The sequence below is a fragment of the Phoca vitulina genome, unplaced genomic scaffold, assembly GCF_004348235.1.
Source record: "Phoca vitulina isolate PV1807 unplaced genomic scaffold, GSC_HSeal_1.0 scaffold11, whole genome shotgun sequence".
Lineage (NCBI taxonomy): Eukaryota > Metazoa > Chordata > Mammalia > Carnivora > Phocidae > Phoca > Phoca vitulina.
This window is the reverse complement of record NW_022589714.1, coordinates 10,541,842-10,613,930: the sequence shown is the minus strand read 5'-3', so window position 1 is coordinate 10,613,930 and position 72,089 is coordinate 10,541,842. Positions and strand designations below refer to the sequence as shown.

General features: G+C 36.9%; 1 protein-coding gene across 1 annotated transcript; it reads left to right on the top strand.

Moving 5' to 3' along the window:
* The first annotated feature begins 19,293 nt into the window (after nucleotides 1–19,293).
* TTK (TTK protein kinase) lies at nucleotides 19,294–68,002 on the top strand. The gene is made up of 22 exons (XM_032409395.1): nucleotides 19,294–19,355; nucleotides 20,511–20,651; nucleotides 24,770–24,992; nucleotides 25,345–25,451; nucleotides 27,664–27,807; nucleotides 28,490–28,595; nucleotides 28,757–28,829; nucleotides 28,924–29,015; nucleotides 30,631–30,718; nucleotides 31,701–31,821; nucleotides 35,982–36,130; nucleotides 46,772–46,908; nucleotides 48,259–48,385; nucleotides 53,041–53,133; nucleotides 57,407–57,564; nucleotides 57,688–57,839; nucleotides 58,855–58,979; nucleotides 60,786–60,866; nucleotides 65,024–65,200; nucleotides 65,558–65,642; nucleotides 65,962–66,059; nucleotides 67,507–68,002. Exons 2-22 carry the CDS (start codon nucleotides 20,513–20,515, stop codon nucleotides 67,588–67,590), a joined length of 2,559 nt encoding a protein of 852 aa, XP_032265286.1. The 5' UTR covers nucleotides 19,294–19,355; nucleotides 20,511–20,512; the 3' UTR covers nucleotides 67,591–68,002.
* The last annotated feature ends 4,087 nt before the right edge of the window (nucleotides 68,003–72,089 follow it).

Below are 72,089 nucleotides of genomic sequence, written 5' to 3'. Positions count from 1 at the left end.
AGTATATACCCTTGCTCTGATGTAATGAAAATGGTGCTTTACCTGTGTGGTCTTTATACCCCAAACCCATAACCCAAGTAGAATCATGTGGAAAACAAATAAATTCCAATTGAGGGACATTACATAAAATAACTAGTACTCCTTAAAAACTGTCAAGGTCATCAAAAGCAAAGAAAGTTTGAGAAACTGTCATCGCCAAGAGGAGCCTAAGGAGACGTGAAAACTAAAAGTAATGTATTATCCTGGATGAGATCCTGGAATAGAAAAATAACATTAGGTAAAAACTAAGGAAATCTGAGTAAAGTACTAACTCAGCATTAGTTCAATAATTGAGACAAATGTACCATACTAATGTAAGATGTTATTAATAAGGGAAACTGAGTGTAGGGTATATGGGACTCTTTTTCAGTTTTTATTTAAACCTAAACTGTCTAAAAATTAAAGACTTTTTAAAATCATAAATAAAACATGAAAAAATAGTTTTAACCTTTTGCAGTAATTTCAGTTCTAGGAATATATCTTAAAGAAATAACTACTATGTATCTTGTGGTAAAGTAGGTTTTACAGTAGTACTTGGAGCATAAGCATGTTGTGAAACTTAAATGAGGTCAGCCATATACAGTTGTATGAGCGCTCAATAAATATTGGTTGCTACTGTTTTTGTTATTATTCAAAGCTGACTCTGACTCAGGCACAGTCCTCAAAGAACTGACAGCATAATAGATAAATAAATGAGCTTATCTACTGCCATGGCTTCCGGCTCTCAATAAATATAGTAGTAATAATGGCATTAACCTCAACATTAATGAAAAATTTAAGACAGAAGTATGATGGAGTGCAATGGAAACAGGAGGATCTCCTAACTTAGACTGGAGATGTCAGTGGCTTTCTAGAAACGATAAATAGCTAAGACATGAGTCATGAATAAATGTTAACTAATTCATGTGTTCATTCAGCGAACATTCACTGAGTTACTACTATGTGTATCAGGCACTATTCCATTGTTTTGAGAAATCAAATGTGATTTCCCCATGATATTGCTGCCTTCTATAAGTTGTACTTCTTCTTTAAAATAGTTGAAATCAGCCAGTATCATATCTGGGGCCAATGGGCATTCTTTGGAGAAAAATTTCTCTGTAAATTGGAAAGTGTTATCCTGGCCAGGGCATACGTAGAATTAAATTGCATGGGTTTGTCAGTGAATAGGACCTAAGTGATCAAAAAATTCTCCCCATTTATAAAGTCAAAGTGGAAAGGGAAAAAAAAACTATGCTTTCATGCTCTACTGAGATCATTAAACCAAGAAACTAAATTAAGTCTGTAAGTAATATGGTTTATCTGGTAGAGCTAACTTAACTGATCAGCAAAATCACAAATTATAATTGCCATAGACAAATTAGATTGAGCAACATTTCTTATATTACTAGTCAGATTTTGGTGTAGAATAATACAAAAGATTAGCAAGTAAAGGATGACATGTGAATTAGTGTTGGCCACAAAATTAACACAATTGTAAAATAATTAGTCTCTTGTAAATTTCTGGTAGTATGCATTCATTCTCTTCTGATCTAGGGTAGATAAGGATAAGACTGAAGAAAAGCAACACATTTTGAGCACATTTTATTAGAGTCACTGGTAGGTTCCTTATTTTCCTTTGGCACTTTGTTTGCGACAGATAGTAGATATTAAGAGCAACTAGGAAGATAGTGTGTTATAATGGAAAGCATCCTGGATCAGGAATCAGGGAGACCTCGGTTCTGTTTTTATGTCTGGCTCTAAGGTGTGTGGGCATGGGCAAGTCACATGTGTCATGAATAAATGTTAACTAATTCATGTGTCACTTTATGTTTCTCCTTATCTGATAAATAAAGATAATGTATTCTCTATCTACTTCATATAATTGTTGTATGGGTCAAATGAGATAATGAATATGAAAGTATATTTAAAACATTGCATTTTTACTACTGAAATTGTTACTAATAAACATACTTAAAGAGAATAAGTTCTTCATGGGAAATTGAAAAGATTTTTTAAAAGATACTGTGATATATCTCTCTTCATTAGTAATTGAATTAAGTAACCATATATAATGTTGTAAAATTTACTTTGTACAAAAAGGAAATAAGCATCGATAACTATTTCTTTCCATGGGAAAAAAGTATAGCCCTTTAGGTATTCCATTATATTTTCTCATGTTGAAAAAACCTCCCCCAGTACCTTTAAAAGGATTATACAGATTTGGCCACCACAAATGTAATTTAGGTAAGTTGGAATTGGGGTTTTTTTTAAAGATTTTTTTATTTATTTGAGAGAGAGATGGCGAGAGAGAGAGAGCACGAGTGGGAGGTTGGCAGGGAGAGGGAGAAGCAGGCTCCCTGCTGAGCAAGGAGCCCAATGTGGCTCTCCATCCCAGGACCCCACGATCATGACCTGAGCCAAATGCAGATGCTTAACCAACTGAGCCACCCAGGTGCCCTAACTTGGAATTGTTCATTGTTTTTATTCTTAAAAAGAATAACATGAGCTATATTCTCTAATCTTTGGTTAGATATTATTTTCTCTCTCATAGTTATTGATGGATATATTGGAAAAGGAGAACTTAAGTATTCTTTAGAATTTTTATCTGTCCTCTCATGACAAATGCTTCTATCCCTTCTCCCTGCACAGTGATTTTTAGCTTCCTAGAAGCAGATGTGGATAACAGTCCTTAAAAGTAGCCTTGATCTGCACTAGCATTGAGGAGGGAAATAGCAGTACCCACATTTTGGAGGAAATAACTGAGAAAGAAAAGAGAGAAGGTCTTAGAGGTGGATTGATTCCTATACAGTAATGGAAGTTATTTAAGAGTAGGGACTGTGTCCTATTCATCTCTATATCTGTGATGCTATGAACAATGCAGCACCATGAATAGATGTGTAATATAGATGGCAAATGTTGAATGTGTGGAGGGATGGATGGATGATGGATGGATAAGTAGATATAATAGACTTATCTAGAAAATATAGACTAAAGGAATGTATCACAATCTCTTTCACTCCTGTTAACTAGGCAGGATTGAAGGTAGGGGTGGGAATAACAGCCAGGAACCTATGCATGCACACACCAGGCATTCTATCTCCTTGTCTAATTACTGGAGCCAGTCTCCACTCTCCTAATTATCATTTGGCAAAAATAAATAAGACCAAAGTACCATGAAGATTGTTATTTACAATGCACTGAGCTTTACTAATTTGCTAGCTAGGAAATAGTAGATTATAGTGTGTGATGAATATTTATAAAAATCTCTATTCACTATAATTGATATTTATGAATTTTATTCAAAATTTTGGAGCATTACAAATGTAAATGAGCAGACATTTCTTCTAAGTAAGAAGGGGCAAAAGAGTAAAGCTCAATAAAAAGAAAGTCAAAAAGAATAAGAAGGCAAAGAAACCCAAAACATTGTGACAACGAAACAGCTAGAACTAAGCAATGATTTCTTGTAATGTACACATTCTAAAATATCCTTTCTATGCCCAGACTGAACATGAATTTACAGCATCTGTTCTCTTTGATATCATGCAGCAAAAATGGCATGTATCCTATAACACTGCTGGTGAGTGGTAAGAAAAGAAGCAGCTAAGGCCACCATATTCACTATTTTGGTATTTCCAACAAAGTACTTCCTATTCCATAGGCTTTTGATTAAATTATTAATAAGTAAGATATGAATGGAAGTAGCTTATATCAGAGGTAGCAAAGTAAAATTCCTACAATTTCCATAAAACTAATATAAACGAGTGACATCTTTGTATCTTTTGACACAAATACTCACCAATAAATACAGAAGGAATGATAAAAAGTAGAAAAGCCTTGATTTTCCAACAGCTATAGTAATAGTTGATTCTGGCTAGAACTATTAATAGATGCTAAAATTCCTGATTGGAGGATTGTTAAGGAACAGGATAATCACAAATTCTGAAACATCACTTCACACAGATCACATTAATTACAAAGGGGAGAAGAAAGTCTTACAATGAAAAATTGGCAGATAGTACCTTAACGAAATGATCAAGTTAATATGAGCAGTAATGGAAACTGATGTCATGTGTCTTCTGAGGTGAGGCCCTGCAAAGACTACCATGTATGTAATACTACATGATACCATTTCTCTAAAAGGGCAAGCAGAAAGCTCCTATGTAGCTCCTCTTCACAAGGCTTTCAGGGAAATTGTTAGGTTCAGTTATAAAATGAAACACAGGTGAGAGTTTTGGGAGTCAGTTTCAGCAAAATGTATTGGCAGCAAGTATTTCTGGGAGATTCTGTGTCCTCTCATGTATTTTGTCATATATATCTTTAAAAACGAAGTCATAAAAGCAATACAATATAATACTTTCCCCCTGGAGTTGCACATATTTGTGTGTGTATATGGTAAGGGATGTATCTGTGTTTGAGAGATGGGAGGTTGGTGAGGGAGGTTGGATCAGTCATTATTTGTTATGCATCTCTCAAAAGGTATCTCTCTCTCTTCCGTCCTTGCTTTTTTCAAATTTAACCCTGATACTGGAGCCAGTGCATCAAAAAATACAGCAGAGGGAAAAATACATACCAGTGAACATCCTTATGCTGAACATTTCAATAACTCAACACAGAGAAACTCATGTCATCGTGGATTCACAGTCCCTGTCTAGCACAGGCCTCGGAGGCCTGGCCTGTCTCCATCCCTTCCTATTCTGCGGTACCCCCAGGAAGCCCAGCTAGCTCTAGGCGTGCCATGATCCAGTACCTCCCTCATACCAGGGCAAGAGCCCCTCGCCTGAGCCCCAATTTTCACATGCACACCAACAAATACTTTTATTAACAAACACGTTCAATCTTCATTACTCATCTAGTGCTCAGCATTACACAGTGTGATTTGTAACCCTAAACATCCACTCTTGTTCCTAACCCCATTCAAGCTCCAAGGAAATGCTTCTCCAAACCTTTTATCCTAGGACCTCTGAAGCAAAAGGCACCTGCAGCCATGAAGGTTTGTGGGTTGTACCACTGCCAACAGCGGAGATGGACACTGCTTCAGAGCAGTTAGTGGTAGAAGTGCTTAGATAATAGAAAGACTAATTAACTTGTCAAGTTCTTCCTCTTAACGACATTCCCAGTAGTGTGGAACATCCATTTGCTTGCTTTTCTTTGTGTTTCAATGTATGGATCTGAAGGCCTTTACCAATTAATATGGTATTTGTAACAGTTTATGTGGCTGTCCAATATGGTAGCCTTAACCACATGTGGTTGTTGGGGCAACTGAAATGTAGCTAGTCTGATGGAGAAGTGCTGTAAGTGTAACATAGACATCAAATTTTTCACACTCAGTGTGAAAAAAAAGAATGTGAAAGACCTCATTAATTATTGTTATATAGATTACATGTTGGAACAATATTTTAATACTTTGCATTAAATAAAATATATTATTAAAATTAATTTCAATTATTTTAAATGTTTACTCTTTTTTTTTTAAGACTTTATTTATTTGACAGAGAGAGACACAGCAAGAGAGGGAACACAAGCAGGGAGAGTGGGAGAGGGAGAAGCAGGCCTCCCGCAGAGCAGGGAGCCCGATGTGGGGCTCGACTCCAGGACCCCGGGACCACGACCTGAGCCGAAGGCAGATGCCCAACCATCTGAGCCACCCAGGCGCCCCCCCTTAAATGTTTACTTTTTAATTCTAATGTAGAAAAGCTTTTAATGTAAAAAATTAAAAGTTATGCATGTGGCTTGTACTATATTTCTATTGGACAGTGCCAATCTAGACATAATATTTATAAAGTGTGATACTGGTTCTTTATTAACAATTAAATGGACATGCAATGCTAGAATTGTGAATAGTTTTTTTTTAATTGAGATATAACTGACATATATTACTTTCAGGTGAACAACATAAGGATGTAATATTTGTATGTATTATGAAATGATCACCAGAATAAGTCTAGTTAACATCTGTCACCATACATAGTTACACACTTTTCTCCTTATGATGAGAACTTTTAAGATCTACTCTTTTAGCAACTTTTAAGTATACAATACAGTATTATTAACTGGAGTCACTATGATGTACATGGCATCCCTAGGACTTATTTATTTTTTAATTGAAAGTTTTTACCTTTTGACCACCTTTACCTATTTTTTCCACCCCTTATCCCCCACCTCTGGCAACCACCAATCTGTTCTCTGTATCTGTGAGTTTGTTTGGGGTTTTTGTTTTGTTCTGTTTTAACATTTCACATATAAGTGAGATCATACAGCATTTATTTTTGTCTGTCTGACCTTTTTCATTTATCATGATGCCCTCAAGGTCCATGGGTGGATAGTTTTATTTTTATAAAAATGTCTACTAAGAATTAATTAAATGTTTAAAAATGATTTAGAAAATAAACTTTATTTAATAACTTTGATTAAAATTTTTCATATGCGGGCACCTGGGTGGCTCAATCGCTTAAGTGTTGCCTTCAGCTCAGGGCATGATCCGAGGGTCCTGGGATTGAGTCCCACATTGGGCTCCCTGCTTCTCTCTCTCCCTCTGCCTGCCGCTCCCCCTGCTTATACTCTCTCTCTCTCTCTCTCTCTCTCTGTCAAATAAATAAAATCTTTAAAAAAATTTTTTTTCATATGCATTGATTAGAATTTGTATTTTGACTTAATTTTAATGTACATATAATTTGAAATTTTAGAAGAAAATGATTTCTGGAAAAATATATGTAAAATATCTTAATTTTTATATTTTAATTTTTGCTGAAAATACATTCAAATTTTGTACTCTTAATATAGTTGCAATTATTTTTTAAACTTTTAGCTCTTTACTGTCAATAGAACACAAATAATGTAAAAATCTTAATTAGAATAATATAATGAGTGATCTTTTTCTAATGAAAGTAAGAAAAATAAATTCATGGAATGAGTCAAATTATAAATAATTTATAAATTATAAAGTTTTATGTTATTATTAATATAAACATCTCTGGCCCATCAACAACAAGATCCCTAAAACATAGAGTAATAATTAAATTAAGGTGTCTTCTATGTTTTGCCAACTATCAGTAATAGCCAGCCACAGCTTTAAACACGTATTTTATTTTTGTTATTATGAATATACTGGTGTTTCAGTAGGAGAGAACATACTTCATCTTACAGCTTGTTAGCCTGACCTATAACATTTAAATATTTAGATACACGGTATGTGGACCTCTATTTGTACTCTTGCCATGGAGCTCACAAATGTTAGGAGTGGACCTTTTCTGATCATAAAGGAGACCCAGGGTAACCCAAAATTTCTAAGTGAAATGGGATATCCTCCATGGAACCACATCATGTGGAGCTTCCATAGTTTCTGGGGAGCCTTCAGAGCTGACAACATTTGGGGCACCTGAAACGTATGGCCCTCTCGAGGTCTTTGTGACCCAACTAAAGTGTCCAGCCCCACTCATCTGCACATTTACACCTTGGTCTGGATGGAAAGGGGTGGATCTAAGAAATTGGTGGGGCAAGAGAATGAACCTAACAATCTCTTCGCATATATGTCTTCCTACTTTTGCCCTTTCCAGACTAAGTGAAATAGCCTGGTTGGCAATTGCTAAGACAGGTTTAAAGCCAGCTCAGAATTTCTGAACTGAATGCAATATCATGGCTGTGGTGCCAGCTTTTAGTAGAAACTGGGTAAAAGGGTGGAGTGGGTAAGAAGCTCTTGCTGCCACCTCATGGCTTCTGTTGCTGCTGGCTGCTTTCTTACCAAGGGTGTGGGATGGCTTTATGTGATTTGAAAGCTTGTCACTGCTGAGTTCATTTGAAGATTTTCTTGTGCATCAGGATAACAAACCTGAGGTGCAGCTCCTGTAGGCTCATACCTGTCCGAACATGTCTGGGAAGTTTGTGACCAGCCTGTTTTCCTGGGGCCTAAAGAGCCTCTGGCAAAAGCCTGAGTTTTGTCTCCTGCTGGACTACTGGGCATTTGGGGTAAATTGTGAGATATTCTAATAGAAGTCAAATTGAGAGGGGGCTATTGAGAGTCTCCTGGAAAAGAATTCATCCTACGGATGGAAGGAGGAAGACCTAATGAACTTCCCAGTATCAAACCCCTAGTCATCAGAGGAGAAAAGAGATTCTGAGTATACCTTTGTGACTGTCTACTCTAAGCCCATACATTCTTGTCTGGGTCCTAGGTCAAATGAGGACGATAAGTAAAAATTGGAAGAACATTCACTGAACACTTCATGGAACATGAAGGCATACACACAGATATATTGCATTGTTTTTGATCCCTCAGATGGAATGTTACAAATTGGAGACAGATAACCCCAATTTGCCACAGATCACCAAGTTTTGGCTCTGTGAACTTTTGAGAACTGCAGCATGTGGTGACATCCTTTGGGCTCAGTGGAGTAGCAATAGGGTGAAGAATGAGATGCTTGGGGGAATAGGATCTGGGAAAGCTGTGGTGACTGTTGGGAGAGAAATGTGGTATCTAGTAAGGTATCTGTGTTTCTGATCACAAGTAAGACATCCCCTATGACTCTCAGAAATGCTAAAGGGAGCATCTTTGGGGTTGAGGACCAGCTTTATGCAACTAAGGGTAATAAGATCTGAGTCACCTTCAAGTGACCCTGAATGTACCTACAGGCTGGCGAAGTCCCTTCAGAGCTAGATGCAGGCTCACAATAACCACAGATGGAAGATGCAGCTACGTTTAACTACTACTATCTGGTCAAAATGGCTTGGCCTCTTAGGTTTTTAATAGTTCCCCTTGACTTATTACTTCTCTTTCATTTCTTTCAGCACATAAGTACATCCTTTGTGCAGGGGGATAGAGTACATAGTGTGCAAACATATTTTAATCAATTCCTTAGAGACCTTGTAGCCTGGTGGGCAACACATATTCATTTATTTATTCATTCAACAATTTTTATTAACTACCTACACTATGCTACATATCATTCAATGTTTTTGGCATAATAACGAACAAGTAAGCAAGGAAGGATTTTAATTTCAAAATGCTTACTTGGTAGGAGTAGATAATAAACACAAGGATAATAAACACAAGGATCAATATAAGATAAATAACTACAGATAGGGTTAAGTACAGGGAAGGGAATAAGCATAGTGATATAATGACAAACAACTGAAAGGCCTCACTGAAGAGATAATATTTGAACAGGAACCTAAAAGATGGAAAAGAGCCAACCACCAGAGATCTGCAGATGAGTGTTCTAGGTAAAAGCAACAATAAAAGGCAGGGCCCTTAGGTGAGAAAAAATTCAGTGTGTTCAGGAACTGAGAGGAAGCCAGGGAGCTAGACCTTAGTGAGAGAGGAAAGTGTGATGAGATGAGCTTAGAGAATCAGGAAGGGCCAAATAATATAGGGCCTTAGACTTTGATCAGGAGCATGACTTCTTGCTTCGGTTACTAGGAAGGCTATGGATGTTATAAGCAAGGGACAGTCATAATTTTAGAAATTACAGTACCAGGTGCTGAGATTTTTCATTTCCATTTTCTAACAGTACTCTCCCTCAAGTCTCAAAAATTTAAATTCTTAAGAGCTGGTCCTGAGAAAATGTCAACTGGCACTATTCAGTGACTTACCACCAAGCTTATTCTTCACACTAACGTGTGGTGTCTACATTGACTCAAATAGCTGAACTCCTGCTTACTCCCTTTGGGGGCCGTAAGATGGGACACTCCCTGAGACACCAGGGTGGCTTTGGTTTCCTCCTCTTCGCTGGAGGATTTCCATACCAAGACTAACTATCTAGCAACTGCCCCTCCCAGGAGATTCATGGTGGTGAAACTTTTATAGGCCTACCTTTCACATTAGAACAGCCCTATTTTGGGGGTACATCAGTGGCTCAGTCAGTTAAGTATCTGACTCTTGATATCAGCTTAGGTCTTGATCTCAGGGTTGTGAGTTCAAGCCCCAGCGTGGAGACCACAAAAAAATTAAAACCAAACAAAAACAAAAACAAAACCAACACACACACACACAAACATCCCTATGTTGACGAATTAGGCAACATACACATAAAACTTATGATCTAAAAGTCTCAATAATAGTAAGGTAACAGGGAAAATGGCAGAGATGCCCTGCAGACCTGATAGGATCCTGAGAAGAGTGACTGAAGCAGCCAAAGGAAGACAATTCAAATACTATGTAGTGACTGCCTGTTTTGTTTTGTTTTGTTTTGTCTTTTAAGATTTTGTTTATTTATTTGAGAGAGAGAGAGAGACCATGAGTGGGGTGGGGAGGGTGCAGAGGGAGATGGAGAATGAGAAGCAGACTCCCCATTGAGCAGAGAGCCCGATGTGGAGCTCAATCCCAGGACCCCAAGACCACGACTTGAGCCGAAGGCTGACACTTAACTGACTGAGCCACCCAGGCACCCTGGCTGTCTGTTCTTATATATGAACACTTGTGTAAAACCCAAGGGCCTCTCAGAAATAATGGAGGAATGTGGATTTTTCAAAGAAACAGAAGGATGAATGAGCAGGTAGGAAAGACTGAGTTAGCAATAGGCTAAAATATGGAACACAACTCCATCTTCAAAGTATCTTCTAAACATTTTGAAAATATTTGGGGCTTCCTGATGGGATTTCTCATTTATGTTTATTTTACTTTCATCCATTCGCCCACCATTAAAGAAATGTATGTGTGTGTGTATATGTGTATATGTATATATACACACATATATATGGTTGCATAATTACATTTATAGTTTTAACTATATTAGTCACTATATATGCTGACATATATATATATTATATATGGACTGAATGTTTGTGTCCCCTAAAAACTCATATGTTAAAATCCAAAATGTATATGGTCATCATATTAGGACACCCCCAATGAGATGTGTTCTTATAAGAAGAGACTTTCTTCTCTCTCTCTCTCTCTTTCTCAGTTTGTACACAGAGGAAGGCCATTTGAGGGACATGCTGAGAAGGTGGCCATCTGCAAACTGAGAAAGGAGGCCTCACTGGATACAACCCTGCTAGAACCTTGATCCTGGACTTCCAGCCTTCAGAACTGTGGGAAAATAAATTTCTGTTGTTTGATCCACTCACTTTCCTGCTTCTTTGAATAACTGGTCATGTTTTCAGTTAGACATTGTGAATTTGATCTGGTTGGATTTTCTTATACTTCTATACATATTCTTAAGCTTTGTTTTAGAATGCAGTTAAATCATGTAGAAACAACTTGATCCTTTTAAGGCTTGCTCTTAAGTTTTGTTAGGCTGGACCAGTGCAGTCTTTAGTTTAGGGCTAGTTTTGCTCCAGTACTGAGACAATATATAAGTCCTTTGTCTGATGCTCTGTGAACATGAACTATACCTCATTTTTTATGGGCTCTAGAGATTATTCCCTCTGATCTTTTCAGCTATTATTTTCCCCTGGCCTTGGGGGAAAATAAGACACATGCACTCATTGGTACTCAGCCAGAGCCTCAAGAGGCCTCTCTGTAGATTTCCAGAATTCTCTCTCTGTCCTGCTTACTTTTTTTCTGGTACTCTGCCCTATGAACTTTTGCTGCCTTGGCCATCCCAGACTCCATCTTCTTAACTTATGGGGAATGCCAGGCAATGCCTGGCTTTCCCCCTTCCTATACTGCATCTTGGAAACTCTCTCCAGGCACTAACGTACAGGCAATGTCAGGGCTCATTTGCTTGTTTCCTTGCCCTCAGGGATCATTGTCCTATGCTGTCTGGTATCTAATGTTTGAAAATGCTTGTTTCATTTATTTTGTGCAGCCTTTGTTGTTTCCAGAGAATAAATCTGGACTGTGTTTCTCCATCTTGGCTGGACTCTAATTATGTATTTGAGAACTTTATTTTTATAAACCTAAATTACATTTATCCCTGTAAATTTCATATTGTTAATTTTATCCTTTTTAATTCTCTTCTGACATTTTGCATTTTTTTGTTTTAATTAGTATGTGAAAAATGAATAAGCATTATTTCTATATGTTTGTCACACAGATAAAATATATAGTTTAGAGTAAGACCAGGGATAGAGTTCTGAGGCCTTCCACAAGGGATCAACCTGAAGTTCTCCTCAAACCATTAGGCAGTGTTCTTTGAGAATAATGGTCCATAGAGTTGCAGGATCATCTCACATTAACAGCATGGAGCTTATATACACATCTCCTATCCACAAAAACAGTAAGAGAGTCTTTATCACTTTCTTTGCAAAAATGAAGGTATTTTATGTTTATTGCCTTCCCTAAATTTAGAAACTGTCACAATGAGAGTTTAGGTTATTCTATATGGCTTTTTTTTAATGGTTCCATGTTGGTATCTGCAGATCTCTGCTTCTAAACAATTTTATATTCCAAAATTAAGCTAAAAATCCACATCAAGATTATATAGACCTAGAGCTTCCAAATTTTACCTTTTCTAGAAAGAGTCACTTGTCCATTTCTGATTTCCCGTCATTGGTCTTGTTTATCATGACTTTTCAGAAACTGCCAACAATTTTTCTGGAACTATAACGCAAATTTTTTCAATATTCTCCTTATTATCTCCAGTATATTACCCAGCTATGTGAGGTTCCTTCTATATAGCTGAGATTGAAAACATATGGCTAAAATTAAAAAAAAAGTCACTGTGTCAGAAAATTTTAATGAAACTTAAATCTTTCTTTTTTTTTATTTATTTATTTATTTTTTTGATTTTTTATTTAAATTTTTTATTGTTATGTTAATCCCCATACATTACATCATTAGTTTTAGATATAGTGTTCCATGATTCATTGTTTGTGCATAACACCCAGTGCTCCATGCAGAACGTGCCCTCCTCAATACCCATCACCAGGCTAACCCATCCTCCCAACCCCCTCCCCTCTAGAACCCTCAGTTTGTTTTTCAGAGTCCATTGTCTCTCATGGTTCTTCTCCCCCTCCGATTTCCCCCCCTTCATTCTTCCCCTCCTGCTACATTCTTCTTCTTCTTTTTTTCTTTCTTAACATATATTGCATTATTTGTTTCAGAGGTACAGATCTGAGATTCAACAGTCTTGCACAATTCACAGCGCTTACCAGAACACATACCCTCCCCAGTGTCCATCACCCAGTCACCCCATCCCTCCCACCCCACCCCCCACTCCAGCAACCCTCAGTTTGTTTCCTGAGATTAAGAATTCGTCATATCAGTGAGGTCATATGATACATGTCTTTCTCTGTTTGACTTATTTCGCTCAGCATAATACCCTCCAGTTCCATCTACGTCGTTGCAAATGGCAAGATCTCATTCCTTTTGATGGCTGCATAATATTCCATTGTATATATATACCACATCTTCTTTATCCATTCATCTGTCGATGGACATCTTGGCTCTTTCCACAGTTTGGCTATTGTGGACATTGCTTAAATCTTTCTTATACAGCTTCACCTGGTAAGAGTTTCAACTGTATTTGTTTTTTGTTTTTTGGGTTTGTTTGTTTGTTTTTGAGAGAGAGAGAGAGAGAGAGGAGAGGCAGAGAGAGAGAGAGGGAGAGAATCTCAAGCAGGTGCCACACCCAGAGCAGAGCTCAACACAGGGCTTAAGTTCAGGACCCTGAGATCAGGACCTGAGCCAAAATCAAAAGTCAGATGCTTAACCGACTGATCCACCCAGGCGCCCCAACCATATTTGTTTTTAAGATTGTCAGTTTGAGGGGCGCCTGGGTGGCTCAGTCGTTAAGCATCTGCCTTCGGCTCAGGTCATGATCCCGGGGTCCTGGAATTGAGCCTCGCATCGGGCTCCCTGCTCAGCGGGAAGCCTGCTTCTCCCTCTCCCACTCCTCCCGCTTGTGTTCCCTCTTTCTCTGTGTCTCTGTCAAATAAATATATAAAATCTTTAAAAAAAAAAAAAAAGATTGTCAGTTTGAATGCTATTATCCATAATGGAGAAAAAAGAAAAATAGGAATCTTACTTGTCTTCTGTCATTTGTTGACATGATCTGTTGCCTGAATAACTAAATAATACCTAGTATCCAAGTAGTAGTCCCAAACCATCACTGCTGTTTTCCTTGGTCAGAACATAATCTCAACTCTCATTGCCATTTCTCTTCATAATCCGGAAGTACTCTGTTGGCTGCCCTTGCAACCCCTCCCCTTTTTTTTCTTTTGGAAGAGGCTTGGTCCATTCTGTGGTATGTAGTTTTCCTGTTATTATTTTTACAGGCTCTCACCATTCTTATAGGTTCACACCATTCCTATATGCACCCAAATCAGGTATACTAATAAGTTTTTAGCCCTAGAATAAATCATTGTGACTACGTTCTGTAAAAACCTATCATCCAAATATGGGAAACAGTTTCTGCAACCAAAGTTTGGGATTTAGTGAACTCATATAACAATGACTTCAATAATTGATTTTTTTTTTTTAAAAGCAACCATACTAACAGAAAATCATCAGATTAGCAAAAAAAGTGACATGATGATAATGGCAAAGTTACACGGTCCAAACTTTTATTTGTGTAAAAAAATGTGAAGCTTTCCATCTTGAAGTCATAAACTCTTGGTTAATTGTATTATTTTGTGGAAAGCTTGACTGAAAATAAACAAGTTTATTTACTGTCAGATGAAGTTGGTTTTAAGACAAACTAGTAATTGTGGTATATTATCTTCACTGGAACAACTTCATTTCCTTACTCATCTCTGGAGGTGGCTTCTCATTGGTCTATGATTCCAATGGCCTGAATGAACAACAATTAAAGATCAAAATCTATTTGGATAGGTGAGTCAGAAGCATTGATTCTGGGTAAAATAGGAGAGCCTTGGACACCCTCATATGTAGATGTCTAAACACTGCAGTGGAACTATTCATCCCAATATGGCACATTGTTACATATCTCCCATGAAAACAATCAGTAAAGCATTTAGCCAAGAATGGTACCTACTTTTGTTTCTGAATAGCTTGTAATGATAACCTGTCAATAAATAGTTGCTGAGAATTGTGTAGAACACAGTAAAAATGTTCTTCAAGCACTTATAGGAAGCTTACATGGTTAGTTTCCTGTCCTCAAGAAGTCTACAAATCTAGTAGAGGAAATAGGATTCTGAAATACTCCAATGGTTGCAAATGTTAGTAATTAGCTAACATTCACTGAGTGTCTACAAAGTACCAGATACCATTCTAAGCACTCAGGACACTGTAATGAACAAAGTAGACAAAAATTCCTGTACTGGGGCACCTGGGTGGCTCAGTCGTTAAGCGTCTGCCTTCGGCTCAGGTCATGATCCCAGGGTCCTGGGATCGAGCCCCGCATCGGGCTCCCTGCTCCGTGGGGAAGCCTGCTTCTCCCTCTCCTACTCCCCCTGCTTGTGTTCCCTCTCTCGCTGTGTCTCTCTCTGTCAAATAAATAAATGAATTTAAAAAAATCTTAAAAAAAAAATTCCTGTACTTATGGAGCTTACATTCTAGTGGGGGAGTGGGTAGAAAGTCAGAAAATAAATAAGATAAATAAGTAGGTCAGATAAGTAAAACTATAGGATTTTACCAAATCAAAACCTCAATGAGATACTACCTCACACCAGTCAGAATGGCTAAAATGAACAAGTCAGGAAATGACAGATGTTGGCAAGGATGCAGAGAAAGGGGAACCCTCCTACACTGTTGGTGGGAATGCAAGCTGGTGCAGCCACTCTGGAAAACAGTATGGAGGTTCCTCAAAAAGTTGAAAATAGAGCTACCCTACGACCCAGCAATTGCACTACTGAGTATTTATCCCAAAGATACAAATGTAGTGATCTGAAGGGAGAAGTGCACCCCAATGTTCATAGCAGCAATGTCCACAACAGCCAAACTATGGAAAGAGCCAAGATGTCCGTCAACAGATGAATGGATAAAGATGTGGTATACATATACAATGGAATATTATGCAGCCATCAAAAAACCCCCAAAATTTTGCCATTTGCAATGACGTGGATAGAACTAGAGGGTATTATGCTGAGCGAAATAAGTCAATCAGAGAAAGACATGTATCATATGATCTCACTGATAGGAGGAATTCTTAATCTCAGGAAACAAACTGAGGGTTCTGTTCATTTATTAATCACAAAGCATTATGCTAAGTGAAATAAGTCAAGCAGAGAAAGTCAATTGTCATATGGTTTCACTTATTTGTGGAACATAAGGAATAGCATGGAGGACATTAGGAGAAGGAAGGGAAAAATGAAGGGGGGGAAATCAGAGGGGGAGTTGAACCATGAGAGACTATGGACTCTGAGAAACAAACTGAGGGTTCTAGAGGGGAGGGGGTTGGGGGATGGGTTAGCCTGGTGATGGGTATTAAGGAGGGCACGTATTGAATGGAGCACTGGGTGTTATATGCAAACAATGAATCATGGAACACATCAAAAACTAATGATGTATGGTGATTAAAATAATAAAATAAAATTTAAAAGAAAAACCAAAAATCTATAGGATTTTATAGACACTGCTAGAAATACAATGCAAACCACATATGTAATTGTCAATTTTCCATTAGCCATATTAAAAAGTAAGAAGAAATAGGTGAAATTAAATCTCATTAAATTTTTTATTTTGGAATAATTCTTGGTTTACACAAAGGTTGCAAATGTAGTACAGAAAATTGGTGTATACTCTTCACTCAATTTCCCTATTTTTAAGGTCTTATATAACTGTGATACATTTGTCAAAATTAAGACACCAACACTGGTACATTACTATTAACTAAATCACATTTATTATTTGGATTTCATCATTTTGCCCATTAATGTCCACTTTCTGTTCCAGGATCCAATCCATGATACCATATTGCATTTAGTTGTCACGTCTCCTTAGTCTCCTCTGGTCTGTGACAGGGGATATTAATTTTAATAATATATCTTATTTAATACACTATATAAAAAAATATCATTTCAAACTGTGATCAATATTTACATTATCCATAATATATTTTACATTATTTTTTCATACTAAGTCTTCAAAATCCAGTGTGTATTTATACTTAAAACATATAAGCACTTTCACAGAAAGTACTTAATCTGCATTTAGATCTCACAAGATTTACATTTGAAAAAGTAGATTCACATACTCAGGTTCTTTTTTTTTTTTTTTTTTAAAGGTTTTATTTATTTATCTGAGAGAGAGAATGGGAGACAGGGAGCATGAGAGGGGGAGGGTCAGAGGGAGAAGCAGACCCCCCGCCGAGCGGGGAGCCCGATGTGGGACTCGATCCTGGGTCTCCAGAATCATGACCTGAACCGAAGGCAGTCGCTTAACCAACCGAGCCACCCAGGCGCCCCACATACTCAGGTTCTAAACATACTTAAAAGTTCCAATAATTGCCCAGAATGTCAGGTTTTAATGAACTTAATTAATTTAAAAATTCAGTTCTTCAAATGCACTAGCCACATTTCAAGTGCTCAATAGTCTACGTAGCTAATAATTACCATATTGAACAGTACAGCTCTAGACCATTCTAAGGACTTTTGGCTTTTATTCTGGGTGAGACAGGGAGCTCTGAAGGGTTTTGAGCAAAGGAGTGATGTGATGTGATTGATTTAAGAATACTCTGCTGTGCTGGAGAATAAGTTGAAGTGAGGGAAAGGCAGACACAAGGAGACCAGCCAGGAGGCTACTGCACTAATCTAAGCGAGTGATGAAGGACTAGGCTGGTACCAGTGAAAGGTGGGAAGTGATAGGATTCCAGGAATACTTTGCTGGACCTAAGACAATCTGCTTATAGATTGTATGTGGTGTCATGGATGACACCAAAGGTTTTGGCCTAAAAATTAGAACGAGATTGTCTTTTACAGAGAAGTTTTTGTAAGAAGCAGGTTTGGGGGATAAGGGAGAAGAAGATCGGAGGCTGTTTTAGAGATTTTCAATTTTTAGGTACCTATGAGACAGTTAAGTGGAGATGTTAAGTAGGCAGTGTATATATGATTCTGGAGTTCAGGGGGGAGAGCTCAGCTGGAAATATAAATTTGGGGGTCATTAGCATATAGTTGATGTTTAAAAATTAAGACTGGAGATTACCAAAGGAATGAATATATAGAAAGAAGTGTTAGGGTGAGGTTATTCAGCAGCTGTATTTTTAGGAAGATTCAAGTTTTGAAATCAGGCCCCAAGAGATCAACAGAATTGGTGGAATAATAATTCCTTCCAAGTAAAAGCAGCGTTAAACGCAACGGTGTAAAGGTGGCGATCACCCAACCATGGTCTACGGCAGATGATTCTGTTCTGTTGAGGTAAAAATAATTAGTCAGTAGATATAGAAAGATGCAGTAAGTGAGGAGGGGCTTTCTTGCTGGCTAAGTAGCTAGCCAGAGCTGGGAATGCGAAGGTTCTAAGGACAGTTTTGGAGTTAACAAGTGCCAGCTGTAATCCGTTTCCTACACATACACAAAACCAACCAGCCTGTTCTCCCATACAGCATATGTCCTAATGCTGGTACAACAAAGACATCTCTTCGATTGGCAGAGAAGAGAAAGTGTTGCCTTGAATCACAAAGCCACTTTAACAGCAGAGCCCAGCAAGGGTAGATTACTAGGGAGGTGCCCTTTCCCTGAGGGCACCTGAGCTCCTGAATGGGACAAATTCGGAGGGAGGGCGCTGATCAGGCGAGTTCGGGCCGCTGCAATCCAGACGGGCTTGTGAATTCCGCACAGAATTCTGACAAAGGGGAGGGCCTTGGCTTGAAGACGAAGCGCGGAGTTATTTATTTTAGGAGAGCGGAAAGGCACAAATGGAAAGCTCAAGGACAAAAAACACTGAGATTCTTGCGCAGGCCGCAGAGTTGAAGATAGCTCTGCGAACGAACCGTTCTTGCCATATCCTCCCTGAGCCGGGCAGTGGGGAGGGCGAAGGACGGAATCCGCTGGCAGTGCGGCGGGAAGGGCCGACTCAGAGGGCATCTTTTAGGTCCTGATGCTCGGGGCAACGGCCCCCATCACTACTTTCCTCTCACCAGGTAGCTCCACCCAGAGGTGACTCCCTCCCCGGCAAAAAATTTGGCCTGGTCAAACGAGAAAGTGCAGTAAAACTGGCCTATTGACAGTCTGGGAACGCCCACCAAATACGAGCACGTAGGTACCGCCCGCGCCGACCGGGTGGAGTCAGAGCGCACGAACCTCCTAAGGCGGAACTGGCGGATCGCAGGGAGCCGGGCGGTGCTGATGCACACAAGCCAATTACGGCAGACGCTTCCACGTGACTAGAACTGACCAATAGGCAGTCGCGACGATAGCGGCGGGGAAATTCAAACGTGTTTGAGGAGAGGGGCCTGGATTCCATCTTTTCTTCCCTACTCCGTTTTCTGGCGGTGAGTTCTCCCTCGCGGGCACACAGAGGAACGGCGGCGGCCCGTGTGTGGGCTCTTTAGCCACGAGGGTCGGTGAGTGGTTAGGGCGCGGCGGGGAGGACTCAGAGCCTGGTAGAAGACGTAGGGCGCGGCTAAACGAACTGAAGGGGGAGAGGAGGTCTCGCTGCTTCCGGCAATCCAGCGGGTGGTGAGGGAGATTTTGTTGAGGACCCAGGAAACAAGAGGTGGGTGTGTACCTCGCTGAAGAGGGCCTGGAGGGCACCTGGGGAGAGTTTTGGGGCCATGAAATCGTCTCCCAAAAGACACGCCCTCTTGTCTGGTGTTTTAGAACAGGGAGAGGAGACAGTGACCCCGTTCTGACAGTTACCTTTTGAACCTGACTTCAAATAGTGGTATCTAGCTGCCCACTTTATCGCCCCTTTTCATTGTCAAACTCGAGGTCAGGGGCGGCATTAATATCAGTTACCCTGGGCTACTGGGTTAATGTCTGAGAACCACAAACCTGAGATTGACAGGAAGAACGACTGCAGACACTTTGTAACATCACCACCGTGCAGATGAGCAAGTGCTGGTGCTATAAGAATGCAGTAGATTTTTGCTTTTAGAATGATTAAGATAGCAAATCATAATTCTGCCAGATAAGCATAAGAACAAGCCTTCTGATACCACTTTATCAATAAAAGGCAATAATGTGTATATATTCTGCTTTGAACGCACTTGCAATGTGCAGGCTTACTCGCATACAGCAGGTGAATAAAGGAATGGTTTTCATTATCAAAAATATTCTTTATGTCTATATGTCACTACCAGAATCCAAGCAAACACTCCCTCACATTTTAAAAAATGACTAAATTTGCAGATGGCCCAGAGGAAATAATTCTGGAAAAAGAGTGAAAGGAAAGTGTGGAAGAAAAATGGAAAGTTTGAAAGCAAGGAGGGGCAGCAATTTCTGTGTTGTGCAATGACTTCACTGAAGTTCTGTTGTGAAGAAAAGGTGTATCTGGCCTATTGGAAACCTTGCTGGACAAATTACAAGGATGTGCTGTTGTTTTTATGAGCATAGTTTCACAAATACTACTCTGATAATATATGTGTTTAGATGTGTTCGTATAACTAATGCTTTCGTCTTCTGGGTTCTAAAAGGCTAGCTGAGACATTTTTTCTTTAATGCTAGTAAAAAGGAATGATGACCAGTTCAATATTTTTTTTTTTTTTTTTTTGCCTTAGAAATGGAGGCTGAGGATTTAAGTGGCAGAGAATTGACAATTGATTCTATAATGAACAAAGTGAGAGATATTAAAAATAAATTTAAAAATGAAGACCTTACTGATGAGCTAAGCTTGAATAAAGTCTCTGCTGATACTACAGGTGAGTTCCTTTTCTTTGAGTGCCCACTAAGGTAAAGGAATGAAGTGTTAACCACTTGTATTTCATAAATGTAATTTTCTCAGTAATTGTTACTTGCCAGTTATTCTACAAACACTTTATATTTTAAACCTTCTGTGTGGAAATGTTCCACAATTTTCTGCTTTCTTGAAAACAGAAACCTATTACAGTATGCTCTTAACTCTTCCATTACTGTCAGCTGTTATTTCTGTTGATACGCCTGCCATCAGTAGATATGCCATTTTTTTCCATTCTTTTTTTTGCTGCAAACTGAGAAAAACGTCATGAATCTTAATGAAATTATGGTATAAATTTAAAGTCAAACACTCAATTTTTGATAGGGGAGAATCTTCCTATTACTCCCCCTTTAATTCTCTTCTCCTTTGCTTATTACTCTGTTCCAGCGACAGTGGCTTCCCTGCTATCTCCTATATTCTAGACCAGCTTATATCCCAATCCCTTTGTTCTTGCTCTCTGTCTTGAACACCACTCCCAAGATAATCTGCCAACTCTTAGCTTTTTCAGGTCTGTTCACAGGTCATCTCGGTAAGGCCTTTCCTTGCTCACTTACTTAAAATAGCAACCTACTGGTGTGAGCATGTGTATCCTTTCCCTGTATTATTTTTCTCCATAGCATTAATCACCTTATATCTAATTTACTCATGAATTTGTTTGTTATCTGTCTCCTCCACTAGAACATGAGCTCCATGAAGGCATGATTTTTATCTGTTTTGTTATATCTACAGGGCTTAGAATGTTGCCTGGCATGTAGTGGATACTTACATTTTTATTGGATGATGAATCAGTAAAAGTGCCCAAAGTTTAATACCCTAGCTTTATGAACAGTTAGCTCAGAAGCCTAATTCTCTATTTCAGATTATTGAGGTTGTTTTGAAAAGTGACCTTTGGATAAATTTGTTATGTCTATACTGACCATTAAATGGATGAGGGATTAAGTGGAAGAACCTGAAATCTAGTCATGATGGTAGATCATATTCAATTGAAACAACCTAGAAAATGATCATTTTGGTGTTAAGCAAAATCTTAGTAGAATATTACCATACTTTATTATGTGTACTTAAATAATGTTAAACCTTGCACACCAAGATGAGTCCTTATTTAAAATTCTTAGGTCGGGGCACCTGGGTGGCTCAGTCAGTTTAGCGTCTGCCTTGGGCTCAGGTCATGATCCCAGCATCCTGGGGTCAAGTCCCGTATTGGGCTCCCTGCTTGTCGGGGAGCCTGCTTCTCCCTCCTCTGCCGCCCCACCCCCCTGCTTGTGCTCTCTCTTGCACTCTCCCTCTTTCAAATAAATAAATAAAATCTTAAATAAAATAAAATAAAATTCTTAGCTCACTCAAAACTGTGAATACTTAACATATATTGATAACTGGGATATAAGACATTATCATAAGTATTGAGGGAAATCCAAAGATTAAAACCATGGTTTCTAGGTGACAAAAATTTATGTAATCACTACACTGCACTGTGAAATATGTTTGGCATCAAATAAATACTAACACAATAAGGCACAATTTAAGTTCTGAGTAGAGGGAGAATGGAGTACTCAGACCTGAGGCTTTCATTTGCAAACACTGTTTTTGTTTTGTAAATTTTATTTAAATTAAATTAATTAACATATAATGTATTATTAGTTTCAGAGGTAGAGGTCAGTGATGCATCAGTCTTCTGTAACACCCAGTGCTCAGTACTTCACGTGCCCTCCTTAATGTCCATCACCCAGTTACCCCATCTCCCCACCCCCTTCTCCAGCAACCCTCAGTTTGTTTCCTATGATTAAGAGTCTCTTATGGTTTGTCTCCCTCTCTGAGTCGTCTTGTTTTATTTTTTCCTCTCTTCCCCTATGATCCCGTTTTTTTTCTTAAATTCCACCTATGAGTGAGATTGTATGATAATTGTCTTTCTCTGATTGACTTATTTTGCTTAGCATAATACCCTCTAGTTCCATCAGGTCATTGCAAATGGCAAGATTTCATTTTTTTGATGGCTGAGTAGTATTTCATTGTATATATATACACCACATCTTCTTTATCCATTCGTCTGTTGATGGACATCTGGGCTCTTTCCATAGTTAGGCTATTGTGGACATTGCTGCTATGAACATTGGGGTGCAGGTGCCCCTTCAGATCACTACATTTGTATCTCTGGGGTAAATACCCAGTAGTGCAATTGCTGGGTCGTAGGGTAGCTCTATTTTCTACTTTTTGAGGAACCTCCATACTGTTTTCCAGAGTAGCTGCACCAGCTTGCATTCCCACCAACAGTGTAAGAGGGTTCCCCTTTCTCTACATCCTCACCAACATCTGTCATTTCCTGACTTGTTAATTTTAGCCATTCTGACAGGTGTGAGGTGGTATCTCATTGAGGTTTTGATTTGTATTTCCCAGATGCCCAGTGATGTGGAGCATTTTTTCATGTGTCTGTTGGCCATTTGGGTGTCTTCTTTGGAGAAATGTCTGTTCATGTCTTCTGCCCATTCCTTGATTGGATTATTTGTTCTTTAGGTGTTGAGTTGGATAAGTTCTTTATAGATACTGGATACTAGCCCTTTGTCTGATATTTGCAAATATCTATGCTCATTCTGTCAGTTGTCTTTTAGTTTTGTTGACTGTTTCCTTTGCTGTGCAAAAGCTTTTTATCTTGATGAAGTCCCAGTAGTTCATTTTTGCCTTTGTTTCCCTCACCTTCTAGCAAGAAGTTGCTGTGGCCGAGATCACAGAAGTTGCTGCTTGTGTTCTCTTGGATTTTGATGGATTCATGTCTCACATTTAGGTCTTTCATCCACTTTGAGTCTATTTTTGTGTATGGTGTAAGGAAATAATCCCATTTCATTCTTCTGCATGTAGCTGTCCAATTTTCCCCAACACCATTTGTTGAAGAGACTGTCTTTTTTCCACTGGATATTCGTTCCTGCTTTGTCGAAGATTAGTTGACCATAGAGTTGAGGGTCCATTTCTGGGTTCTCTACTCTGTTCCATTGATCTATGTGTCAGTTTTTGTGCCAGTACCATACTGTCTTGATTACAGCTTTGTAATAGAGCTTGAAGTCCGGAATTGTGATGCCACCAGCTTTGCTTTTCTTTTTCAATATTCCTTTGGCTATTCGGCGTCTTTTCTCATTCCAACACAGTGGTTTTTAGACCTCTTGCAGACTAAGTTGTTAGGAGCTCAATGGAAGGGAGGTAAAAAAATGGAAAATGAAATTAATATCAGGCCAGATTAAATTTAAAATAAAAAAGCAGAGTAATGAATATGTTATGCTTTAGTAAAAAGCAGAAACAGTAATTTTGTTTGTTAAAGCAAAGATTTGCCCTTTTTGAAGGCAACTGAAACTGATAGAAGGAATGATAGTTTCTTTGGGAAATCTGAATTTAATAATTTATTGTTTAGTAATGACTAAAATATCCTGAACAGGAGACTGACATTAATTCAATTTGTCCTTTTAAAACAATTGACAGTAAAGAAAGTAAAAAAAAATAAATTACAACATGAAAATTATGGAGAAATATGAGTAACTTGCAGGGAGAAGAAAATAACCATACCAGTTACTTATCTTTTATAAATTGTTTTTGTTTAATTGGGTTAAAGGTAAGTTTGAGATATATGGAGATAATGTTGGATGGGTGAGGTTGTAAAGAAGGTTATGTTAGGAATGGGGCAATAAGTTTTAAAATTTTTAATGAATAAGTCATTGATGAGGAATTTTCTAACAAAGTTGTTACAGGTGGTGGTGGGAGAGACTTAGGTTTTCTTCGGATAGTTAGGGGGCTGAAATAGAATTATGTTGCTAGAGCATAAAATTTTCTTAGACTACATATGGCCTTTTAAAAGCTACTTACAAAAGAGCTTATTTCCAAAGTTTTTCTTTCCATCAAAATATGTAACTTTAGGAATAAAATAAACTCTTATAAAGGCATACATGCAGTAAATAAGTTGCTCATATTTATAGGAATTGTTAAAGTTTTATAGTGTTTTAAGGAGCTTATGTACATTTATACTGAGAAAATAAATTATTAACTAATTTGAAAGGAAAGTGCAATTTGGCATTTGTTTTGGTATATTTTGTTCCTCTTATTCAGATAACTCGGGAACTGTTAACCAAATTATGATGATGGCAAACAACCCAGAGGACTGGTTGAATTTGTTGCTCAAACTAGAGAAAAACAGTGTCCCCCTAAATGAAGCTCTTTTAAATAAATTGATTGGTCGTTACAGTCAAGCAATTGAAGCCCTTCCTCCAGATAAATATGGCCAAAATGAGAGTTTTGCTCAAATTCAAGTGAGATTTGCTGAATTAAAAGCGTAAGTATTCACTTATTAACTACATTAACTAACTACATTACATTGCACATAACTACATTATAAAAGAAACATGTCAGGATTAATTATAAGAAAATTAATATTTTTTAACCAAATCCTTTTGTTTATAATTAACAAGTGAGTATTGTAAACTCTGTTTACTATGTACATATTTCTACAAAAGTTACATATTCTGGACTCTGCCTAAAAAGATTTTAAAAACTAACTGATTAGTATTTAATTTTACAAACAGAGAAAAACATGCCATGTCCCTTGGAAAATTGAATGAGGAGTTATCAAACTTAAGTAGCTATGTCCTTTTTCTTAAAATTTGACTCTATAATCTTTATTACAGTATTCAGGAGCCGGACGATGCCCGTGACTACTTTCAGATGGCCAGAGCAAACTGCAAGAAATTTGCTTTTGTGCATGTATCTTTTGCACAGTTTGAACTATCACAAGGTAATTTGAAAATGTCAAGTCCAAATTTTAAGTAATAGATAACTTCCTGCTGTAACTCAGACTGTAATGTTAAATCATACATATGAAGTAGAAATTTGAGGCGAAAGGCATGGAAGTTGATAAGATGAGAATATGGGGGAAGAATGCCACCAAAGTGTAAATGCAGAGAATATCTGTTATACTAGCTTTTCTACTTGTAAGGCATAATCCAGGGAAATAAGCATGAACATCGTATTTGTGCTATTAATTAGATTCAGGAAATGCCTAAGGAAAGTGGCTTTTTCACTGCATACTTGTGCAGTAGAAGGATATCAGACACTTAAGTTAGCACTTAGATAAACTTTCCTTATGCTATGGTTTCATACTACAAAAATATATATCAAAATATAATTATAGCATTAATTGGTACTTCCCCTTTTTAATTAAAAAGAAAAGCAAACTGCTGTAGAAGCTTTTATTTCTTGTTCATTTGATTCTTGCATAGTCTGGACTTTTTGGACTTTTGGATAGAACCATGGCAATCTCTTCCTCAGACATTTTTAGCCTATCTATTCTTCTGTCTTTTTCTCATTTTCTGGGACTTTTGGATCCATGCTCAGTCTGCCCTCTAGCCATGTTCCTAATTTTCCCTCTGCTCCAACCCTGATCCCATTTACTACCAGTGATACACATAACACTAACTGGTTTGGCTCAGCCAGAATCCCCATCATCGTGCCCGTAGCAGGGCTCAGTCACTGGAGTGTATTTCCCAGGACTGAGGTTGGAGAAAAGCATTGTGAAAACTCAGGAAATGGTTTGAAAACCCTGGACTTTTACTTATTTATAATATTTCTGAGTCCTAGTTATCTGAATCATCTCTAATCTATCCTGTGTACTGTCAGGTGACTTAAAAAAAAAGAAATTCATTCCTTTTTTGCCTAGGAAAATTGATTACTCCTTGCTTATTAGAGTAAGTTTGGCCAGACCTTTAATACCCTCTCTCTCTTCATCTTACTTAAAACATTTGTTGAAGTATTATGGCCTAACAACAGCAACTATAAATTTTATATCTTTAGAACATATAAATATTGAAAATCTCAAATTTTGTTATCTGTATAAAAGAAATAAACTTTATCACTGCAATGTAGTAGTGGCCTCAAGGTCAAAATTGTGATTATTTTGAACAAGGTTATGAATAGGCTCTCAGGAAATATACACATCTCTGAAATCCTATGTGTAGTTTGGTGTATATGTATATTTTTGTAGTGTTGGAAGACATTCCATAGTTTTTATCAGACTCTCGAGGGGGTCTGTGACCTTATTAAGCTCCCTAATACTAGTTCTTATCTAAGCCTGCCTTTCTTTTGCCTCCCTAAAATGCTCAAATCCTGAAATACCAGTACTCTGAATAAATGTATACTTAGCCACTATCAGATATATTTATATTCTTAAAATTTGTAAACTGTCAGAAACTAGAGGCCGTCTCTTAATCATTTTTAAATCCGAAGTACCAAGTGTGTAGCATAGCTGAGTGGCTCCCATAAATGCTGATAACACATTCCATATGATCCATGATGTATACATTTGATATTTAGCAATCAAATTCTAGACAAAATATATTAAGTTTGCATTTGAAAGGAAATTTGATGATTTATTTATAGTCAGATAATTTTAGTAGTCTCAATTATTTTGCATTTTTGGGATAGTATAGCTAAGTCTGGTAGCTAAAGACTAATCTTTGTCATTACTTTTTAAAATATGAGTCCTTTTGATAGAGGATTCCCTTTAGCAAAAGATGTCGACCTTAATAACTAAATGTTGTCATGAATGATGATTATTATACTGCACTGTAATAGATTGGTGTTCTTGGGACTATAGTAACATCTAGGGCTTAGTTTTCCCTTTTACTAAGTTCCTTAAGTTTCTGTTTTATTTGGTTTTTGCTACCCCCACTTTATACTGCTTTGTTGTATTTCTTTTACTTTTGAAAATGGACAATGATGATAAAGCTAATGCATAATTATGTTAATTACATATTACGTAAGTAAACTATTTGACAGGAATTATTACCAAAAGAGAAACTGCTTTTATTTGCTTATGAAATAAGGTACATGAATCTTGGAATAAATATTTTTGCCTAAGCCTTTTAAATTTTTCCCTAGGTCCTGATGAATAAGTATCTGGGGAATGAAGATTACTGCATTAAAATGACATTTATTTTTTACTTTGTTAGGTAATTTCAAAAAAAGTAAACAACTCCTTCATAAAGCTGTAGAATGTGGAGCAGTACCACTGGAAATGCTGGAAATTGCCATTCGGAATTTGAACCTTCAAAAGAAGCAGCTGCTTTCAGAGGAGGAAAAGAAGAGTTTATTAGGTAAATGTATTAATGTGTGCTACTACTTTTCTGTGGTAGATTGTCTGTAAAAAAGAATACAGGGTAGTATTTTATTTATTTATTTTTAAAGATTTTTTTATTTATTTGAGAGAAAGCATATGCACAAGTGAGGTGTGGAGGGAAGGGGGGAGCAGAGGGAGAGGGAGAAGCAGACTCCCTGGGGAGCAGGGAGCCTAATGCAGGGCTCCATCCCAGAACCCCAGGATCATGACCTGAGCTGAAGGCAGACGATTCACCAACTAAGCCACCCAGGTGTCCCCAGGATAATATTTTAAAGAAAAATACCATCTTTGTAGAATGATCAAAATCTAAATTTTAGATGTAAAGGAGGTAGGACTTTTAGAAGTAACAAATATTTATTAACCCTTTTGGAATTTTTTTTTCCCCTAATCAAACTCATTAGTAACACATTAAAAACAATCTAAGCAAGAGATTAGGGGTGCCTTTATTCTGGAGAAACAGGTATGTCATGAATCAGTTGTGAAGTATAGTTAGAGGGTTATCTTCATAACATCTTCATGTCTGCATATCTTATTTGAGGACAAATGTTTACCATAAATTATCTTTTTAAATATTCTTATTTCTGAGATTACTTTTTTTGTGTATTCCTTATATCTTTATGAATTTAATTACAATTTAAAAATATTTACAACATCTACAGTATTGACTGCTCAAGAATCATTCCCCAGTTCACTTGGACACTTACAGAATAGGAACATCAGTTGTGATTCCAGAGGACAAACTACAAAAGCCAGGTTTTTGTATGGGTAAGGAAACTAAATCTGTTTTTTAAATGTTCATCATATATTTACATTATTTATACACTTGCATATGTATTTTAATGTTACGGTAATAACATTAGCAATTAATAGAAATACATATGTTAATATTATTCTTTTAAAAATTGGGGTATTTTCTTTCTGTATAGAGAGAACATGCCCCCTCAAGATGCAGAGATAGGTCATCGAAATCCCTTGAAACAAACAAACAAAGCTAAACGAGTAAGTTACTTTTAATCTACCTTGATTAAAGTGATAGCAGTGAGGTATATGTTTATTTCCTAGTTGGTTACTTAATCTTTCAAAACATTTTTAGTCATGCCCATTTGGAAGAGTCCCAGTTAACCTTCTAAGTAGCCCGGATTATGGGAAGACAGATGGTTCAGTTGTACCAAGTTTTACAAAAAGGTATGTTTGAATTTTAATTTTTTGTTTTCAATACTTAAAGATTGATGACAGAATGGTCACAAGGTCTTTTATTGCCTAATAGTAATTTTGATTAAATTTTTATTTAGTATTAAAGGTTACCGAGTCTCTGAATGCTATTAGGAAGAAAGGAATGACTTTATTTTACTTTTTCACTCATTAAAAATTAAAGGAATGGGAGTGCCTGGCTGGCTCAGTTGCTGGAACATGTGACTCTTGATCTTAGGGTTGTGAGTATGAGCCCCATGTTGGGTGTAGAGATTACTTAAAAATAAAATCTTAAAAAAAGAAATTGAATGATTAACAAATTAGGAAACACAGCAGAAAAAATACTAGGTCAATATTAAACTTAAAAGTTTATGCAGATGTTCCTGGGGTAAAAACTCCTGTTTGGACATTTCTTGCTTATGGATAGCCTCTCTGGTAATAATCTCTTCCTCACGTGTATGAATGTCTTCATAGCAGGGGCAGGAACAATTTCTTTGCTAGCAGGTTCAAGGAAAAGAGCTGCTATCAATGGGAAAGATGATGAATTCACTCATTTGCTTCAGAGCCCAGGGTATCAAGAGGTGGAGAAGGGCAGGTAGAGATAAAATATTATTCACATCCAGTATGTCCTCCTTCCTTCAAGTTGAGTGTTTATCCCCTTAAAGGAAGTGGGAATCTAGTAACCCAGCTTAGCTAAGGAAATTCTTCTGGTCTGTTCTTATCTCTAATCATTCTTGATTTCTTATTTCTATTAGAAAAGGCTCCTTGGATTCCAGAGAATCATTTTGCAAATAAACTTCAGAAGTACAACTGCTTGTTCTTAGTTGACATCCTCTTTAATTAAAATCCTGTCATGCTTAGGGCTTGACTAAAGATAGATATTAAGAGAGCATTTTGGTTGTCCAGAATCTTATGAGATGACTTTTGTCTTCTCCATTTCAAATACCTAGCTGAAGAATAAAGGAGACTTTCTCCCACTATAAAAAAATAAGAACAGGGCGCCTGGGTGGCTCAGTTGGTTAAGCGACTGCCTTCAGCTCAGGTCATGATCCTGGAGTCCCTGGATCGAGTCCCGCATCGGGCTCCCTGCTCGGCAGGGAGTCTGCTTCTCCCTCTGACCCTCCCCCCTCTCATGTGCTCTCTCTCATTCTCTCTCAAATAAATAAATAAAATCTTTAAAAAAAAAAAAAAATAACAAAAACAAACCAGCCATTTTCTCGGTGCTTGTTATGTTAGACTATATGCTAACCACTGTGGAGGCCCATGGGAAGGCTTATACTCTAGTCTTAAGCTGTTTGCAATCTGAAGTGTAGTTTCACCTACATACTGCTGTCCCATTCTCCTTTACTACAGTTATATTTAGCTGCAACTCTTACTTAATACATAATGAAGTACTACTTACCTCTATCCCTTTTGTCATTTCCCAGCTCCTAATTTAGTTATATTTGTACTATAATCATGCTATTTTTAAAAAAAATTTTTTTTTCAAGAGATCTTTCCAATTAAGTGTACATCTTGCTAAAAAGTCAACTTTAAAATGGAAAAAAAACACACTGAAAAGATTAATTTCAAGGTAAGCATTAAAACTATTTTGTTTTGTGGGTAATAGACAGACCTCTGGATCAGAACGCCGAGATATGATTGTGCCTGGATCTAAATCAACTGGAAATGATTCCAGTGAATTGAGACATTTAAAGGTATTTTAATTTTTAAATCTTTACATGGAGCAAGGGTTCCTGATCCAGGATTCATGAAGTTTTTTCTGGGAAAGGGGTCCAATGGTGTTCCTGCAGTCCCGAGAGATATAGGACTACTAATGGAAAGTGATATAGAAGTCCTAAACTGTTCCTCCAAAATTGAGGTGGTAGCAAAATGATCAATGATCTCCTGGGATAACTTTGAAGTAACAATTATTATGCATGTGTTTAAGCAGATTAGTTGGCCTGGATTTGGGAATAGGTTAGGGAGCCATTCCCCCCAATTTTTGTTTCTTGGTGTGTTTAATCATAGGATCTGACAAGGCATCTTATGCAGCAATGAGGGTAAATGTGATGTGTCTTTGTAAATTCAAAAGATACAATTTTATTAGTCTCTGATGCACTGATTTTTAGGGGTTATACTATTCTTATTGTACTTGAGTTCAACCACTGAGCTCACAATGTGGGTCTTTTCAGTTTGTATTTTTTGTGATTCCTCTCTTTCATGGTCTATGCTTATTTTAACTAATCACAGCTATCTTAGAGTATAGAGCATAATTATATCAAAAGTTTACTTTTTGGATTTAGAATAATTACTGTTTTAGACTTACACAAATCTTAATTTTCACTAATGTTATTTTTGGGATAAAATACAATTACAGTAACAAAATAATGAGGCATGTCTTATGTTGGATTCAAAATTTCAATCTCTCTTTTTAATTGAATATATTTTAGCAGTTGATTATGTCCATTGAAAGCACATTGCCCAAATATATGGTTATGGACATTCCCAATGCTCTAGTCAATAATTGAAGAAATTAATCTGTTCTCAGTTTGTGAGTCTACATCTGATGATAGTAGATAATTTAGTTAGCAATCTTTTCACATAGATGAGACTTCAGTATTTCGAACACTAAGACAAATTAGTGCTGTTGTTGTTTATGAGACTTTATTTTTTTGATATCTTATTCTTTTTATGTAGTCTATTCAAAATATCCATTCCAAGGAACCTCTGATGTCAGATGAGAAGAGTTCTGAACTTATTACTGATTCAGTAACCCTGAAGAATAAAACGGAATCAGGTCTTCTAACAAAATTAGAAGGTAAGAGAAACAAGATAAGCTTCCTTAATTAAGAATATCACTTTAGGGACGCCTGGGTGGCTCAGTCGGTTAAGCGCCTGCCTTTGGCTCAGGTCATGATCCCAGGGTCCTGGGATTGAGTCCTGCATGGGCTTCCTGCTCTGCAGGGAGCCTGCTTCTCCCTCCCCCTGCTTGTGCGTACTCTCTCTCTCTCTCTCAGATAAATAAATAAATAAAATCTTAAAAAAAGAAAGAACACCACTTTGTTGCTTGTGGAAGTTGACCAGCCATCCAAGAATTACAATGTAAGACTGTATCTATATCCCTTTATCTTGTGTGCCAGTTGAATTAAATAGAATGTATGAAAAAATATTGAATTCTGTAGCAACAGAAGTATATTTGCCTAAAAGGTGCCTAGGAAGAAGAGTGGAGGGAAAGTACAATGGGGCTGAGTTAGGTTTCTCAGTTGGCTTGACAAATACTTTCTGGAAAAAACAGAAGCTGTATTGCCTATAGGACAGTTCTCTCTTTTCTCTTTTATCAAACATTTGATTTTCCACCATATGAGTACTATGATAAATTTTCTAAGGGTATATAAATGAATGAGACAGGGTCCCAAGGAGATTGCCATCCAGCATGGAAGAGAGACTGATAAATATAATGCTGTGTAGAGTTTAGAGAGTGTTATGAGAACCACATAAATAAAATGCTATGAGAATTCAGAGGAGGGAGAAACCTGAAGAACCAATTAGTTTAGGATAAATAAGAAAATGTTTTGTGGAGGCAAAGAAACATGAAGAACTGTTTGGGTTTAAATAGGAAGAAATAGCAGTGATAGAGTATTTCAGATGGAGAGAATAGCAAAAGCAAAAGAATAAAACATTTTGGAACCAAAGACAGTCTAATTACGTGAAAAACTATAACAGGTCATGTAAAAGTGGGAGATAAGACTAGGTAGACTAAACACCAGGCTTAAAATTTTTTTTGTAAACATCAGAGTACCAATAACAATTTTTGAGCAAGATCACGAATTGGATGATTCTTGCCCAAACAAAGGTTGACAGATTGACTGTGTTTTTTTCATTAATTGGACTGAGGAGGAAAACTGGGACAAACTAGGCTTGCTGAGACTCTTTGGTTTCCAAACTGAGACTTTCCTGGTGTTAGCCCTGGAAGTTCCATAAATCATCTTAACCCTCAGTCCGTAACAAACTGGGCCTGTTAATTGTCCTAGAATAGTCTTCTTTTGCCATTATTTTGACTCAGAATAGATTCCTATTTCTAGTATTTGGAGGAGATTTTCATGGCATCTGTTATAAACTGGTATTATTGAAAAATCATTTTTACCAAATATGCTTGTTAATAGTACTAATCTGACACCTAATTTAATGTTTTTCAATAAAAGCTTGTTGAGTACCTACCTACACAGTGCCAGTAATACTTTATTATATAGTAAAACTTCCAGTCACAAAACTGCCCAAATCATAAGAGTATATAGCCCAGTGAAATAGCATTTCAGGGGCACCTGGCTGGCTCAGTCGGTTAAGTGTCTGCCTTCGGCTCAGGTCATGATCCCGGGGTCCTGGGATCAAGTGACATGTTGGCTCCTTGCTCAGCGGGGAGCCTGCTTCTCCCTCTGCCTGCCGCTCCCCCTGCTTGTGCTCGCTCTCTCAAATAAATAAAATCTTAAAAAAAAAAAAAAAATAGCATTTTAGTCATACACATTTCTCCTGAGTGTATTCGAAGAGTGGGGTTGTAGGATCACAGGGTGTGCATATGTTCACCTGTGGCGGATCGTGCCAAACAGTTTTCTAGAATGGTTGTACTTTTGACCAGCAGTAGTTTGCTCTTGCTCCATATTAGTCCCAATTGTTTTATTGTTGGTTTTTAATTTTAGACATTTGGATGCTGCTGAGTGATAGCTCATTGTGGTTTTAATTTGTGCTTCTCTGATAGCTTATGATGTTGAACATCTTTTTCTATGTTTATTGGCCGTTTGGATATCCTCTTGTGAAGTTCTTGTTTGAATCTCTGGCCAATTTTTCTATTGGGGTTTTCTTTTTTTTTCTCATTGATTCCTAGGAGATATTTATATCATCTAGATACATATCCTTTGTTGGATAGATGTGTTACAAGTAACTTTTCCCATTATGTAGTGAAGACTTTTTAGGAAAAGAATTCTTAAATATTGTGCATTTTAATTTATCAGTCTTTTCCTATGTGGTGTTTCCTGTCTTTAAACAAATCTGTTCCTATAATAATTCCATATATTTTAAATGATTTATCATCTTGCCTTTCACATTTAGACTATATTCTATCTGAAATTAATATTTATGTATATGTAAGATGAAGTATCAAGATTCAGTTGTTTTTTTCCCCATGTAGATATCCAGTCGGTCCAGCATCATTTATTGAAAAGACCCTCTTTTCCCTCAGAAAATTATAAATTAGATGATCCTGTGCGTGATGTCTGGTTTTGGATTCTTCTTTGTTTCATAGTTCTTTTTATCTGTCTTTGTGCCCGGGTTCTTAATTACTGCAATAATATATCTGTCAGTTGTAAAATCTTCCAACTTCATTCATCTTTGAGGCTATATCAGCTATTTAGGGCTTTTGGGTTTCTGTATAAATGTTAGAATCTATTTTGTAAAAAATGGGATTTTGACTGAGATCCTAACGGGACAGGTTGACATCTTAACAGATAAGTTTTCTCCTCCACTAACCTGGCATATCCCTTCATTCATTTAAGTAGTATTTAAAAGGTTATTGAGAATCATTTTCTGTGTTGAGACTTTTCTTATCTTTTGCTAGAGTTATTCCTAGATATCTGACATATTTTTGATGCTGTGATGAATAGGATCTTTTTTTTTTTAATTTTTTTTATCCTCTACTTCTTGTTGTTGGTATATAAAAATATAACTGGTTTTAGTTATTGATCTTAAATACAGTGATGTTTGCTAAACTTACAGAATAATTCTAGTATTTTTCTATGGATTCTTTCATGCTGTTTGAAAATAATATAACATTTTTTTCCTTCTAATTCTTTTAACCTTTTTTTTTTTCTTGCTGTATTGCACTTAACACCATAATGATGAATAGAAAGGATGATAGGTGGCGATCTTAACTCATTCCCTGTTGTAGAGGGAAGCTTTCAATATTTTACCCTTTTATGATAATTGCTGTAGATTTTTGTGGCTACTGTTTATCAAATATCAGAACAGTGAATTTTACTTTATACTCAGAGTACTGTTAGGTTTTTTTTTGTGACTGAGTGTTGAATTTTGTCAAATGCTTTTTCTGCATTTGAGTTGATCATATATTTTTCTTCTCTGTTGTGTTATGGCAAATTAAATTGATTTTAAATGTTAAGCAAACTTTGTATTTAGGAATAAACAACTTGGTCATCATTATCCCTTTTGTATATCAGTTGCAAATATTTGTTTAGGATTTTTGCATTTATTTTATTTTATTTTATTTATTTATTTTTTTTTAAGATTTTATTTATTTGACAGAGACCCAGAGAGAGAGGGAACACAAGCAGGGGGAGTGGGAGAGGGAGAAGCAGGCTTCCTGCTGAGCAGGGAGCCCGATGCGGGGCTCGATCCCAGGACCCTGGGATCATGACCTGAGCCGAAGGCAGACGCTTAACGACTAAGCCACCCAGGCGCCCCAGGATCTTTGCATTTATTATGGTAGGAATGAATATTGATAATCATAGGAGAGTAAATATATTGTTGAGGCTCTTTTGTTCAGAGACCATTAAGAAAACAAGATACAGTCTAGTTTAAGGTAAAATTTTTGTTAAAAAACTAGAGGTCTATGAAAAGTAGTGGATTAGCTTCTCTCTATTAGCAAGACCTTATGAGGTATATATATTTTTAAATTTTTACTTATTTGTTCGGTGTTTTCTGGTGAAGACCAGAAGTATTTAAATTCAGAATGGCTTCTGATAAAGCTCTAGGTAGCAACTTAGGAAGATGGCTGTGGCGCCTAAGTAAAATTGATTGGCTAAAAACAAATTGTCAGCAGCTGGCTTAAAGTTTTTAGTTTCCTTTTTTTGTTTTGTTTTTTAAGAGCAAAGTGCTAATACAGTTTGTAACATGTTCTGTAGTTCAGATTTAATCTTGTTATTATCAAATATTCTTTCCTTTTATTGATAATAACCACAAATGCAATTTCAGAAACTAAGGAACATCAAGAACCAAAGGTTCCAGAGAGTAACCAGAAACAGTGGCAGTCTATGAGAAAGCCAGAATGTGTAAACCAGAATCCTGCTGCATCTTCAAATCAGTGGCAGATTCCAGAGATATCCCGAAAAGTTGATACAGAGGTAACTTTCTTTTCCTCTCAAGTGTAGCATTGCCATTGTTTGTAATGTGGATGATCATGTTAAATGTTTTCTTCTTTTATTTAATCTTTATATACCATAGTTAGTGGAATAGTTTAAAGGTTTTTTTTTTTTATTATTCACAAAACAATGATTACTAATAGTCACAGATTCAGTAGAAGTGTATGTTAAGCTGAAGTCTTTTATTTTCAGTGGTGTTTCTAGATTTCTGGTAAACTGGTGCAAGGGGTCAGCAAACTACAGCCTATGGGTCAAATCTAGTTCCCAGCCTGTCTGTAAAAAACGTTTTATTGGAACACAGCCATGCCCATTCATTACTATCTATGGCTGCTTTTGAACTGTAAAAGCAGAATTGAGTAGTTGAAATAGAAGCCATCTGTCTTAAAAAGCCTCAAATGATTACTTTCTTGCCCTTTACAGAACACAATATGCTGATTCCTGAACTAGTGCAAAGCTGTACCAAAGCATTTGACAATTTCCTATTGACATCCCCATGGATAAAATAGGATAATATAGACTAGACAATATATATGAATTTATAGCAGGTTGAATGATCATTCCCAGTGGCCAGAGGTCATTTTAGAAGGAATAATCTGGTAGGCTACTAGAGAGCCATACCTATATAGTCCATGGCTATACTTTCCTCACTATTTCTTTTCAGTTATATTCTAACTCAGTGGTTCGCACATATTTTGGTCTTGGGGTCCTTCTTATACTCTTAATTATCAAGGCCCCTAAAGAGCTTTTATTTATGTAGGTTGTATTTATCTGTATTTATTATATTAGAAAATAGAACTGAGACATTTAAAAAATATCTAATAACTTATTAAAAATAACAATAATAAATCCATCACGTGACTATAGATATACTTTTAAGAAAAATAAGTATTTTTGTGTTTTCTCTCATTGAGGTATAATTGACATATAACATTTGTTTCAGGTATACAACCTAATGATTGAATATTTGTATTACGAAGTGATCACCACAAGTTCAATTAATATCTGTGGCCATACAGCTACACAATTTTTTTTTTCTTGTGAGAACTTACAAGATTTACTCTCCTAGCAATTTTCAAGTATGCATATACTATTAATAACTATAGTCACCATGCTATCTTCATAACTTGTTTATTTTGTAGTTAGAAATACCTTTTATCTTTTGACTCCCTTCACCCATTTCTTCTGCCAACCCATCCCCACCTCTGGCAACCATTAATTTGCTCTCCATATCTATGAGGTTGTTTTAGATTTCACATATAAATGATACTATGCAGTATTTGTCCATCTCTGTCTGGCTTATTTCACTTAATATAACGCCATCAGTGTCCATCCATGTTGTCACAAATGGCAAGATTTCATTTTCTTTTATGGCTAATAATATTCTGTGTGTGTGTGAGCTTGACATTTTCTTTATCAATTCATTCATCCACTGAATTGACACTTAGGTTGTTTCCATATCATGGCTATAGTAAATAATGCTGCAGTGAACATAGGGATGGGTGCATGTATCTTTTCAAGTTAGTGTTCTTACTTTCTTTGAATAAATACCTAGAAGAGGAATTGCTGGATCATATGATAGTTCTATTTTTAATTTTTTGAGGAACCTCCATACTGTTTTCAATCCGTGGCTGCACTGATTTGCATTCCCACCAACAGTGCACAAGAATTCTCTTTTCTCTACATCCTTGCCAACACTTGTTATTTCTTGTCTTTTTGATAACGGTCATTGTAACAGGTGTGAGGTGGTTTTGATTTGTATTTCCCTGATGATTAGTGGTGTTGAACATCTTTTTATGTACCAATGGCCAAATATATGTCTTTGGAAAAATAGGTCTATTTACATCTTTGGCCCTTTTTCTGGTTGGATTGTTCGCTTTTGCTATTGAGTTATAGGGGTTCATTATGTATCTTGGATATTAACCCCTTATCAGGTATATGATTTGCATATATTTTCTCCCATTCAGAGGGTTGTCTTTCATTTTGTTAATGATTTCCGTTGCTGCGCAGAAGCTTATTAGTTCGATATTGTCCCACTTACTTATTTTTGCTTTTTTGGCCTTTGCTTTTGCTGTTAGATCCAAAAAAAATCCTTGCCAAGATCGACATCAGGGACCTTACTGCTTGTATTTTCTTCTGGAAGTTTTGTGGTTTCAGGTCTTACATACAAGTGTTCAATCCATTTTTTTTTTAATTTTATTTTATTATGTTATGTTAATCACCATACATTACATCATTGGTTTTTGATGTAGTGTTCCATGATTCATTGTTTGCGTATAACACCCAGTGTTCCATTCAATACGTGCCCTTTTTTTTTTTTTTTTTTAAAGATTTTATTTATTTGACAGAGAGACACAGCGAGAGAAGGAACACAAGGCAGGGGGAGTGGAGAGGGAGAAGCAGGCTTCCCGCTGAGCGGAGAGCCCGATGCGGGGCTCGATCCCAGGACCCTGGGATCATGACCTGAGCCGAAGGCAGACGCTTAACGACTGAGCCACCCAGGCGCCCCCCCTTTTTAATACCCATCACTAGGCTAACCCATCCTCCCACCCCCTCCCCTCTAGAACCCTGAGTTTGTTTCTCAGAGTCCATAGTCTCTCATGGTTCGTCTCCTCCTTCATTTTTCCCTTCCTACTATCTTCTCTCTCTCTCTCTCTTTTTTTTTTTTTTTTAACATATAATGTATTATTTGTTTCAGAGGTACAGGTCTGTGATTCATCAGTCTTACACAATTCACAGCGCTCACCATAAAACATACCCTCCACAATGTCTATCACCCAGCCACCCCATCCCTCTCACCCCTCACCACTCCAGCAACCCTCAGTTTGTTTCCTAAGATTAAGAATTCCTCATATCAGTGAGATCATATGCTACTTGTCTTTCTCTGATTGATTTATTTCGCTTAGCATAATACCCTCTAGTTCCATCCACGTCGTTGCAAATGGCAAGATTTCATTTTTTTTTTTGATGGCTGCATAATATTCCATGGTATATATATATACCACATCTTCTTTATCCATTCATCTGTTGATGGACATTTGGGCTCTTTCCATAGTTTAGCTATTGTAGACATTGGTGCTATAAACATTGGGGTGCACGTCCCCCTTCGGATCACTACATTTGTATCTTTGGGGTAAATACTCAGTAGTGCAATTGCTGGGTCGTAGGGTAGCTCTATTTTCTACTTTTTGAGGAACCTCCATACTGTATTCCAGAGTGGCTGCACCAGCTTGCATTCCCACCAACAGTGTAGGAGGGTTCCCCTTTCTCTACATCCTCGCCAACATCTGTCATTTCCTGACTTGTTAATTTTAGCCATTCTGACTGGTGTGAGGTGGTATCTCATTGAGGTTTTGATTTGGCTTTCCCTGATGCCGAGGGATGTGGAGCACTTTTTCATGTGTCTGTTGGCCATTTGGATGTCTTCTTGGGAAAAATATCTGTTCGTGTCTTCTGCCTATTTCTTGATTGGATTATTTGTTCTTTGGCTGTTGAGTTTGATAAGTTCTTTATAGATTTTGAATACTAGCCCTTTATCTGATCTGTCATTTGCAAATATTTTCTCCCATTCTGTCAGTTGTCTTTTGGTTTTGTTGACTGTTTCCTTTGCAGTGCAAAAGCTTTATGTTGATGGAGTCCCAATAGTTCATTTTTGCCCTTGCTTCCCTTGCCTTTGGCAATATTTCTGGGAAGAAGTTGCTGCGGCTGAGGTCGAAGAGGTTGCTGCCTGTGTTCTCCTCTAGAATTTTGATGGACTCCTGTCTCACAGTTAGGTTTTTCATCCACTTTGAGTCTATTTTTGTGTATGGTGTAAGGAAATGGTCCAGTTTCATTCTTCTGCATGTAGCTGTCCAGTTTTCCCCAACACCATTTGTTGAAGAGACTGTCTTTTTTCCATTGGACATTCTTTCCTGCTTTGTCGAAGATTAGTTGACCATAGAGTTGAGGGTCCCTTTTTGGGCTCTCTATTCTGTTCCATTGATCTATGTGTCAGTTTTTGTGCCAGTACCATACTGTCTTGATGATTACAGCTTTGTAATAGAGCTTGAAGTCCGGAATTGTGATGCCACCAGCTTTGCTTTTCTTTTTCAACATTCCTCTGGCTATTCGGGGTCTTTTCTGGTTCCATACAAATTTTAGGATTATTTGTTCCATTTCTTTGAAGTTGATGGTATTTTGATAGGGATTGCATTGAATGTGTAGATTGCTCTAGGTAGTATTGACATCTTCACAATATTTGTTCTTCCAATCCATGAGCATGGAACGTTTTTCCATTTCTTTGTGTCTTCCTCAATTTCTTTCAAGAGTATTTTATAGTTTTCTGAGTACAGATCCTTTGCCTCTTTGGTTAGATTTATTCCTAGGTATCTTATGGTTTTGGGTGCAATTGTAAATGGGATTGACTCCTTAATTTCTCTTTCTTCTGTCTTGTTGGTGTATAGGAATGCCACTGATGTCTGTGCATTGATTTTATATCCTGCCACTTTCCTGAATTCCTGTATGAGTTCTAGCAGTTTTGGGGTGGAGTCTTTTGGGTTTTCCACATAAAGTATCATATCATCTGCAAAGAGTAAGAGTTTGAGTTCTTCTTTGCCAATTCGGATGCCTTTTATTTCTTTCTGTTGTCTGATTGCTGTGGCTAGGACTTCTAATACTATGTTGAATAGCAGTGGTGATAGTGGACAACCCTGCCGTGTTCCTGACCTTAGGGGGAAAGCTCTCAGTTTCTCCCCATTGAGAATGATATTCTTATAATTCTTTGTATTTCTTTGGTGTTGGTTGTGATCTCTCCTCTTTCATTCATGATTTTATTTATTTGGGTCATTTCTGTTTTCTTTTTGATAAGTCTGGCCAGGGGTTTATCAATCTTGTTAATTCTTTCAAAGAACCAGCTCCTAGTTTCGTTATCTGTTCTACTGTTCTTTTCGTTTCTATTTCATTGATTTCTGCTCTGATCTTTATTATTTCTCTTCTCATGCTGGGTTTAGGCTTTATTTGCTGTTCTTTCTCCAGCTCCTTTAGGTGTAGGGTTAGGTTGTGTATTTGAGACCTTTCTTGTTTCTTGAGAAAGGCTTGTATTGCTATATACTTTCCTCTTAGGACTGCCTTTGCTGAATCCCAAAGATTTTGAACAGTTGTGTTTTCATTTTCATTTGTTTCCATGAATTTTTTTAATTCTTCTTTAATTTCCTGGTTGACCCATTCATTCTTCAGTAGGATGCTCTTTAGCCTCCATGTATTTGAGTTCTTTCCGACTTTCCTCTTGTGATTGAGTTCTGGTTTCAAAGCATTGTGGTCTGAAAATATAGAGGGAATGATCCCAATCTTTTGGTACCAGTTGAGACCTGATTTGTGACCTAGGATGTGATCTATTCTGGAGAATGTTCCATGGGCACTAGAGAAGAATATGTATTCTGTTGCTTTGGGATGGAATGTTCTGAATATATCTGTGAAGTCCATTTGGTCCAGTGTGTCATTTAAAGTCTTTATTTCCTTGTTGATCTTTTGCTTAGATGATCTGTCCATTTCAGTGAGGGGGGTGTTAAAGTCCCCCACTATTATTGTATTGTTGTCGATGTGTTTCTTTGATTTTGTTATTAATTGACTTATATAATTGGCAGCTCCCATGTTAGGGGCATAGATATTTATAATTGTTAGATCTTCTTGTTGAATAGACCCTTTAAGTAGAATATAGTGTCCTTCCTCATCCTTATTACAGTCTTTGGTTTAAAATCTAATTTGTCTGATATAAGGATTGCCACCGCAGCTTTCTTCTGGTGTCCATTAGCATGGTAAATGGTTTTCCACCCCCTCACTTTCAATCTGGGGGTGTCTTTGGGTCTAAAATGAGTCTCTTACAGACAGCATATCGATGGGTCTTGTTTTTTTATCCAATCTGATAGCGTTTGTCTTTTTATTGGGGCATTTAGTCCATTTACATTCAGGGTAACTACTGAAAGATATGAATTTAGTGCTATTGTATTGCCTGTAAAGTGACTGTTACTGTATATTGTCTGTGTTCCTTTCTGGTCTATGTTACTTCTAGGCTCTCTCTTTGCTTAGAGGACCCCTTTCAATATTTCTTGTAGGGCTGGTTTCGTGTTTGCAAATTCCTTTAGTTTTTGTTTGTCCTGGAAGCTTTTTATCTCTCCTATTTTCAATGACAGCCTAGCTGGATATAGTATTCTTGGCTGCATATTTTTCTCATTTAGTGCTCTGAATATATCATGCCAGTCCTTTCTGGCCTGCCAGATCTCTGTGGATAGGTCTGTTGCCAATCTAATGTTTCTACCATTGTAGGTTACAGATCTCTTGTCCCGAGCTGCTTTCAGGATTTTCTCTTTGTCTCTGAGAGTCGTAAGTTTTACTATTAGATGTCGGGGTGTTGACCTATTTTTATTGATTTTGAGGGGGGTGGTTTGTGCCTCCTGGATTTTGATGCCTGTTTCCTTCCCCAAATTAGGGAAGTTCTCTGCTATAATTTGCTCCAATATACCTTCTGCCCCTCTCTCTCTTTCTTCATCTTCTGCGATGCCAATTATTCTAATGTTTCGTCTTATGGTATCGCTTATCTCTCGAATTCTGCCCTCATGACCCAGTAATTGTTTATCTCTCCTTTTCTCAGCTTCTTTATTTTCCATCATTTGGTCTTCTATCTCACTGATTCTCTCTTCTGCCTCATTTATCCTAGCAGTTAGAGCCTCCATTTTTTATTGCACCTCATTAATAGCCTTTTTGATTTCGACTTGCTTAGATTTTAGTTCTTTTATTTCTCCAGAAAGGGTTTCTCTAATATCTTCCATGCTTTTTTCAAGCCCAGCTAGTATCTTTTTTTTTTTTAAAGTATTCACACAGAATTTTCTTTTTTTTTTTTTAAGATTTTATTTTATTTTATTTTATTTTATTTGAGGGAGAGAATGAGAGAGAGAGAGCGAGAGAGCACATGAGAGGGGGAGGGTCAGAGGGAGAAGCAGAATCCCTGCTGAGCAGGGAGCCCGATGCGGGACTCGATCCCGGGACTCCAGGATCATGACCTGACCCGAAGGCAGTCGCTTAACCAACTGAGCCACCCAGGTGCCCTAAGCCCAGCTAGTATCTTTAAAATCGTCATTCTTCACTCTAGTTCCTACATCTTACTAATGTCCGTATTGATTAGGTCCCTGGCAGTCAGTACCGCCTCTTGTTCTTTTTTTTGAGGTGATTTTTTCGGTTTTGTCATTTTGTCCAGAGGAGAATAGATGAATGAGAGAACAAAATGCTAACAGGGTAACAACGACCCCAGAAAAATATACACTAAACAAATCAGAAGAGACCTGAAACCAGGGGAAAAGAAAGGGAAAGAAAGAAAAAGGAAAAAAAAAAAGAATATGATCAAATATGACCAGGCTGGTGAATAGATCAGTGCCACACACTAGATTTTGGGCATATTTTGGTCTGTTAAAAGAAACTGCCTCCCAAAATTTTAAAGAAAGAAAAACGCATATATCTACAAAAGTAAGGGTAACTATGATGAAGCAATGGAATATGACTGTAAAGATGAAAATTATAAAAGATTTTATAAAAGGAATTGATAAGAAGTTTGTTGAGAAAAGAAAGAAGAAAAATTTTTTAAAAAAGGGGAAGAGAATATGATCAGGCAGGAGACTAGAACAAAGCCATACACTAGAGATTAAGGTATATTTTGGTCTGTTAGAAGAAACTCTATCCCAAAATTTTAAAGAAAGAACAACTTATATATATATATCAAAAATAAGGTTAACTACAATGAAAGGATAGAATATGACTCTAAAAATGAAAAATAGAAAAGATTTTTAAAAAAGGGATTGATAAGATGTTGGTTGAAAAAAGGAAAAAGAAAAATTAAAAAAAAAATAGAAAAAGAAAATTTAAAAAATTAACTTTGAAAGACTAAAGAATCATGGGAAAAAAGCCATGAATTCTATGTGCAGTATTCCCCTAGTGCTGGAGTTCTGCTGTTTTCATTGATCGGTAAACTTGGTCTTGGCTGGCTGTTCTTGCTGATATTCTGGGGGAGGGGCCTGTTGCCGTGTTTCCCAAATGTCTTTGCCAGAGGCGGAATTACCCCGCCCTTGCCCATCCGGGCTAAGTAATCTGCTCGGGTTTGCTCTCGGGAGCTTATGTTCCCTGAAAGCTTTCCGTACAGCTTTGGAGGACGAGAGTGCAAATGGCAGCCTCCCAATCTCCGCCCGGAGGAGCCAAAAACTCGGGGCCCCACTCCTCAGTGTGCCCCCAGAGAAAAGCAGTCAATCACTCCTATCTCCCAGTCTCCGGCCGCACTCCGTGCTCACCTGGCCTCTGACCGAGCATTTCTATCTCTGGCACATGACCCTATGTGGAGTCTCCAAATCCAGCAGATCCCTGTGGTGCGTTCCTGCGCTGCTCCTCCCAGGGGAAGAAAGGGAGTCTCCCTGGATCTGCCGCTTGTTGGGTCCCTGCTGGAAGAGCAGTGGCCCGACTGTGCCAGGCATCAGGGTTTATGGCAACCGCAAGCTGAGAGCTCGCTCCTCGGCTCCGTCTCTGCAGCCGGCTTCCCCACTTGGATACCTGGGAGCTCTGCCGCACTCAGGCACCCCCGGTCTTTCTGTGACCCCGAGGGTCTTGAGACCACACTGTCCCAGCAACGGTTCCACCCCCTGCTTAGCCACTGGAGCGACGTCCCTCAGTGGAGCCGACTTCTCAAAGTTTCGATTTTGTGCTGCGCGGCTCTATCACTTGCCAGAAGCGGCTGATGGAGGCTCCCTCCCCCCAGTCTATCATCCCGAATATCACCTCGGATTCACTTCTCTGCACGTCCTACCTTCCAGAAAGTGGTCACTTTTCTATTCAGAGAGTTGCTGCTATTCTTTTCTTTGATCTCCTGTTGAGTTCGTAGGTGTTCAGAATGGTTTGATACCTATCTAGCTGAATTCCTGGGACCAGATGAAATTTAGGTCTCCTACTCCTCTGCCATCTTGCTCCTCCTCTGTTCAATCCATTTTGAATTAATTTTTGTATATGGTGCAAGAAAGTGGTTGTTTCATTCTTTTGCTTGTTGCTGTCCAGTTTTCCCAATACCATTTATTGAAGAGACTTTATCTTATTTTATTAAAGATCTAAGTAATGAAGTAGATAATGTTAGATGGAAAAAATCGTGACAGTTTAAATCATGGATCATATGAAACAACACCTATTCTTTCTTTTTGAAGCTTGAAAGTCAATAGCATGGTAAAAGGACTTGAGCCATTTATTTGTCATTAGGGAAATGTAAATCAAAACCACAATGAGATACCACCTCATACCCACTAAGATCAAACACTATTGGTGAGAATGTAAAATGGTGCAAAAACTTGGAAAATGGTATGGCAGTTTCTCAAAAGGCTAAACGTAGCGTTGCCATATGATCTAGCAATTCTACTTCTAAGTGTATACTCAAGAAAACTGTAAATCTATATCTACACAAAAACTTGTACATGAATATTCATAGCAACGTTATTCATATTTGCCCAGTGTGGAAATAACCCCAAATATCCATTGACTGGTGAGTGAATAAACAAAATGTGGTACTCTAAATTCATTATTTCATTTTATTATTCAACAATGAAAAATAATGAAGTACGAATAAATGCTACAACATGGATGAACTTTAAAAACATGCTAAGTAAAAGAAACCCTATCACAAAAGACCATGTATTGAGTGATCCCATTTATAAGAAATGTCCAGAATAAGCAAATCTGTAGAGGCAGAAAGTAGATTAGTAGTTGCCAGGGACTGGGAAGAGTGGGAATGGAGGGTGACCACTAGTGGATATGGAATTTCTTAGGATGATGAAAATGTTCTATAATTAAATAATGTTAATGATCGTGTACTTTTGTGAACATACGAAAAACCACTGAAGAGCACGCTTAGGAAAAGAAGCAAAAGAAACTAAATAGTTTCCTGAGGTCCCTGCTTCTCCAGCAGCCCTCTCAAGTATAGTGTTTTTGTCTCACATCTCAACTTATAGCTAGGAAACTCCCTGTAGTTATGTCCAGACAATTTCTTCTCCTGCAGAGCCCTGGCTTTGTGAGGCTTCTGCTTTCTGGATATACCATCCTGTTCCTTGCTCATTACTATCATCTCTGAACATCCTAGTGACTCCCCATCATTCCTTGAAGATATTAGCCTCTGGATCACTTCCATCTACTTCAAATTAATAACTCCTTCCTCTCTCAAACCATTTCCTTAATTTCACCTCGGCTACCCATTCCCATATACTGAGGTTTTATTGATTGAAGAAAGACTAGTTTTCAGAAGTACAGAGTACTTATTTAGATGATAAAAGTTCAATAATGGTTACAGTAGCCCTGTTGGCAGAGGATATTAGATCCTGTTTTGTTAAACTATACTGTGTGCCTTCCCTCCACTTGTAATCCCTTTGAGGAAAATATAATAGATTTGGAATTTAGAGTAAGAGAGCTATACTAAAAAGTTATTGGAAGTCTGGAATACATATGTTTTACTTATTTTTAGTATCCTGGTGTATTTCATATTTTTATTTTTTCTTTTAGAGGTTATAATGTTTGTAAAACGATTGAACAGGTGACTAAAAACTCTCTAAGTTGTGATGTTTTTTTATTTTGGTTTAGCAGAAACAAACCACTTTTGAGCAGCCTGCCTTTTCAGTTTCAAAGCAGTCACCACCAATATCAGCACCTAAGAGGATTGATCCAAAATCTATTTGTAAAACACCCAGTAGCAGTGCCTTGGATGATTACATGAGCTGGTAATTACTTTTGGTGTTTAGTTTGGCACAATAGAAATAATATGGGCTTCAGGGCCAAATAGATCTATAGTTGAATCCTGCTCTGTTACTTTAAAGAGTTTCCAAACTTCTGTTATTTTTCTGAGCATCAGTTTTTTCATCAGTAAAAGAGGAGGGGAAGGTGACTACAATACATTTTTAAGGATTGTTTTGAAAGTCTCTGTTATAATCTGTACCTATAACCTATAAATACTCTAAATACGTAAAACTTCTTCATAATTATACATTGTCACATGAATATCTTTCTGTAACTGAGAGAAATATTTTAAAGTTTAGCATTCTTAGACTGGATAAAGTAGGTAAATTTTATAGCAAAGGAGGTGTTAATTGGAATGTAATAGTTTCTGAAAGAGGTTGGTTGTATAGGTCACATTGTTCTGGGAGTGTTCAAAAGTAAAAGACTTGAGTGGATGGGAATGAGGGATGGGTGAAGAAATTGGATGGTCAGTGCTGATTGACAGGAAATAAGGGTATTGCAAAAGCAAATTAATGATATTTCAAAGAAAGGAAATAAAGGAATGTGGCACATCATATCATTCAACTAGTGGCTATATTTTTAATGTCTTAGAGAATAACTTAAGTCCATGATGCCTTTTGCTTTTCATTTTCATAATGTACTCTTTGATCTTAATTAGAACTGGCCTTATAAAAGAGGTTTTATAACCTGGTCTCTTAACCAATTTAATACAGTTTTGCTATATATTACCTCATTTTATTATATGTTGGAATATTTTAAAGAATGGTTGCTAACTAGAATCGTGATGTAGTTATTTTTGTGAAGTTATGTTATTTATTGTCTACAAATATTTGTAGAATTCCTTTGTGCCAAGCACCATTCTAGGTGTTGAAGATGTGATAGTGAATAAAACAAGCAAAGCACAGCTTTAAGCTCAAAAGCCAAACTCCTCTGATGTAATTAATTGGCTTTCAGATATTTCTAGCAGGCTATTGTAGAACATAATTATTAAAAAGCGCTCATAAGCTCTATGACCAGCCGTAGGCTAATGTTTGCCTTGGCTAAATTCTTATAAAATAACCCCAACTCCATATTTTAATGCCATCTTATTAATTTTACTAGTAAGAATTTCTTGTCTAGGAGTAAAAAATTACTTTCAGAAAGAATTGCCCCCAAATGAAATTTCTGGTGATGGTGTATCTAGAATAATTTAACTATATTATGAAACCTGACTTGGATTCTGTTTGATGTAATACATTTAAGTTTATATGCATCTTTTAAAATCACACAAAAACTGAATCAGAATCTTGTTTTTACAATTTTAATGTTTTAAACTAAAACCATATCTTTCCTAGTTTTAGAACTCCCGTTGTAAAGAATGACTTCCCACCTGCTTGTCAGTTGTCAACACCTTATAGCCAACTTGCCTATTTCCAGCAGCAACGGCAGCAAATACCTGTTACTCCACTTCAAACTTTACAGGTTTGATAAGCTTTATTTATGATGGTATATGATTTAGGTATGATCAAATCCTAAGATTTTATTTTCACAGCAGCTAGTTGTTAGGAATGGCCTTAAGAACTTGTCCATTCTTAGTTCTATGAGGCAAAACTCTTTTCTAATATCTTCCTAAGGGTACTTTGTGACTTTGAGAGGTTAGTTATTAAAGAAGCGAATGAAGTTTTTCTCACTAACTAGGCCAAAAGATCCAGTTTGAATAGCTAGACAAAATTTCTCTTGTAATTTAGGTTACTTTTTATTCGATTTTACTATTTAAGTCTGCTATTACTGAGCAGCCTCATTTCATTGGCTGATTAATATGAGATGCTACTAAAATACATACAATGGAATATTATGCAGCCATTAAAAGGAACGAAATCTTGCCGTTTGCAACAACATGGATGGAACTAGAGGGTATTATGCTGAGTGAAATAAGTCAATCAGAGAAAGACATGTATCATATGATCTCACTGATATGAGGAATTCTTAATCTCAGGAAATAAACTGAGGGTTGCTGGAGTCGTGAAGAGTGGGAGGGATGGGGTGGCTGGGTGATAGATACTGGGGAGGGTATGTGCTCTGGTGAGCGCTGTGAATTGTGTAAGACTGATGAATCACAGACCTGTACCTCTGAAACAAATAATACATTATATGTTAAAAAAAAAAAAAAGAAGAAGAAGATAGTAGGAAGGGAAAAATGAAGGGGGGGAATCGGAGGAGGAGACAAACCATGAGAGACTATGGACTCTGAGAAACAAACTGAGGGTTCTAGAGGGGAGGGGGGTGGGGGGATGGGTTAGCCTGGTGATGGGTATTAAAGAGGGCATGTACTGTATGGAGCACTGGGTGTTATACACAATGAATCATGGAACACTACATCAAAAACTAATGATGTAATGTATGGTGATTAACATAACATAATAAAAAAAAATAAGAGAAAAGTTTTTGCTGGTGAAGCGATTGTACTGCCATCTAGAGAAAAAAACACTCTCCTGATATCAGTACTAAAATTAGTTTCTAATAACTATCTGAGAGGCAGCTTAATAGTGGTAGAAAGCATGAACTCTGAAGGGAGATTTTCTGGCCATGAATCTTGGCCTCACTGCTTACCAGCTGTTGACCTTTTGTAAGTTACTTAAATTTTCCGTGGCCATTTCATCACCTATAAAATGGGAAGAACAGGCATCTGGGTGGCTCAGTCGTTAAGTGTCTGCCTTCGGCTCAGGTCATGATCCCAGGGTCCTGGGATCGAGCCCCATATTGGGCTCCCTGCTCTGCGGGAAGCCTGCTTCTCCGTCTCCCACTCCCCCTGCTTTTGTTCCCTCTCTCGCTGTATCTCTCTCTGTCAAATAAATAAATAAAATCTTTAAAAAAAAAAAAAATGGGAATAACAAAGCTACCTACCCTATAGGATAATTGTGAAGATTGAATGAACTAATATATATATATGTAACTTTTACAAAAGGGTCTGCTACTTAGTAAGTTATAGAAGTTAGTAGCAATTGTTATTTAAATAAACAGCCAAAAAGAACAACAACCAAAAAAACCATACAGGTAATTAGCTATTTCAAATTAAGAGAAAAAATTTAGCTGACAGAAAGTAGAACAATGGTTATCAGTGTCTAGAGAGAGGCAGGAATGGGGAGTTACTTACTGTTTAATGGGTGTAGAGTTTCAATATGAGATGATGGATGATGGTAATGTTTGCACAACAGTTTGCTTTATCTTAATACCACTGAGTTGTGTACTTAAAAATGGTTAAAATGCAAATTTTTTGTTATGTGTATTTTACAATATAAAAAGAACAAAAAAGGGGCACTTGGGTGGCTCAGTCGGTTAAACGTCCAACTCTTGGTTTCTGCTCAGGTCATGATCTCAGGTTCCTGAGATCAAGGCCCATGTTGGGCTCCACGGTCAGCAGGGAGTCTGTTTCTCTCCCTCTTTCTCCCTCTCCTCCTCCCCTTGCTTGCTCTCTCTCTTTCTAAAATAAGTATCGCTTTTAAAAAATAAAAAAAGAACAAGAAAGCTGACAATATTCTATGGAAAGAGGAATAGTTTGTTTGTTTCTTTTTAAGATTTTATTTATTTATTCATGAGAGACAGAGAGAGAGGCAGAGGCAGAGGGAGAAGCAGGCTCCCCGCAGAACAGGGAGCCTGATGTGGAACTTGATCCCAGGACCGTGGGATCATGACCTGAGCCGAAGGCAGACATTTAACTGACTGAGTCACCCAGGCACCCCAAGAAGAATAGTCTTCTGAGGATTGAAGCAGAATAATAAATTACAAAGGAGAGAAAGATCAGGTTTGCCTACATACATTGATTCAAAACACATTTATTGAGCTATTACTCATGTCAGACCCTGTTTGAGTTGATATCTATAAGTCAAGTCATGACCAAGTGAAGTAGCCAGGAGCCTTCTAGAAAAGGCCAGTGTCAGGAAACTGAAAAGGGGCTAGAGTGTGGCTAGAGCTCAGACAGGGGCGAGGTGATCCTTAGGGTTCTGCTGGACCCTTTATTTTTATTTATTTATTTATATATGTGTGTATGTAAATGAGTAGGCTCCTCGCCCAGTGTGGAGCCCAACCTGGGGCTCAAACTCAAAACCCTGAGATCAAGAGTCTGATGCTTAACCAACTGAGCCACCCAGGTATCCCTCTGCTGGGCCCTTTAAATTTTAACCTGAGAGGGATAAGAAGCTGTGCAACAGCTGGTAGCAGGGAAGTGAAGTGATCTTATTTGCATTTTGAAAAAATTACTCTGGCCACAGTGAGGAGGATGGACCAAGGGGGATGTGGAATGACCTGTGTAGGAAACTGAGCTTCACATTGGTATTGAATCAAGTAAGTCAGAATTACTTTACTCTAAAAACTGTCAGCAGGGGGCGCCTGGGTGGCTCAGTCGTTAAGCCTCTGCCTTCGACTCAGGGCATGATCCTAGGGTCCTGGGATTGAGTCCCACATCGGTCTCCTTGCTCAGCGGGGAGCCTGCTTCTCCCTCTGCCAGCAGCTCCCCCTGCTTGTGCACTCTCTCTGACAAGTAAATAAATAAAATCTTTTAAAAAAAAGAAAGAAAAAAAGGAAAAGAAAACATACTTCATAACTCAACAGTGTTTTTCAACCCTAGAAGTTAAAGAAATTAGCATCTTTTTATATTATGTAAAAGGAGATTACAAGAGAGTTCTACCATTTGGAATCTAAAGCAGGACTTGGTTAAATTGAGGTTTATTCAGACCTTGTTTCAACTTAATCAGCTAATAAGATGCTCTTTGTGTCTTTAGCTTCTTTGTCAGCTTGGAATGACTCTTTTCATTGCATTCCATCAGTGCAAAGCATTTATAGGTCCACAGACAGCTCTAGCATAAGGGGAGGGAAGAAGGGGCACGTTGCAGTAGGACATCAGCTAGAAGTTTGCTGAGGTGGATGCTGAAGTTCAGATTAACATGTTGAAGAGCACCCAGCAGAAAAGGGGCATTGCAGAAATTTGCATTTGTCTGATTGACTCTGGAGCTCTAAGCACCTTAGCACACTGCTTTCTTTATAATGTAATGCTAAATGAGGAGAAAGAATATAGATATAATTGTCTATATATGTAAGTATAAAGAGGTTTATATAAGAAAAAAATAAATAAGGTGAAAAGTAATAGCTCGTGAGTTTGTATATTGGAAGAGTTCTTAAATCTCCTATTTATTGATTGATTTTTTAAAGATTTTATTTATTTATTTGACAGGGAGAGACACAGAGAGAGAGGGAACACAAGCAGGGGGAGTGGGAGAGGGAGAAGCAGGCTCTCCACGGAGCAGGGAGCCCGATGTGAGGCTCGATCCCAGGACCCTGGGATCATGACCTGAGCTGAAGGCAGACACTTAACCGACTGAGCAACCCAGGTGCCCCGATCTTCTATTTATTTTATGTTTCTAAAAAGTACAGGTGAACTAATGTAACATTGTATGTCAACTATACTTAAATTCAAAACACTTAAAAAAAAAAAGAAGTAGGGGCACTTGGGTGGCACAGTCAATTGAGCGTCCAACTCTTGGTTTCAGCTCAGGTCATGATCCTAGAGTCCTGGGATCAAGCCCCGTGTTGGTCTCCCTGCTCAGTGGGGAGCCTGCTTCTCCCTCTCCCTCTGCAGCTCCCCCTGCTTCTACACGCACATGCTCTCTGTCAAATAAATAAATCTTTTTAAATTAATAAATAAATTTAAAAAGTAAAGGCAAGTTAGAGGGGGATACCTTGGAAGTTTATATATTAAATTTATTTCTTTGACTAAAATAGAGTAAAATTCCTCTTTAGGGGCGCCTGGGTGGCTCAGTTGTTAAGCGTCTGCCTTCGGCTCAGGTCAGGATCCCAGGGTCCTGGGATCGAGCCCCACATCGGGCTCCCTGCTCAGAGGGAAGCCTGCTTCTCCCTCTCCCACTCCCCCTGCTTGTGTTCCCTCTCTCGCTGTGTCTCTGTCAAATAAATAAATAAAATCTTAAAAAAAAAAAAAAATTCCTCTTTAAAATATTGTCTGACATCTAATTACTTAAAATTTAAGATAATTTCAAAATTGGAAGCATTTCACTGTACTAAATACAAGCTAATTTCTCATGCATATTCTTTGCTCCTTTGAATCTTTATATTTTTTAATTATTTAGATTTCAGCATCCTCTTCAACAAATGAATGCATTTCAGTTAAAGGAAGAATCTATTCTATATTGAAGCAGATAGGAAGTGGAGGCTCAAGTAAGGTAAGTATCTTAAATATTTAAGAGAGAAAAATATTTGTCTTTTTACCTTTGTCTTTTTACCTTTTGGGGCTCTTTTTTCTTAGCACGTGGGGGGCCTGTATTGCTTTTGAGCCAAAAAATCCTTCTCATCCCCTGCTCCCATTCCCTCTCTCCAACAAATGACATATCTCTTTAGGCCTATCTCTTAATTTCAATTCTCTGTTCTTCCCTCTGATGTCCTGTGCTTCCAAATTTCTTCTCTAAATGACATTAGTATTGACTTCAGGATGGCAAATGAAGCTGTGTATTATCACAAACAATCTTGTGTAAGTAATATTTTGGGATGATTCAGCAAGATATTTGACTAATATTTTTAGTTTTTTGAGTTTTTCTTTTCAAAAACAGAGTTTAGTAATGTGAATTTCTGGAATTGGAATGGATCATTTCCTAAATTTATCTGAGTTCTAAATTTATACAGTTCTACTTCTCTGGGTGGAAGGCATCTCAAAAGAGTTGTTTACACTTAACCATCTTCAGTTCTCCTCACTGTTCTCTTAAATCCACTTAAATCATATTTTTATCTTCATCACTCACCAAAACAGTTGTTATCAGGATCACCAGTGATCTCCATATTTTTGCCAAATCTAATTTTAGCTTTAATTGTGGGTTACTCAGCATTTGGGACAGTTGATTGTTCTTTCCTTGTTGAAACTTCTTTTTGCCCCCATTTGGCCTCTCTCAGTTTTCCTGTTCTCCAACTGGCCATTCCTTTCCAGTCTTCTTCATGTCCCTTATCTTAATGGCACAGTGCTCCAGGTCTCAGTCCTTGACCTCTTCTCTTTCTAAACTCACTTCACTCCTTTGGTGTTGTCCAGTCTTGTGGTTTTAAATACCATGTATATGCTGATAATTACCAAACATATTTGTAGCTCAGACCTCTCCCTTGAATTCCAGACTTGTATACTCAGTCTGACTGCTCTGTTTCTCTTCTTGGCCGTCTACTAGGTATTTAAAACTTAATATATCCCAAACATAACTCTGGCTCCAGACTCTTTCCCAGTTCAGTAAATGGCAACTTCGTTCTTCCACTAGCTAGGCCAAAAACTCTGGAATCATTGACTTCACTTTCTTTCTCACATACATCCAGCCAATCAGCAAATCTTGTTGGTTCTACCTCAAGAGTATATCCAGCATCTGACTATTTCTCACCACCTCCACTGTTATCACTTTGGTCAAAGCAACTGCCATCTTTTCACCTGGTTTATTATAATAGCCTTCTAACTAGTCTCATTGATTCAATCCTTGCTCTCCTGGTGTATTTTCATATAAGAGTCAGTTTTCCTCCAGATATCCTCACGTCTTTGCTCAAACGTCTTCTCAATCAGGCCTTCCTTGACCACACTCTTTAATACCAGAACCCCCACCTTCCACTTGCTGGTGAGCTCCGTTTCCTTCTTTATTTTTCTCTGTAGCTCATCTTCTAGTGTGCTCTGTAATTTACTTATTTGGTTTGTTGTTTGTCTTCCTGCACTTGAATGTGAGTTCCATCAAGGTAGGGATGTTTGTCTGATTTGCTCAACAATGTTTGCTCCATAATCTGGAATAGTGCCTAGAACGTAACAGAGTGAAGTAATTTGTTGGATGAGTGTTCCTACTCAGCTGTTTTGCTGTTATAAATTGTTAAGGATGATCTATGAAGCAAAACCTGTTGGGTTTAAGTTTTACTGTATTCTCTAAGCCAGCTAACAATAAGTAGATTTAAGACTGTCTTGTAACTTATTATAAATAAGGTATGTACATTATAATTTGTAGCAATTGTTCAATGATATTAGTTTCTTTTTTGTATACATTTTCTTCTTTCCGTTGCCTCAAATTTCAGGCATAAGAACAAAGGGACAATACAGTTGATTTTTATCAATATATTGGAATTACCTAATTTAGTTGCTTTAATAGAAATTCTTTGGTTAATATTTATTATTTATTCTTTATATTTGAATAGTGTCAAGGTGCAATATTTAGTGGTATGTTTTCAGAGGATGTAAAATAATCTTGCTGATGTTTTAAACATTTTTTCCTTGGAGCATAATGACGGTGCTAGCTTAAGTCAAGAGCCATGTGATAAGGCCATGACTGGCCCACATTTTTTTTTTAGTATGATTACATTATATTATTTAATTTAATTATTATGGTGGAGTTGACAAAATCAACATACCTCAGAGAAAGAGGGTAACATGCTTTATGAAACTGTTTATGTTCTGTCTATTCTAGAGTTTAGACAGTGACCAATTTATACTGTATTAAGAGCATTTAGAAAGGTCATGGGGGCAATTAGGAATGGTCATGACACTGGCCTTTCTAGTTCTTTCATTAACTTTCCATGAAACTGAACATTATAACTGATACTATCTCTATGAAATAGAAATAAGGGCTACCTAATCATCAGTTACTGCAAGAGTTTTGGCATAGCAGGGGCAATACGGGAGTGAAAGCACATACATGCAAAAAGTTGATTTAAAAGTTTTCATTTCCTCCAAAACTTTGAGATCTTATTATATAGTTTTAATATCTTGCAAATCCTTTTTTCTGATATACCTGACAACTTTAATAGGTTCTAAAATGTCCACTTCAGGGGCGCCTGGGTGGCTCAGTCGTTAAGCGTCTGCCTTCGGCTCAAGTCATGATCCCAGGGTCCTGGGATTGAGCCCCGAGTAGGGCTCCTTGCTCAGCGGGAAGCCTGCTTCTCCCTCTCCCACTCCCCCTGCTTGTGTTCCCTCTCTTGCTGTGTATCTCTCTGTCAAATAAATAAATAAAATCTTTAAAAAAAATAAAATAAAATGTCCACTTTATTCTGTCCTAATTGTCCTTAAAGATAGTAGCTAACTTTGCTGCACTCCAAACACATCATCTCGGTCATCCTTCCAACCCTGCGTGGTAGGTACTACTAACAACATTTTAATTGTATTAGAGTAGTAGATACTCTCAATTCTCTGAGGTTTGTAAGGCTGTTTACCTTATACAAAGTGGCTTTATATGTTTTAAAATTCCTTTTATCTCTTCCCTTGCTATTTTCTGTTGTCTGTTGTCTCTTGCCCTATCACTGTTTTAATGGCTATCCCTGTCTAATTTGCTATGTGTGCAAGTAAAACCAGTAATACTTTGTTAGAGTTTTGTATTTAAAATTTTAAAGTAACTAAGCTTATTAGTGCATTTGCAATGCATGAATCTCATATACACTTCTGTTCTTTTCTCATTCCTTGCCCCGACCTGTTGGGTAGTCAAGGTTAAATGGCTTTTGAGTAAATGATATTTTACTTCAGTGTGTCAAAAGGGATAAATGAATGTAATTTTTCTTGCTTACCCTGGCATTTGTATTTGTATTCATGCATTTCAGAAGCCTCATCCCTGTTGCATGTTTGCTGAAAGTTGGGCACATTAACAGTGTTTTCTATTTTTCAAGATGTATTATCTGCCCCATCAATATTGCTTAGAAGTTGACTGTCATTATAGTCAGAGCAGTTTGACCTGGACCTCAGAGATCCTGACAGTGGGCTTATAGGAACATCTTGTTCCTGTCAATTTGACTTTGAAAATTAGACCTAATCCACTTTTCACAACTGAATATACAGATAGCTTACAATTACTACATTTTTAAAAAATACTCTCTACCACAGGAATGAAATGTCAGTTCCAGGCACAACGGAAAAAAACACCATCTGTGAAATGAATTGACTCTTTATGACAGCACTTAGATGTTCTTAACTTTTTTTTTTAAGATTTTATTTATTTATTAGAGAGAGAGGGAACACAAGTAGGGGGAGTGGGAGAGGGAGAAGCAGGCTTCCCACCGAGCATGGAGCCCGATGGGGGGGCTCGATCCCAGGATCCTGGGACCATGACCTGAGCCGAAGGCAGCCGCTTAACCGACTGAGCCACCCAGGCGCCCCGATATTCTTAACATTTTTGAATGTTTTCTTCTTTAGGTTATTTTCTGGGTTAAGGCATCCAACAGAGTGTTATGAATACATATGAAATTTAAATTATCTTTTTTACATGTTAATATAAAAACTTTTTACGTTTACCCCTTTGCATTATTGAATGCCCATTGTCATAGGTAGCTGAGAGTGGTCTTTTAACTCTCCTAACATATTTTTTCCCTTCAGTACTCAAAATAAGCCCAGACATATTTAATTATTCATATCAGTATTCTTTAACCTAAAATTCTAATAAATTTAGAAGTATTATGATAATGTAAAAGTAGTGCATTCTAAACTTTATCCTTTGTTCTACTATATAGGTATTCCAGGTATTGAATGAAAAGAAACAGATACATGCCATAAAATATGTGAACTTAGAAGAAGCAGATAATCAAACAATTGAGAGTTACCGGAATGAAATCGCTTACTTGAATAAACTACAACAACACAGTGATAAGATCATCCGACTTTATGATTAGTAAGAATTTTTTTTAATTTGAAAGGAGAACTATTTTTGCTATAATTCTTTAGACTTAATAAATCTTAATAGTATAACCTAACCATGTATTGTTTTGGTTTTTTTATTTGTTTTTAATGGCAGTGAAATCACGGACCAATACATTTACATGGTAATGGAATGTGGAAATATAGACCTAAATAGTTGGCTTAAAAAGAAAAAATCCATCAATCCATGGGAACGCAAAAGTTACTGGAAAAATATGTTGGAGGCAGTTTACACAATTCACCAACATGGTATTTTAAAATCTCTTTATATGCAGAGTTATAATAATCATTAATAATGTCATCTTAGAGAAATACACCATTAATTTTTAGGTATTTGTTATTGGCACCTTTAGACTAGATAAATATTTGGAAGCTCATTTAAAGATGAAAGGACAAAAAAACCGTTTCTTTAAAGCACTGTTTACCAAAGGATATAGTGCATGCATCCATAATGCAAAATGTACCCATATCTTTATTAGTATTAACATAGTCCATTATCCTGGGTCTCCAAATAGTTCAGTTATAGCAGATCTGAGACTTTGCGGTTCAGGCATCTCAAAAATCTGAGATGTTTATTTCTCATTCTCCCGGTCATTTTGTATTGTGTGCCCTGTGTGGGAGTTGGTTTTATTCTTTTTCAATTGTTAGCCCTAAGTTGTTTTTTTACTTTACTTGGACTTGGTTCTTTTTAGGGCTTCTCTGCCTTTACTGTATCCTTTTTTAAAAAACAACCGTTAACCTAAATAATTGTAATTTTTTTCCCCTCATGTCTCCTATAAGTTAAAAGATAATTCATCAGAGATTAAGATCAGGGTTGTAGGGATAGAGGTGTCAGGGGCATTAGGGTCTTAACCACTTGGCAGTATAATTTATGATGTTATGTAGTGGGTGGTGAATCAGCGGTTTTAAGATCATTAACTCTCAAGCCAGATTGCCAGGGTCAAGTCACAGCCCTGTCACTTAGGCTATATGATCTTGAACAAATTACTTAAATTCTTTGCCTTAGTTTCCTCTCTTAAAAGTGGGGATAATAATAGTACAGTACTTAACCCAGTGCTGGTATGAGAATTAAGTGATTCAATCTAAGCAGCAAACTTAGAAAGTGTCTGGCACATAGCAGGTGCTATATCTTTTTAGAAAATATTAAAAATGAGCATTTAATTTGATTGACTAAAGGAATCAACTCAGCCAGTAGGTTGTGAAATTTTTTTGTACTTAGAATATTTTACATTGTCTAATATTACAATGGATTTTTATTTTGAAGGCATCGTTCACAGTGATCTGAAACCTGCTAACTTTCTGATAGTTGATGGAATGCTAAAGCTAATTGACTTTGGGATTGCAAACCAAATGCAACCAGATACAACAAGTATTGTTAAAGACTCTCAGGTAAGCCGTAATGAATGGTTGGCTTCCACACACTACAGTTCAATTCCTTTTCACCTGTACTTTGCTAACAGGGATTTTATTTTTTCCTACTTCATTCTTCAAAGGATTTGAAACCTTTGTATAAGAATAAATACTATAAGAATCAGAACCATATTTAATACACTTTAGTATAAAAAGTCAAGATTAGGTAGAAATAAATTGAGCAATTTTGAATGATTTTCCTATAGCTGAGGTAGAGAAGCAGTAATACCTGTCTTGGAGATCATCTTGGTCATGATCTTGAGTTCACCTGAAACTTTGTCTCAGAAATACCTGGTAACAACCAAAGAGGAAATTGAAATTACATGTTTTTCATTGTCCATGAGGTAAGATTATTTCATTCTTCTGGAGAAGTAAAGCTTTTCCTATCACTTGCATTTGAAAAAATTCTTTTTTTTTTTAATAACTTTTTAAAAAAGATTTATTTACTTATTTTAGAGAGAGAGAGAGCAAGCACAAGTGAGGGGAGGGGCAGAGAGAGAGAATCCTCAAGCAAATTCCCCACTGAGTGGGAAGCCCAAGGTGGGGCTTGATCCCAGAACCCTGAGATCATGACCTGAGCCAAAATCAAGAGCAGGCTGCTTAACTGACTGAGCCAGTCAGGAGCCACTGAAAAAAATTTCTCAAGTGGGCCTTCATATTGGAAACACCATAATGAATACTGTACTCAACTGCATTTTTCTAATAGGGTATGCAATCACAAGCTTAATAAATTTGTCTCCATAAAAACTAAGGTGATGACACCAAAGAATAACTAAAAATAATCCTGCTTGGAGCCAAGATGATGTGTTCCACGTATGCAGATTTTTGATGTGGATCTGCCATCCTAGAAGTAAAACTAGATCATTTTTAGGAGGAACAGATGGACGGCATGCCCTTGAAACAATTCTATTGGACAGTGACTTCTCTTTGTATCATAAATGCGGCTGAACATTGGGGTTTCTGGGTGGCTTAGTTGGTTAAGTGTCCGACTCTTGATTTTAGCTCAGGTTGTGATCTCAGGGTCATGGGATGGAGCCCCGGGTCAGGCTCCCTGCTCAGCAGGGAGTCTGCTGCTCTCCATCTCCCTCTGCCCTCTGCCCCTGTCCCTGCTCATACCGTCACGTGCAGACGCTCTCTCTCTCTCTCAAATAAATAAATGGTAAAAAAAAAAAAAAATACGGCTGAATATTTAGTTGTAAATCAGTTTGAAGATATCCTCTATGGCAAGGTCCTAAAGTACAGGTATTCTGTGTTTGAAAACAGAACCATTTGTTTTAAAATAAAATAAATGCCTTATAAAGTTGGCATAATCCAACTGTGGAAGCTCTTGCATGATTTACATACCTGCCCCATCTCACTCTGGACATAGGCCCAGGGAATACTTGGAGACATAGCTAGAGTTTTGATTGGTTGGTTGGTTGGTTTTTTTTTTTTAAGCATTCTAGGTCTATTCCAGCACAGAAATGAGTGATTGATATCAATTCCTTCAAAGCTTATGGCTTTTAGTATAACTTTAGTCTCGACAGTTTTATGGTAGTTGTTCTCCATCATCATAGAAAAAGCTCAGCATTCTGAATGGAATAATTTACTGATTATGAATCTAATTTGCTGGAGTTGGGAAGAAATTTATGTCCTAATATTGTTGTCAGTTACTTGAGTTTTTTAAAAAATTACTGTAATATGTAATTATTCAAGTTTCCAAGAGTCTGACATTTGTGTTTTAAAAAGCCTAAGGCAAAATAAAGTATTTTCATTGATTTGTGTTTTCTGTGATTTGGCATACAGGTTGGTACAGTTAATTATATGCCACCAGAAGCAATCAAAGATATGTCTTCCTCAAGAGAGAATGGGAAATCCAAGTCAAAGGTACTGTGAAGGTTATTTACATCCCATTTATTGGGCATCAATAGGGAATGGGCTATTCTCTGATTAAACTTAACAGCCAACTCAAAGTTGCTCAAGTTCTAAAACTTTTTAGGTCATTATAGAGACCTTGCTTTCTTAAGCAAATTATCATGGGATTCAATTTTACTGTTATTTATTGATTTGAGACTGTTCTTTTAATATTGTGCTTTTAATATGGTGGTGTCTCAACAGTGTGCTCCACTAAGAAATGTTCCCAGGATACTTTTAAGTTTTAAAATTAAAGGTAGAAATTAAGACTAAATTATCTCTGATTTGGACCCCTTAAATGGTATGGAACTGATAACCTTTGAAGTCTTTTGTTTCTTCTTTGATTCTTACGTTTTATCTCTTACCATTTAATCATTTGCGAATTCTGCATTTCCAAGTATAATTCTAGTCTGTAATTTTTTCCCAGCCTGCCACAGGCTACTTTCCCACTTACCTTATTTCACCACCTCAGTGAGCTTTGTGTTAGCCTCATTGGTGTTCTTGTTGGGGTCCTTTTGCCTGCCAGGATGCCTCTGGCTTCCGAACTAACCCTTCTTGCTCTGGAGCAGTGTCACAAAGTGCACGCAAGCACACATTGTTGTACAGGGACCTGCATTGAAGCAATAGATATGCCTCTTCGTTAACAACTGTCTTTGTGACTTGACTTGCCTACTTGCCTACTTTCTTTTTCTATAAATTAGGTTTACAAACAGTACCTATTAAAAAGTAATTGAGGGGCGCCTGGGTGGCTCAGTTGGTTAAGCGTCGGACTCTTGATTTTGGCTCAGGTCATAATCTCAGCAGGGTTCTGAGTTTGAGCCCCTGTCAGTCTCTGCTTTTGCTTCTCTCTTTCCCTCTCCCTTTGCCCCTCCTCCCGCTCGCTCAAGTGTGTGCGCACGCTCTCTTTCTTTCTTTCAGAATAAATAAATAAATCTTTAAAAAAATAAAAATAAAAAGTAATTGAAGATTAAATGAGAAAGAATATTAATCAATACATTACCTAGTTCAAAATAATTGCTTGATAAATGTGTATTTACTAATTGTATTTTCTGTCCTAGAAAATTGTCAGGCTTCTAAATATCTTCTCAAGTAACTGGTATACATTATGTCAAATAGTCCTCACCAAATTCTTTTTATATCTTTTTAGCTTCCCCTTTTCTTTTAACACTTGGATTTGTGGTCTTTTTTTCTTTTTCTTGATTAAATTTACTAAGGTTTTGTTAATCTTAAAAAACAAAGTCTTCATTTATTCTATTTTCATTTGTTCTCTAATTAGTTTCTGCTTTTATCTCTTTTTATTTTCTTCAGGTTTCTTTTTTTTTTCCTAGTTTCTGGATTTTTTTTTTTTTAAGATTTTATTTATTTATTTGACACAGAGAGAGAGAGAGAATGAGCATAAGCAGGGAGAGCGGCAGGCAGAGGGAGAGGGAGAAGTAGGCTCCCCACTCAGCAAAGAGCCCGATGTGGGACTTGATCCCAGAACTCTGGGATCATGACCTGAGCCGAAGGCAGACTCTTAACCGACTGAGCCACCCAGGTGCCCCTCTAGTTTCTGGATTTAAATAATTGCTAATTTAATTTTTGCAATTTTATTAATTAAAACTAAATTTTACTCTGAGTTTTAACTTCTACTTATACATTTTTGTAGTGTTTATTTTCATTAATTTCTAAAATTTGCAGTTTTAATTTTAAAATACTATGAAATAAGATTTTTTTTAAAAAATAAGATTTATTTTGAATTACATGTAGAGTTCAGATTTTTTCAGTTGTCAACTCAGTGCTTTAATATTACGAGAAAATCTCCAGTCATTTGAAACCCCTGCTATCCAGTGGCCTTAATGATTCTGAACAGAAGACAAATTTTTTATCCCAACATATGAGGTAATCCCTGCTGGTAAAGAGCACAAACCCCTCCCAGTCTAGCTCTGTTCTCAAATTACTTTCCAATGAACATCTGTCGGCTATTTGGAGTTTCTGTTCTGAGATCTATCAGGCCCATTCACTATTTCCCTCTGCTTTCTGTTTCAAATACCTCTACCATACAGGATTTGTGGCTGTTGGTACTTTGTCTCCATTAATATTCTGGGTTCATGGGTATAGTTTTTCACTTAGTTTTGTTGTAAATATTTTCTGTATGTATATGGTTTTGCTATCAGGCTTCTCTATCTATCTTATCTGGGGATTTGGACAGATTGAAAAACTATGCTGTGATCTAAAAAGCAAAACAAATAAAAAGAACAGACTCCTACATACAGAGAATAATGATGGTTGCCAGAGGAGAGGGGGGTAAGAGATTGGGCAAAATGGGTGAAGGGGAGTGGGAGATACAGGCCTCCAGTTACGGAATGAGTACGTCAGGGGATGAAAGCCATAGTATAGAGAATAGAGTCAGTGGTATTGTGACAGAGTTGTGTGATGACAGGTGGTAGCCCCACTTATGGTGAGGTAGCATAGTGTATGGAGTTGTCAGACCACTATGTTGTACACCGGAAACTAATGTAACATGTGTCAACTATACTTCGGTTAAAAAAATAAATAACAACTATGTTGCTGCAGCCACTGCCATTTTTCCATAATTTGAAATCCTTTTTAATCCATGATTTATTTAGAAATGGATTTAACTTCTGGATGGTTAAGTTGGAGGAAGAGGAGGGTTTTTTTAATTATTATTATTAATTTTTAGTTTTTTTTGTGTTCAGATAGTGGGATGGATCTGTTTTATCTGCCATTTTCTGAATGGCATATTAAAATTTCTCTACCACTCCTCCCAAAAGAATTTACTGTCGTTTTTACTTAATATAGTTCTATTAAATGTAGTTTCAGTGCATAGACGTTTGTGACTATCATCTTTTCTTGGTTGGTTTTACCTTTTATCATAAAATGACTTTCCCTCTTCTGTTAAAAGTGTTTTGCTATGTTCTCATTCTCTTTTTCTAATATTAATATTCCTATTCTGCTTTCTTTTTTTCTTTCTCTCTCTCTCTTTTTTACATTTGGTTATGTGTCCATTTCTTTTCTTTTTTCCTCATTTGGTTTAGATGAATCTTTTTAGAGAGCATGTAGTTATATTTTGTTTTAATGTATGTTTGAATATCTACCTTTTAAAAGGAATCTAACCCTTCTTATTTATTATGCCCACTGCTATGTTTTATCTTATTCATGTTCTTTTTAAAGTCAAAATGATGATTATGTTATAATATTGCATTATTTCTAATATTATTTAATAGAAAGAACACTTAATAGTAAGTAACATTTCTTGATTACTTACTATACCCAGAAATTACTCTCTATGCTTGTACATATCTCATGGTTATATCACTCATTTAATGCCCATGACAATGTACTTTTATTATTTCTATTCTAGAGGTGAGGAAATGGAATTACATAGAATTACTAGCTAATAATAAAGCCAGGATTCAAATCCAGCCCAGCCTGGATTTGTTCTTGGGTTCTTGGGTTTAGGATAGCTCAACTTAAACCATTTTAAAATCTATGCATACTTATATGTTATGAATTTATATAAAAATTTATCCTAATCCTGGGGCATGTGGGTGGCTTAGTCAGGTAAGCGTCTGACTCTTGATTTTGGCTCAGGTCATGATCTCAGTGGTGAGATCAAGCCCCACATCAGGCTCCGTGCTTAGCACAGAGTCTGCTTGGGATACTCTCTTTCTCTCCTCTCTCTCTCTCTCTCTCTCTGCCTCTTCTCCTCCCCCTGCTCTCACCTACGTGTTCTCTCTCTCTCCAATAAATAAAATCTTAAAAAATATTCATTGTAATCCAATAATTTTGGAGAAAACAAGTAAATTTAAAACTTGCAGTTTTTTAGTTTTTATATTTTCAGAAGCTGACAAGAACATAATGTATGTTTCAGTTGAAATATTTTAATTATAAGTTTGTTGAGAGACTTAAAGCTCATCTCTTGATAAAATAACGAAATATAACAAAAACTAGAAAAATATGTTTTTTTCATGTAAACCTAATCTAGTATCTGCCCATTCATTGAGCTTTAGTTATGATTTTAAATGTTAGGGATTATATGTGTAAGTGTGTGTGTATAAAATATTCTTACATTTACTTTTATGTTAAGATTATAGTAACTTACTATTCTTTTTTTTTTTTCTAATTAGATAAGCCCCAAAAGTGATGTTTGGTCCTTAGGCTGCATTTTGTACTATATGACTTATGGGAAGACACCATTTCAGCATATAATTAATCAGATTTCTAAATTACATGCCATAATTGACCCTAATCATGAAATCGAATTTCCTGATATTCCAGAGAAAGATCTTCAAGATGTGTTAAAGGTAACATTAATAGTATATGGATATAGAAGAACAATATTTCATGTGCTTAAATTGTTTGCTTAGAAGAAATAGTTGAACTCACTGGAATTATGTAAGTGGCTTCAGTAGATATATCTGGTCTATTGGAAGGAATTGCTGAATGAATTAGCTTTTTAAGTCATGTTAAGTTCACTTTGAAGGTGTTTTAAAACTTACGAATACTTGGGGATTTTGCAAAAATGACTTGTGAAATAATCTTGTTACTTCTGAGTAGGCTATCTGGAAAGCAACTTATGTAGTATGATACAATCTTGAAAGACACTTTATATCAATATTACATAAGAAAACTTGATTTTTTTTAAATTCTTATTTGTATAGTGTTGTTTAATAAGGGACCCTAAGCAGAGGATATCCATTCCTGAGCTTCTGGCACATCCATATGTTCAAATTCAAACTCATCCAGGTACTTCTTTGAAAATCAGTTTATTAGTAACTACTAATCCAAACAGATGTATAGCTGTAACAAAAAACAATATGAATCGGCTTCTCTTTTCCAGCCTGCTTCCTTCCGTAAGGAAGTTCCTTTTATGCTAAAATCCTAAAATAAATGAAATTACTTTTTTTTAACTTGCTGGCATTCATATTTACTTATTCTAGGTAAATGGCTATGATTAGTGATAAATTACAAGAAGCCAGTTATTGTGCTGTTAAACAGAATGTATTTGTATGTGATTTTATATTTTTTATTGGTACGGCATTTTATTGATTATATTTTTTGGCAGGTAACCAGATGGCTAAGGGCACCACTGAAGAAATGAAATATGTTCTGGGCCAGCTCGTTGGTCTGAATTCTCCTAACTCCATTTTGAAAGCTGCTAAAGTAAGAATGTCTATTCTCTTTCTACATTACTTTTAAATGTTTTCTGTAGTTTAGTGAATAGACACTTAAGCAGGTAATCCAAAGAAAAGTTGGTCCAATCATCAGATCAACTATGAAGTATATTTCTACATTTAGATACTTAATGAGTGCTTTTTGACAAATATAGACTTAGTTGATTTACATTCTTATTCTGCAGATAATTGAAAGTATATTATCATATTAGGTGCATTACTAAAATTGCTGTCAGGTCTCGATTGGAATAAATTTCAAAAGGAATTTGTCGTTTAAATCAACGACATTCTTAACACAGCTTTTGAATTCATTTCTTCTAGCCATTTTTTTTTTCAGAAGCCATCTTGGGGAAATCTCAGTATTTGTTACATGTAATGACTTGAAGCTACGTACAGCAGTCAGAACATTTCTCAGAGCAAATGTCTTAGACCTACCTTTCAGCCTCCCAGTGTTTAGTTCTACCTCTACCACCATTTTTTGATCTTGTTGCCGTCAAACCCCTAGTCATTTCTAGAACCCTATGTATGCTTATTGACCAACTGGTTTAGTTACCAAGCAGTTACTAATTATTTATTTCAGTAATAATGTTATTATAAAATTATGGGAGCTTAAATTAAAGATACTCTTAGCTCTCTGGGTAGGGTAAAGCCAATCTAAGATGTCAAGAACTTGGATACATTCTGGAGGAATTTACTATATATTCACTATTATATTTGCATTCATGACATAAAGGTAAATTTTTTTCTTAAATTTTCTTAAGTGCTCGTGGTTAAATCAATGGCTTTAGGAATTCAAATTGGACAAAATTTGTTTTATAATTTTACTGTATTTCATATCTCCATGTTTTAAATTTCTACCAGTATATTATTTAGAGCCTTTTATAAATAAAATTGAGATGAATTAGTTACCTTGACTACTAAGGTTATGTAAGTTCCTTAATGGTAGAGATGTCTGTTATCTTTATAAATTAAATGTTGGCTTAGCCTTAAATCTTTTAAAATATGTAGATTGTAATATAGCTAATTGTGTTTATTTATATAACAATTTGTATTTTTTTAATGTCATCTGTTTATTAGTTGAAATATCATCTGAAACTATATTTCCTGATGAGTGTATTTTAAAGTGTAGCAATTTATCTAAGACTGGCTTAATTAAAGAAAAATACGGGAGAGCGAGAAGGCCTTTAAGATATATATATATGCTTGTTAATGGCTATGTTACATTTCTTTTATACAATGATGGAGCTGTATCTCATGATAGTAGATTTTTAGGCCAAGCTAGGTGTTTACTATTCTTAATTATCTTCAATAGTTTATAATTTTCTAGTTATAATAACAGGAGAGAAATTCATTACATTTTTTGTAGTTATCTTTACTCATCTGATAATACATTGACTTTTAGAAGTTACAAAACAGGTGTGTGTTTTTCATTTCAGACTTTATATGACCACTATAGTAGTGGTGAAAGTCATGATTCTTCTTCCTCCAAGACTTTTGAAAAAAAATGGGAGAAAAAATGATTTACAGCTACTCATAAATTGTCAGATATCACCTGTAAAATATATTGGACTGTTATACTCTTGATTCTCTGTGGAAATCTGCTCTTAAAGACAACTTCACCCTGAAATATCAATGGCAGCAAAATTCAGTGGATTATCCTCAAAAGAAAACTGTAAAAATAATAACCACTAATGATACTGTATATATTAAGTTGTAGAATTGTTTTCTCTCTTTTATGCTTTTCTGTAAAGCTACTCTATTTGATACCATTTCACACTTAGAATAGTGGGTGAACAACTGAAATATACCCTGAAGAACTATGTAAATAAAGCTTTGTAGCATAAAATGACACTAAAATGTAAAAATTGTATAATTATTTTCTTTAAGCAAATGTACTGCTGGTGTGGCAGCATAATTCTTAATAAAAACTGAATTAAGGGAAGACACAAGAGTAGATCTTAGTAAATGAACGTCAAGAAGAAAATTCCAAACGGTTTGAATTCTAAAATAGATTTCCTAATTGTTTTATGGTACTGATAGAGTCCAGAGTTTTAGGGCTATACTTTGTTCTTTTAATTCCCTCTGATTCTTCATAATATCTATTGCTTAGTGTTTAGAGTATCATGCTGGCTTCTGAGGTATAAGTTGTATAGGGCATGCCCTCACTGTGTGACTTGCTTGGTAATTGGTAATTACAAATGTATAGTCTTAGAGTCTTCCAGACTGAATCTACTAGACTCTTCCCCCTGCCCCTCTTCTTTTCTTTTTTTAGATTTCAATAGACTTTTTTTTTTTTTTTATTAAGATTCTTTTTTAGATCAGGTTTAGGTTCACAGTAAAATTGAGGGGAACGTACAGAGATTTCCCATATAGCCCTTGTTCTCACACATGCAGGCTCCCTCATTATCAACATCCCCCACCAGATTGGTACATTTGTTAAAAGTAATGAACCTACATTGACACACCATAATAATCACCCAAAGTCCATAGTTCACATACAGTTCACTCTTGGTGATGTACATTCTATAGGTTTGGATAAATATATAATGACAAGTATCCATCATAATACTATCATACAGAGTATTTTCATTGCCCTAAAAATCTTCTGTGCTCCTCCTGTTCATCTGTCCCCTACCCCATAATCCACTGATCTTCTTTTTTTTTTTTTAAGATTTTATTTATTTGACAGAGAGAGACACAGCAAGAGAGGGAACACAAGCAGGGGGAGTGGGAGAGGGAGAAGCAGGCTTCCCACAGAGCGGGGAGCCCGATGTGGGGCTCGACCCCAGGACCCTGGGATCATGACCTGAGCCGAAGGCAGACGCTCAACGACTGAGCCACCCAGGCGCCCCAATCACTGATCTTCTAATTGTCTCAACAGTGTTGCCTTTTCCAGAACATTATATAGTTGGAGTTATACAGTAGGTAGACTTTTCAGATTAGTTTCTTTCACTTAGAAAAATTCCTCTAGTTCTTTTCAGTGCCTAGTAATATTCCATTGTATGGATGCACCACAGTATCCATCCACCTACTGTATGTCATTGTGATTGCTTCCAGATTTTGGCAGTTACGAATAAAGCTGCTATAATCTGTGTGCAGGTTTTTGTGTGGACGTAAGTTTTCAACTCCCTGAGGAGCAGGTTTGATGGATTGATGGTAAGAGTATATTGAGTTTTGTAAGAAACTGCCAAACTGTCTTCCAAAGAGGCTGTACCATTTTGCATTCCCTTCAGCAGTGAATGAAAGTTACTGTTGCTCTACATCCTTGCCAGCATTTGGAGTTGTCAGTGTTCCAGATTTTGGCCATTCTAATAGGTATGTAGTAGTATGTAATTGTTCCTTTAATTTGCATTTCTGTGATGACACATGATGTGAAATATCTTTTCATATGCTTCCTTGCCAGTTGATACCATCTTTGGTAAGATGTCTTTGGCTTATTTTTTAAATTGGGTTGTTTGTTTTCTTTTAAGATTTTTTTATTTATTCATTTGAGACACAGAGAGAGAGTGAGAGCATGAGCAGGGAGAGAGGCAGAGGGAGAAGCAGGCTCCCCACTGAGCCAGGAGCCCAATGTGGGGCTCCATCCCAGGACCCTGGGATCTTAACCTGAGCCAAAGGCAGACGCTTAACCATCTGAGCCACCCAGGCATCCCGGGTTGTTTGTTTTCTTAAGGTTTAAGTTAGTTTTAAGAATTCTTCATGTATTTTGGATAGTAGTCCTTTATCAGATGTCTTTAGCAAATATTTTTTCTCTGTGGCTTGTCTTCTCATTTTCTTGATACTGTCCTTCACAGTGCAGAAGTTTTTAATCTTAATGTGCTCCAGCTTTTCAGTTGTTTCTTTCATGGATTGGGTCTTTGATGTTGTGGCCGAAAAGTCATCAGCATATACCCAAGGTCATCTATTTCCTGCTGTTATGTTCTAGAGTATTACAGTTTTGCAGTTTATGTTACATTTAGGTTTGTGATCCACTATGAGTTAATTTTTGTGAAGAATATAAAATCTGTCTCTAGATTCATTGTTTTGTATGTGGATGTCTAGTTATTGAAGAGACTGTCTTCTTTCCATTGTATTGCTTTTGCTCCTTTGTCAAAGATCAATTAACTATACATATATGGAAGTCTATTTCTGGGCTCTATTCTCTTTCACTGATCTGTCTATTCCCTCACCTATACCACGCTGTCTTGATTGCTGTCACTGTATAGTAAGTCTTGAAGTTGGCTAGTGGCAGTCCTCCAACTTTGTTCTTCTCCTTAAATATTGTGTTGACTGTTCTGGATTTTTTGCCTTTACATATAAACTTGAGGATTGGTTTGTCACTATTCATAAGAAAACTTGCTGGGATTTTGATTGGCATTGCATTCAATTTGTAGATCAAGTTGGGAAGAACTGACATTTTGACAATATTGAGTCTTCCTATCCATGAATGGAATATTTCTCCATTTATTCATCTTTGATTTTGTTCATCAGGGTTTTGTAGTTTGTTTCATATAGACCTTGTATATATATTATGAGATTTATTCCCAAGTATTTAATTTTTGAGTGTCCTAATGTAAATGGTATTGTTTTTAATTTCAAATTCCACTTGTTCATTGCTATATATAGGAAAATGATTGACTTTTGTATATTAACCTTGTATCCTGCAACCTTTCTTTTTTTTTTTTAAATTTATTTATTTGACAGAGAGATAGCACAAGTAGGCAGAGCGGCAGGCAGAGGGAAAGGGAGAAGCAGGCTCTCTGCTGAGCAGGGAGCCCGATGCGGGGCTCGATCCCAGGACCCTGGGATCATGACCTGAGCTGAAGGCAGCCGCTTAACCGACTGAGCCACCCAGGCGCCCCTATAATTGTTTATTAGTTCCAGGAGTTCTTTTGTGTCTTCTACATAGATGATCATGTCATCTGCAAACAAGACAGTTTATTTCTTCCCTCCCAATCTGCATACCTTTTGTTTCTTCTTGTCTTTTTTTTTCCCCTAAATAATCTCTATACCCAATGTAGGGCTCCAACTCGCAACTCCAAGATCGAGTTGCATGCTCTGAGCCATACAGGCTCCCCTTTTCTTGTCTTCTTACATTAGCTAGCACTTTCAATATGCCGTTGAAAGAAGTGTCGAGGGGACTTCCTTGCCTTGTTGCTGATCATAGTGAAAAAGCTTCAAGTTTCTCTCCATTAAATATGCTAACTGTATTTTTTTTTAAGATTTATTTATTTGAGAGAAAGGGGAGAAAGAAACTAAGCGGACTCCATACTGAGTGTGGAACCCCAACGCAGGCCCAATCTCAGGACCCTGAGATCATGACCTGAGCTGAAACTAAGAGTCAGACGGTCAACCTACTGTGCCACCCAGGTGCCTTGCTGTATGTTTTTTTATAGATACTCTTTATTAAGTTGAGGAAGTTCCCCTTTATTCTTAGTTTCCTGAGAGTTTTTATCATGAATAGATGTTAGATTTTGTCAGTTGCTTTCTCTGCATCTATTAATAATGGTCATGTGAGTTTTCTTTTGTAGCCTGTTGATGTGATTGGTTACATTAATTGATTTTTGAATGTTGGACCAGACTTGACTACTTGGGATAAAGCCCACTTAGTTGTGGTGTACAATTCCTTTAATACATTGTTGAATTTGATTTGCTAATATTTTATTGAAGATTTTTGCATCTATATTCATGAGACATATTGTTCTATAGTTTTCCTGTAATGTCTTTGGTTTTGGTATTAGGGTAATGCTGGCCTCATAACATGAGTTAGGAAGTATTCCCTCTGCTTCTATCCTCTGAAAGAGCTTGTGGAGAATTCATATAATTTCTTCCTTAAATATTTGGTAGAATTTACCAGTGAACCCCTCTGGGCCTGGGAAACCATCTGGAAGGTAATGAATTATTGATTCAATTTCTTTAATAGATAGAAACCTATTCAGGTAGTTTATGTATTTATTTTTTTTAAGATTTTACTTAATTTATTAGAGAGAGAGAGCACGAGCAGGGGGAGGGGTAGGAGGAAAAGCAGACTCCGCACTGA

Bases quoted from the DNA above. Each gene is read 5' to 3' on its own strand.
- TTK (XM_032409395.1), top strand. From the start codon at position 20,513: ATGGAGGCTGAGGATTTAAGTGGCAGAGAATTGACAATTGATTCTATA. The intron at 27,808-28,489 runs GTAAATGTATTA...CAACATCTACAG, and splicing joins GGAAAAGAAGAGTTTATTAG to TATTGACTGCTCAAGAATCA. The intron at 60,867-65,023 runs GTACTGTGAAGG...TTTTCTAATTAG, and splicing joins ATGGGAAATCCAAGTCAAAG to ATAAGCCCCAAAAGTGATGT.